This window comes from Macaca mulatta, chromosome 3, assembly GCF_049350105.2.
Source record: "Macaca mulatta isolate MMU2019108-1 chromosome 3, T2T-MMU8v2.0, whole genome shotgun sequence".
Lineage (NCBI taxonomy): Eukaryota > Metazoa > Chordata > Mammalia > Primates > Cercopithecidae > Macaca > Macaca mulatta.
In genome coordinates, this window is record NC_133408.1 from 43,061,788 (window position 1) to 43,130,047 (window position 68,260).

The window sequence follows — 68,260 nt, forward strand, 5'->3', positions numbered from 1 at the left end:
GTGCTATCCTTAGCAGTCCTCTCGCCTCAGCCTCTCAAAGCACTGGATTACAGGCATGAGCCGCCACACCCAGCCCAGTGATTTTTCATTATTAAGATCAAGGACGGGTTCCCTGGCTTGGCATTCAAGGCTCATGATCAGGGCGTGATATGCAAGTTTGGGTTTCAGTGTTTCCATTCCCACCATCAGCCTTGCGTTCCAGCTTCTTTCCTAAGCCCTGTTCTGAAGCCCAGCCTCAGAGCTGCACTTAGAATTTATATCTTCTCATCTCTTCATCGTCTTCGCCTATGTTCTAATCTCCATCTGGGACATCGTCTTCGCCTATGTTCTTATCTCCATCTGGGACATCATCTCCACACTTCCGCCTCTTTAAATCTTCTCTATCCTTCAAGACTTGAAATACTCATTTCCTTTACATGATCCCTACTCTGACATCCAAGCTAGAATTAATCTTTCTTCCTTTGAACTCTGATAGTGCTTAATATTTTTCATTCTTTAATTATACAGCAGTCCTGTGTGTTAGATATTCTTATTCTCCCAGTTTTTCATAGTTTCTTTGAAAATATTTGCTGTAGTCATGTATTTTGAATATGTAATGTGAGTGACATTCAAAAGGTCCTGGAGAGTGAAAGGCAGTCCTACTCCCATCACTGCCCTGTGACCACTGTTGCCAGTTTTTGTTTGTTTGTTTTTCCAAGGCAGAGTCTTGCTCTGTCACCAGGCTGGCGTGATCTCAGATCTCTGCAACCTCTGCCTCCCGGTTTCAAGGGATTCTCCTGCCTCAACCTCCTGAGTAGCTGGGACTACAGGCGTGCGCCACCACGCCCAGATAATTTTTGTATTTTTCGAAGAGACGGGGTTTCACCATGTTGGCCAGGATGGTCTGGATATCTTGGCCTCGTGAGCCACCTGCCTCAGCCTCTCAAAGTGCTGGGATTACAGGCGTGAGCCACTGCGCCGAGCCTATGTGTCTTGTTTTTAAAAACACAGATGTTGGCATAAGATAAACACGGTTGTCCGCCGGTAAGTATTTAGGTTGTTCCCAACCGTTTGGATTAATCAATGCTGAGTTGTACATAATTCTTGCATATTTGCGTGAATATGTTCATAGGATGCATTGCTAGAAATGGAATTGAGGGATCCAGGGTTCTGTGCATTTTAAATTTTGATGGGTGTTGCTGGATTCCCTTCCGTTGGGGCCATACCGTTATCTCACTGTCAATGTGTAAGGGCGACTATTTCTATTTCCTTGCCACAGTTTCTTCTCGGCTGTTTTCTTTGACATCACACACACACAAATACCCCTTGTTCCAAAAACATGGACATTTTACATATCTACTTAAAGTGTGCATACACTGATTGAAGCTCTGTGTTGCAGTGATATGTGCTGCTAGGATTGTGGCTCTGTTTCGAATCTGCTAGCCAGGCTATGGATTTCCAGTCAGGTATTTTTTGTTTTGTTCATGCTGTTGCTGTCATTGGGCTGTGTGAATTTCCCTCCATTGCCCATCCAGATTTCCTTTCCGGTGGGCGGGCTTAGTGTCTAATCTGGCAGCCCTGTTTCCTAGTGACCTGGGCCGAGTGTCTCATTCGGCAGCCCTGTTTCCTGGTGATCTGGGCTGAGTGTCTCTTTCGGCAGCCCTGTTTCCTGGTGATCTGGGCCCCATGTCTCATCCAACAGCCCTGTTTCCTGGTGATCTGGGCCGAGTGTCTCATCCGGCAGCCCTGTTTCCTGGTGATCTGGGCCCCATGTCTCATCCAACAGCCCTGTTTCCTGGTGATCTGGGCCAAGTGTCTCATCCAGCAGCCCTGTTTCCTGGTGATCTGGGCTGAGTGTCTCCATGAGAAGTTGCACCCATCTTCTCCAGTAGTGCATCTTTTCACAGCAAGCAAAACATTTTCACCACGTTTCCAGTGGGACAGGCACTAGCTCTTTTCTGGGCATCAGGAAACCTGGCTTTGTTCTGGTTCAAGCAACAGCTGGTGAGTTACCAAAGACAATTCGCATCTGGCCCCTGGTCCTTTTCTTTATAAGTAGAATCACAGTCCGAGTGGGCATCACTGCCCTGGTCTCTATGCGGTGCTGAGTGTTGTGGGGATGATGGCTAAGTGTCAGGGTGCATTTCCACCACTAGGGGATTACAGGCCAGCCCAAGACACAGGAGGAAAGCTAACAGCCCCGGGCAGGTACACAGAACCAGAGGAGTTTGGAAGGGTGGTTCCAAGCTCCTTGGTGTGATGGATGTGATCACAATAAACATTTTATCTCTAAGTCTTGGGCCGTTGGACCAAGAGAAGAGAGAGCTGGTGTTGAGTTGTAGTGAGAGGTGCGTGGTTCCTGTACCTGCTGAACCTGGCTGGGACTCAATTCCATTGAGTCCCATTCCATTTAACCTTCTGTTTCCACCTTTTTCATGCTCCTGCTTGTTTCTCCAGAAAAAAATGCAATAAATTCCTTTCAAAAACTTTACAAAAGCCATAGACGCTTATTGAAAATAGTTCAAATGATATGGAAGTCAGAAAGATAGTGAGTGTTTTTCTGTTGTGTGTTTGGATGAATGTGTCTTTGGGGTAGTCACTATTAACACTGGGTGTATTTCCTTCCAGATCTTTTCCAGTGTGCCTACAAATATGTATGTACACACTATAAAAAACAAAATAGTACCTGATCAACATTGAGTTCCCCTATTCTCACTGCGTAGTCGACATGGACATCCTTTCATGGTGATACGATGAGGCCTGATCGACTCCTTTTGTTCGCTGGAGTGGCAGGTAATAATAGCTACAGATAACTCACCTTCAGTGGGCATTTACCATGTGACAGGGTCTGTGCTCCAGGCAGGCTACATGAAGTGGCTCTTAAGGCTTTTTACAACAATGCTATGGGTGAACACAGTAATTGTTAACATTTTGCAAATGATAGAATTGCAGTAGAGAGAAGCAAAGCTGCTTGCTCAAACTCATGGCACGATTCCTGAGAGAGAGAGAGAGAACACTTTTAAAACAGTTGTTGTTATAGTCAGTTGATTTATGATCATTTCAAGAAATAGTGCATTCAGTGAATACATTTCAGGGTCTGGTACAGTCTGGGAGCTGGTTCTGAAAATGCTCTGCGCTAGAGGTAAGGGAGCGATCCATTGGCCGTGGGCTCCTAGTGCAAGGAGGGAGGTCCCGGGGAGAGGGGGCATGGAGAGGAGGTCTCTGAACAAACCTTGCAACATCCATTTCTGCTGAGTCTTGTCCGAGGTCTGGTTCTTGACATGTACACTTTTCAGAGATACTTGGTTTTGATTTTTATCATGGCTCAGCTGAGCAGCCATGGTTGCAAACTGCCTGGAGATGTGGTCTGGCAGGCCAGTGCTATGCCCATCCCTCCCGCTCCTGCAGGAGGGGAGTCATCCTGGGACTAGAGGGCTTCGCCTGTAATCAGCTATCTCATAATAAGTGGATTTGATGCTGGGTTCGCTAGGTAAGGAAATTTCCCATTTAGAAGGAAAACTGATACTTGTTTTTGGGTTTTGCTGAGGAGCCACAGGGCTTAGAGCAGGGACTGGAAGTTTGTTGAGACACACGTGAGTGCACTCAAACATCTTCCATGAAACGTGGAAATAAAGACAGTGTTCCAGAGAGGTCCCTGGCTTTGGGATATAAATATTTCTGTAACAGAATGGCACTGGCTGTCTGCTGTATTTTTTTCTCTGCTATTTTGGCAAGTTTTATTTGGGTGTGTGTCTCCTGTACAGAAGGTATGACATCAGTTTTTGCCACCAAGTATTTACAGCCGTTGGTACCTCCTGTGTGGGTCACTTTTGTGCCATGGTTTCTTTGGGGAAATTGTAGGTCTCCTACCCAAAGCACATTGCCCATTTCAAGGTGCTCCTGGTTTCTGAACACCTGTGGCAGTGCCTTCCATGTGGGTGAAGCCAGCCGAGAAAGTACCCCTCCCCAGGAGGTGGGGACTGGTGATTGCCTGAGTGAGGAGGCCGGGGATGAGCCCTGGACTAGAACTTGTGACCGGCTGCTTTTCCTTCCCCTCCTCTCCGTCCTATTTTGCCACCACCCCCACTTTTGAAAAATTTCTTATTAAAAATTAAGCAACTATTTTGGTTTCCTTTATTCGCGATTCCTTGCTAATCGTACGCAGAGTGAGCCTGGGACAGTGGAAAGGAAAGTTGTACTTAGCTTCAGATGATCCTACCAGTCCCGCATTGAAGGGTTTCTGCCAGGCGGCATTGTCAAGTGGCGTTGTGGAGGTTCTCCTTTCAGTCCTCAGCATTAACCAACAGAGGCAGGTGGTACTTATTCCTGGTTAATGTTGAGGAAGTTGAGCTCAAATTGGCTAAGGGAACTTCCCAAAGTCACATAGGAAGTAGCAGAGTGTGATCACAGTGTGATCCAGCAGTCCCACTACAGTGTAGATACCCAAAGAAAAGGAAATCAGTGTCGGAGGGGCAACCGCACCTCTGTTTCCTACAGCACTGTTCACCATAGCCAAGATAAGGAATCAGCCTCGGTGTCCAACAGCAGATGATGGATAGAGAAAATGTGGTATTTATACACAGTGGAGTACTATTCAGCCATAACACGGGAAGAAGTCCTGTTATTCTCAGCAACGTGGATGGAACTGGAAGATATTATGAAATAAGTCAGGGACAGAAAGTTACACAGCACATGTTCACTTATGTGGAAGGCAAAAAGGAGTGGATCTCATGGAATTTGAAAGTAGACAGAGGATCCTAGAGGGTGAGAAGGGTCAGGGAAGAGACAGATAGGGAGAAATTTGTTAAAGAATACAAAATTATAGCTGGATAGGAAAAAGTTCTAGTGTTCTATAACATAGGATGACTATAGTTAACAAGAATATATAGTTTCAGGCTGGGTGTGGTGGCTCATACCTGTAATCCTAGCACTTTGGGAGGCTGAGGTGGGTGGATCACCTGAGGTCAGGAGTTTGAGACAAGCCTGGCCAATGTGTAGAGAAACCCCGTCTCTACTAAAAATGCAAAAATTAGCCAGGCATAGTGGTGGGTGCCTTGTAACCCCAGTTACCAAGGAGGCCGAGGCAGGAGAATAGCTTCAACCTAGGAAGCAGATGTTGCAGTGAGCTGAGATCACACCACTGCACTCCAGCCTGGGCAACAGAGCCAGACTTTGTCTCAAAAAAAAAAAATATATATATATATAGTTCCAGATAATTGGAGAAAGGGCATTGAACGTTCCAACACAAAGAAATGATAAATGTTTGAGATGGTGGATATGCTAATTATGCTGATCACATACATTACATGTATTATAACATCACTATGTGTACTTCATACATATGTACAGTACACAATTATGTGTCAATTAAAAAAGAAAAGCTGAACTTAGATTGGAATGGCTATGAAGTAGCTAGCTTTTTCGTATTTTTGATATAGACCCTAGGCATTTATTTTAAGTAAACTACAGTTGGCTTCAGGAAGTGTTTAGTATTTGAATTGTAGCCTTGCATTTTATAATACGGAGAAGTAAAACTGTAGGCTTGCTTTAGATACAGTCACAGGGGTTTGCCGTGATGACTTTTTTATGTAATAAGGGGGAAATGTACCTTAATTAATAGGCATATATGATCATTTTTCTCCCTCGTACACATTTTTAGTTGTTGTCCAGGCATTGTGATACTTATGTAAACAGTATGCGATACCTTAGGCAGGAATCAGAATTTTAAGGTAAGAATACTTAGAGTTATATATGTTTCAACCTTTCAAACTGGACATTTTACATGTCCATTATATAACTGTAATTAAATTTTCAAAAAGACAATGTGTGTCTTTAATATGGGTGATGCTCTATTTTTTTTTTTTTTTTTTTTTTTTTGGAGACAGGGTCTCACTTTCTCCCAGGCTGGAGTGTAGTGGTGCGATCACGGCTCACTGCAGCCTCAGCCCCATAGGCTTGAGAGATCCTCCCACCTCAGCCTCCCAAGTAACTGGGACCACAGGTGTACAACACCATGCCCAGCTAATGTTTAAAATTTTTTGCAGAGATAGGGCCTCCGTCTGTTGCTCAGGCTGGTCTGGAATTCCTGGATTCAAGTGATTCTCCTGCTTCATCCTCCCAAAGAGCTGTGATTACAGGCATGTGCCACTGCCTGGCCCCATATAAGTGGGATGATGACTTGAGCCTAGGAGTTCCAGACCAGCCTGGGGAACATGGCACAAGACCCTGTCTCTACAAAAACTAACAAAATTAACTGGTCATGGTGGCACCTGCCTGTGGTCTCAGCTACTCCAGGAGGCTGAGGCAGGAGGATAACTTGAGCCCAGGAGTCGAGGCTGGAGGATAACTTGAGCCTAGGAGTCGAGGCTGCAGTGAGCTCTGATCCTGTCATTGCACTCCAGCCTAGGTGACAGAGTAGACCTTGTCTCTTAAAAAAAAGTTACTGGCTACCTGATTATTCATAGGAAAAAAACCTGAACTCTGATCAAAACCTCATACCTCGTACAAAAATTAACTCAAAATGGATCATGGACTAAAATGTAAAATGCAAAATAAAGATGAAAAGAGGAGCTAGAGACTGGGAGAAACTATTTGCAAACAACATGTCTGATGAAGGACTCATATCTATAATATATAAACAACTATCCAAATTCAGCAGTGAAACCAAGTCATCTAGTTTGAAAATGAATAAAAAACCTGAAGAGACATTTCAGATAACATATAAGCACATGAAAAGATGTTCAACATCATGAGCCATCAGAAAAATGCACACTAAAGCCACGTCACTACACACCTATCAGAATGCCTAAAATAAAAAGTAGTAACAAGAGCAATGCTGGTGAGGATGCGGGGAAACGGAATCACTCACACTTGGCTGGTGGGAATGGAAGATGGTACAGCCATTCTGGAAAACAGCTTGACAGTTTCTTAAAAAACTAAACGTGCAATTGCTGTAGGAGGCAGCACTCACATTCACGGGCAGTTATCCCAGATAAATGAGGACTTATGTTCACACAAAAACCTATATGTATCTGTTCATAGCAGCATTATTTATAAAGTCTAGAAACTGGACACAGCCCGGAGACTGCTCAGCAGGTGAATGGTTAAACAAACTGGTGCACCCAGGCCCCAGATACCACTCTGCAGTAGTTAATGACGTCCTTGTTCATCAGTCTTTCAACCTCGAAACCACCATCATGCTTAATCCCCTTTTTTCCATCCTGGGTCTGAGTGGACTTCATTTTGCATTTCTTTCTAATGCATTTTCCCTCTGTCCTTTCTGCTTGAGCCTCATGTCTCATTGGAACCATTGTAAGAGCCACCGAATTGTTTCTCTGCCTCATCATGGAATCCTTTCTACACTTCATGCCCCGCATTGCCATTGGAACAATCATTCCAAAACATGAACAAACTAACTTAAAAGAAATATCCCAGGTAGCCTTCCAAATAAGTATAAGCTTTCTGTTAGAAGTTTGACGTCTTGTCTATAGGGAACCCCAGGACTGTAGAGAGACAGATTTGCTGTCTGCATTTTAAGATCAGGCAGAAATCCCTGGAGGGGCCCATGTGGAATAGTGGCACAAATACTGGTTCTAGAATCAGAAGCCCTCATATCCTGGTTCTAACACTAGCTGGATGTTCTTGGGAAAGTTTTGGTTTCAAACCTCAGTATGAGGAAGCATCCTCAAGGGATCACACAAGGCTGCTGGGAGGAGCAGGTGAGGGCCATGGTGAACATGCTGTGTAATCCGTGAAGCACGTCGTATGTGTGAGAAGTGGAGCTGTGTGGATAGCGGTTCTGGAATCATTGTATGAAAACGATGGAAAGCACATTCGTAGTTCTGCCTGATGATACCACTGGGCACCTGGGTTGTACACGCCTGCAACATGGGTGAGGCCCGGGTCAGTGCAGCTCACAGTTTGGTTTTCATGCAGTTAGAAAGGCCCGAGAGGACCCTTCCCCCCTCCAGCTGTAGGAAGGAGGCGGCTGTCTCCTGCTTATATTTGGTGGGATTGTCTGTGGCTCCTTGGGGACAGGAATGCAGGGAGTGGGGGAAGAAAGCCGGCCTGACTGCTCGCTAGTCAGCCTTCCCCCAGGGAAGAGTGGAGGGGTCATTTCGTGGTAACTTGCCAAGTCTTTCTTAACCCATCTGCTCTTAGAAATGACCAGCATGACAAGTAAAAGACCCATTAGAGACAGATGGGCTGTGTGTCCCGTGCGTTTATGGCTTTGTGGTCTCAGAGCTGCCAGAACTCGATAGCTTTCTGGGGAATGCTGGGTCAGCCAAGGGGCTGAAAATAGTGAGAGGAAGAAAATTCCCCCTCGCTGCTCTGGTCTGGGAGTGATTAGTGAGTAGAGCGGCATGGAGGGCCCAGCCGTGGGGTCCCTCTCAAGCACACCCTCACTGCAGTGGGAACGCGGGTCTCAACCTCCCTAGGCCTCCGTGATTTTTGTCTGTCACATACTCACCTCCAGCAGGGATGTCTATGGTGATGAGATGAGGGAGCATCGTAGCACATGTGGCACTTAGTAGGCTTGTGGTGAGTGGACGCTGGCGTCAGTGGAACAGGAGACTGGGCGCTGCGTGTGGACGCACTCACGTACTGGTGGCATGGGTGGACAGAGGAGAGAGGGACGCTCTGCAGTTCTCCTTTTGGTCTGTCACCCCCGCTGTTGTGAGCAGAATCCGTGAGTGTATTCTGTTGCCCCAGTCAACTTGGTAGGCTGATTGCTCAATTTTCTGCTTCCACTTTTGATTTCTTAAGAATGGGAAAACGAATACTTCAGATACTTTTCTGGTTGATGCTATACATTCCTTGATATCACCTTAATGTTTTTTAATTTCTATGTATTTTGGATGTTGGAGCTTGCCTGACATCTGTGCTTTTATGTCTCAACCTCTCGCGTAACTGTTGGCCACACCAGAACCAGAGAGAAGTGAGTAGACCGATTGGTAGCAGGGCTAGGACTGGAATTCCCCAGCCTTTTGGCACCCAGCAGGCTCTGTTTTCTGTATTGCACTGCTCTTCTCTATTTCGACCCCTGTTAGGACAGTGGGTGTGAAATGTAGCTGGGCGCTTTTGGGGGTGTGCTAGGAGTGTGGCAGATGCCTCAGACTGGCATTTTCCCCTGATTCTGAATTCTCATGGCTCAGAGTCAGTCTCTAGGCTACTGACTGGGAAGATGCAGGAAGTTGTTTTGTATGACAAACTATGCCAGGGCATTTTTTTCACCCGGCAATTTGTTTGGTTTGGACTGGAATAAATCTCTGATCTTGGTTTCTTTGTCTATATTATTAGGGAGTGGAGCCTGACTTGTTAACTTAGCCCAATTCATAGTGCTTAGAATCTCAGTGAGTGTGTGTTGAACTGAGCAGAAGTGTGAGAGCATCTTGGACAGTGGTTTGCAAACCTAGCTGCATCTGGGGGGCTGTGAAAAAAGCATGTGTGCTTACTCCCGACCAGTTGAAATAGAATCTGCAGGAATGGAGCCTGGGCAGGTATAGTGCTGTTAAAAACCCCCAGGTGGTTCTGATATACTGTAAAGGTTGAGTAAAGGTTGAGATGCCCGGATCCACAGTGAATTGGAGTCCTGGATCATAGACATGCCTTATGCTTTCACCAGCTTAGAATGGTTCTTGTGCTTTAGAACTGTGAAAAAGTGTTATGCAAACAAATGTGGAAACAGCCTAAATGTCACATCCTGTTACTACCTGTCATGAAGTATATTTACCGGTTACTCACTCTACTCTGATCTCTACCCATTCCACCTTTTCTTCATGGTATGAAGTACTCTTTAGGCATTTATTGAACTCTTGTTTGTACCACCGCTGTGCTGGACAGTTTATAAATATTACTTCTTTAAACAAGGCCTATGGAGTCAGGCTGCCTGGGTTTTGCTAACTAGCTGTGTCATTTGGGGCAACTTTTTAAGCTTATATAAACCTGACTTTCATCTATGAAATGGGATGACAGGGGGTCATGATCATCTCACAGGATCATGCAAATGTGTATGTAAAGTGCTTAGTTTGGTGCCTAACACATAGTAACTACTCAGTAAAGTTATTATTACACCATCATCATCATATTTAAATGTAAATATTAAGAGCTAATAAATTTGTAAAAGGTACTATACCCTTACCCCTTGAACCAAAGACTACTTTAGTTTTAAGTGGTTGGGTTAATTTATCACTTAAATATTGGCCTCTTGAATACCTTGAATTTCAATTGAACGTAACCAGAGGATTTCATAATTGGACCGTTGCCTCTGGAAGTTGGAGCTTTGTTTGTTTGGTTTCACCTCCTACACTAAGCCTATGGCTGTGCACATCTTTATGATGACTTTTGGTACTGGGGAATCAAAGCTTCATTCGCTTTTTGGAGGAGATGACCTTATGCTGTATGAAGCACTCAGACTTCGTTAACTATGTACCATCCAGACAAGACCAGGTGCTTCCCACGGCAGCCTGTCCTTTTCTTATCTCTCTCATCAATCTAGCATGTTCCTTCTATTCCTCTTTATATTAGAACTTCTCTTTGAACAAAGAATGTTGTTTTGTCACTGCTAGGTCCCCAGCAATTAGTAATGCCTAGCACATACTAGGTGCCTCCTGAATGTTAATAGGTGATAATCTAGCAGTACACAAGATAAATCCGCAGGTTGAGATTTAAGCTGTGTGGTATGAAGGCTGCATTGGCAAACTTATTAAATCAATTTTGTTAATACAAGTTTAACATATCTTAGTAACTGACTTAGTTCAGGAATCATTTGCTGAGTGTCTTCTAGGCCAGACATTGGGGACAGAAAGGTAATAATATATGATCCCTGCCTCATGTGCAGGAAGTCTATTGCGATGGACAGATGCGTGCTAATGGCTGCCATGGAATATGGTGAGTATTAGATAAAGGGGCACCCTGTGTGCCCTTGGAGCATAGAGCAGGGCTTGTGTTCTGGGAACATGGGCTCCATGTGAAAACACAATTTAAATTCTCTTTTTTCTTTCTTTTTTTTTTTTTTTTTTTTTTTTTTGAGACAGAGTCTTGCTCTGTGGTCCAGGCTGGAGTACATTGGTGTGATCTCGGCTCACTGCAACGTGCTCCCCCCAGGTTCAAGCGATTCTCGTACCTCAGCCTCCTGAGTAGCTGGGATAACAGGTGTGTGCCACAACGCCTGGCTAATTTTTGCATTTATAGTAGAGATGGAGTTTCACCATGCTGGCTGGGCTGGTCTTGGACTCCTGACATCAGGTGATCCTCCCGCCTCGGTCTTCCAAAGTTCTGGGATTATAGTCATGTATGTATTCATCCTTTTAAATATCTGCGGGTAGCATTTAACTTTAAATGGGTACTAATTAAACTATTGAATGACTTTAGTATGGATTGAATGACTTTGCTCGGGCCCCGTTTTTAATTTCCTTCATTAGAGAGAAAAAAAAAATGCAGGTTGAATATCCCTCATCCAAACTTCTTGGAATCAGAAGTGTCTCAGATTTTTTTCCTTTTTTGGATTTTTGAATATTTGCATTATACCTGCTGGTTAAGCATCCTGAATTCAAAAATCCAGAGTCTGAGCTGTTCCAATGAACATTTCATTGAGCATCACCTCGACACTCAAAAGTTGAGGATTTCGGAGTTTCTGGTTAGGGAGACTCATCCTGTATGGGTGCTGGGTTGTTGCAGGAGTTTTGGACCAGAGGTTGGGTGACTAGGCTTTGGTTTTCGCTTTGTTATTAAACGGGCTGTTTTATTCCATAATCTCAGCTTTAGATCCCCCGGTTGTCAAAGAAGGGAACGGGCCATCTGATGTTTAAGGCCTCTGTTAGTTCTGACTTGGAGACACCTGGCTTCAGTTCATCTTCCTTAGGAGTGGACAAAGAATATGGGAATTTTGAAATCGTTAGTCAACATCTACAGGGTCATTGCAGCCTGGTTTTGGGTAAGGTCATCTTTAGTGAGCCCAGGGAGAAACAGTGGTTTAGCTGTCAGCTGAGAGGGGTAAGCGGTCCTATTAATTTTCCTCTGTGTTAGTGAAAGCATTGTTAAGGGTCACAGCGTTAGTGGAGCTGGCTGGAAAGAGGAGGGGAACTCACTGTTACAGGTTATATTGAATGTCTTTTCAGTCACTAAATGCTTTTTATGATATGTTTTTCAGGATTTCAGTGTTGTATGATTTCTCTGTGTTAAGCACAGGAAATTTAACATCAGCAAAAAAGAATGCTCTTTCTTTTTTTTTACTTTGAGATGGAGTTTCGTTCTTGTCGCCCAGGCTGGAGTGCAGTGGCGTGATCTCAGCTCACTGCAACCTTGGCCTCCTGAGTTCAAGCGATTTTCCTGCCTCAGCCTCCCGAGTAGCTGGGATTACAGGTGCCCACCAGCATGCCTGGCTAATTTTTGTATTTTTAGTACAGATGAGGCTTTGCCATATTGGCCAGGCTGTTCTTGAACTTCTGACCTCAGGTGATCCTCCTGCCTCGGCTTCCCAAATTGCTGGGATTACAGGCATGTGCCGCGATGCCTGGCCTTGAATGTTCTTTCTATGGGAATTTACAAAAGCCAGCTTTTGAGTCTAGTGGCAGAAAACCTCTTCATTGTTTAGCTGTGCTGTGAGCTTGGAGGGCTTCAAGCCCAGCTGAAAAAGCTGTAGTATTCTATGTCAGTTGGCTGTCTTGGAGAACGTAATGAGCACTGGACTGGAGTGATACTGTCAGAGTTCATGAGCGGTTTGAGGCTCTCAAAGCCTAGATACTGGGGTTGCCCAAATACATCAGCTGGACTCACTATTTCTCTCGGGAGTCGGGGGGTGGAAAATGCTGTGGTCTTAACTCTGCTCTTAATTTTACAGTGCTGTTATTAATGGTAAGAATGATTTCATACGTTTGCATTTTGCTTTGTAACTCACAGAGAATTTTAAAATCTGTTATCTGATTTTATTCCCTCAGCAGTTCTGTGAAAAAGGTAGAGCACTTTCATATCTTCTGTTTTTCCATGATTCTCTTGTGGCTCACAGAAGCTAAGAGCCTTCACCAAGGTCATAGGGTGAATGAGTTGCAGAGCTGGGAGTAGAGGCTCAGGCTTCTAGTGACCCTGTTTCTTCCTTGATAGCTTGCTCTGGTGGCGCTATGCTCAGGTAACTGCGCATGCTCGGTTTGGTCTTTTGTAAATCCCTGCCCCATTTCGGGGGAAGTTCTTGGGAGGCTTCTATTCATTTTGGAGCATTTAAGTATCTTGTCCTCTCTCCCTCTTCCCAGATGCATGGGCATTTCTGCAGGCCCCCAGGCTGGCCCTTGTGCGTGGGGGCGTCTCCTGTCTCCACGTTGCTTGCACGCCCCGGGGCCCCCTCGTGCCTGCCTCCACACTGCAAGCTGTTTGATAAATGTTACTAAGTCAGCATCGTTGTTTTCTAGAAATGGGACGGGGTATGGATGCCACGTTCTTTTCTGTGTGAAGTCTGCGATTGTATCATCTTGCCTTCCCCGTGTGTGCTCCTTGAGGGTGTCGCTGTGCTGCGGTCATCTGTGTTCCCTAGGGTGCCTCCCTTGGAGTTCGGGCGGTAGTAGACATGCAGTCAGTGTTCACGGCCTGAATGAGAGGAAGGCCAACAGAGCCATTAAATCTGGAAAATGACAAGTGAGGGAAAGGAATTTTTATTGAAGGCATGTGAAAAAGAAATCTTTTTAGAAAAGTTGACCTGTTTCTCAACTGGAGTTGAATTTCAGCTCAGAAAAGCAGCTGTGTGCCCAGAGGGCTTTGGGATTTCAGTTTGTGACAGATGAATTGAATTTGTTGTTGTATGAATGTATTATCCTTTTGTGGTTTTATTAGGCCTTTCTCCCAAATGGAATCGATTTTTCTATAAAAGTCACACTTCCTTTTTGAGAAGTGTAACACTAATTGTATGGGATGGTCTCCCAAAAGATTACCTGCCAGGAACCAAACACACTGCCTGAGACTCACGGCCCCTGGTTTCTGCCTGTGCAGCTGCAGGGCAGAGAGGCACGCTCGAGCTGAAATCAAGACGCGTGTCTGCATCTTCTCTTTCTTGACTGCTGTTTCGTCTCTGAGCTGGCCTGCCTTCAATGTCTAGGAGCTTGGTGGGTGTAGACACATTACGGTATGGAGGAGGGATATGGTGTTGCCACAGCCAGGAGACTGGCTGAAGTCTCTGTTCTCTTCCTGCTCACTGCTCTGACTTTGTATGAGTCACATTTGTAGGGCTGTGCACAGCGGCTTACACCTGTAATCCCAGCACTTTGGGAGGCCGACCTGGGAGGATCTCTTGAGCCCAGAGTTTGGAACCAGTCTGGGCAACATGGTGAAACCCCATTCCTACAAAAAATAAAAATTAAAAAATTAGCCAGATGTGGTGGCTCCTGCCTGTAATCCCAGCTACTGGAGAGGCTGAGGTTCGAGAATCACTTGAGCCTGGGAAGTCGAGGCTGCAGTGAACCATCATCACGCCACTGCACTCCAGTCTGGTCAGAGCAAGACCTTGTCCCCAAAAAAACAAACAAACAAACAAAAACTCATTTGTAATAGTGGCAGTAGTTAACTTTTGAAAGTTTGAAGAAAAGTTTCTAAATAACCTGTGACCATGGACAACTTACTTAGCCTTTCTATGCCTCAGTTTCCTCATCTATGAAAAATGAGAGAATATGGTACTGATCTTACAGGATTTCAATGAGAACTAGACGAGATCAAACTCAGAGCCTGGCACCTCGTGAGTGCACACTCAATGTTATTATTTCAACATTTTAGAGGAAAAAGAATGCTAATGGGTCACTATGGCTAAACATAGTCTATCACTGGCGTTACTTATGGTATTGGAAGGAAGTTGAATTCCATATAGATAGTGTGATGGAGAAAGTATTTTCGGCATTGGCAGTATTTATTCAAAGAACAAAGGATGTGTCTGTCCTGTGTGGAGAGCCGTTTCCGCTTGTTTCTTTAAATGTTATGGGAAAAGCACTCGACCTTGTGCTCTCTGCCGGACAGCTTCAGTCTCCGCGTATTGATTTGGCCAATGGTCGCTCGCCATCATCATGGCAGCAGCAGTGGAAGGGACAGCTTGTCTTGATTTGCATTTTTGGGTGTTTGTGCTATTTATAGACAATTAAGACTTGGAAGCCTGTTTATGGCAAGCTGGTAAATTCAGCAAAACATGGAAAAACCTGTTAGCAGAGTTTGCACGTGTGCAGGCACAGAGCAGCCAAATAAACACACAAGTTTTCCTGTATTTTAAAACTCTCTGAAAAAAAAAAAAAAAAAAAAAAAGACATTAAACCATTGCCCAGATGGCTTATAGAGCTAGAGCTTTTTCCTTGAAGTACATGAGTATGACTGTCAGACATCTGAAACCCCAAGCCATCTTAAAACATCATTTGGATGCTACCCCCTCTCTGCCCTTTTTTTCCATTTGTAAGGGACAAGGATCCAGGAAGGAAAGTATTAGTTTACAAAGGCTTTTGTTACAATTAATCGTTCATGTTCTTTCTTTTGGTATCTTATTCTCTGTTTACATTTTTTTTTTATTTTTACATTTTTTGAGACAGAGTCTTGCTCTGTCACCCAGGCTGGAGTGCAGTGGCACGCTCTCGGCTCACTCCAACCTCTGCCTCCCAGGTTCAAGTGATTCTTGTGCCTCAGCTTCCTGAGTAACTGAGATTACAGGCGTGTGCCACCACGTCCAGCTAATTTTTATGTTTTTAGTAGAGACAAGGTTTCGCCGCGTTGGTCAGGCTGATCTTGAACTCCTGAACTCAGGTGATCTGCCTGCCTCAGGCTCCCAAAGAGCTGAGAATACAGGTGTGAGCCACCGCGCCCGGCCGCTGTTTCCATTTTGTAAACACCTGCGCCACCCCAGTGTAGGGTGGCTAGGGGTATTCTTCTTTCCTGTTTCCTGGTGTATTTTCCTCTACAGCGTTGATCACTCTTTAACATACTTTTTGGTTATCTGTCTCTACCTACAAAAATATGTTCGCTGTTATATCACCAGTGCCTGGCACGTAGATAGTCAGTCAATATTTGTTGAATGAATGAATGGGCTGAAAGAACCTTATTCTTTCTTCTGTCACTTCACACCATATGCTTTTGGAAAATGCTATGTGAACAGGGATCGTAAGCAGCAGAGGTTACACACATGGCTGTGGGATAGCCCATCATCCTCAGATACTTGTCTGGAAGGAGGTGGAGTACATGAGTAGAAATGATACAAGATAACTTCTTCAGGAAATCAGCCAGGTGTCACAACTTTTCACATAGGCGTGTGATGTTAGTGTATGTGTGTATGAAGAGCTGTCGTGGCCTAGAATCACGGGCCTTTAGATCCCTTGTACAGATAGAAAAGTAAAGGCGGAGGCCCAGGAATGCTGTAGGCCACCGAGGTAGAGTCCCTGTCTATCCTTCTCAGTGTTTGGTCACTTCTCAGTGCACTCCCCTCTTTACTGCTAAAGCCACCTTCCCTGACTCTGAATGTGTAACCACGAGGGGGAAAATGTCCTCCAGGCTCACAATTTGTGGAGAAAAAGCCCAGCACCTAAAATAATGTTCACGAAGTTTGTACCTAGAAAACGTGGCCATTTCTATCATATCTTTGAATTTCCCTCTTTCTCATACATTTTATAAACAAGACAGTAGAAGGAGATTCGTGAACAGCCACTTTAGAACAAGGGGGAAAAAATCAAATCTAGAACATTCCAGTTTCTGTTTTCTTCTCAGTTTAGGGCTGAGGCACTTTAGCTTCCTGTCTAAGGGACTACTCAAATCTGATTAGAAACCATTGTGGGCTGGTAATTATCCGTAATTTTAGGAAGACAGATGCAGCACCAACTCTATTCTCTGATAGTAGGCTTAAGAATTTTAAATTTGCATGGCAGGAGAATCAGATGGTGAGGTGGGATAAGCGTTCAGATGCTTGGTCATTGATAGCTTTTTACTTCCACGTATCACATGGGGATTTGGGACTCGGGAAGCCCGCTGAGAACTGATGACTATCTGTCCCCTGAACAGCTGGGGTCCTTTTCATCCTGAGCTCAGAAAGATTGCTCCTACTGCAGCCAGGGAAGACAGGTTGTTGACTGGTTAGAAATCATGGCAGGTTATTTTCTCCACCCGCAGTTCGCAGTTGAAAAGCAGAGCTATCAAAAAGTTGTGTTCTCTGTTGTATTTCAAATCTGGGTGTTTAAAAAATTATGTAAGCAAATTAAGCATTTCTGTAATGGTAGTTGTGTGTGTTCTTGATGCGAATGAGAGGTGCATTCCCTTGTAAAATCTCTGGGACTTTATAGGAGTATGTGAGCCTTAGAACAAAAGTTGGTTTTCTAGATGATCACGTAGATATGATGCTGAACACTAGACAAAGATGTTGATTGAAGCGATTTAAAAAAAATTTTTCTGAGTTCAGATTTTACACCAATATTTAGAAAATCAGCAAAAGAACTTGGAGGAATGTTCTCAGGCATCCAGTTCAGCCCCCTGCGCACATTGTCATAAAATCCGAGTGTGTGTACAGGGAGACGCACTCCTTTCTGTTCTCATCACTGGTCCTTTCCTGGCTCTGCACCTGCCTGTCATGCGCGTCCGTGCGAAGAGACCACCAAACAGGCGTTGTGTGAGCAATAAAGCTTTTTAATCACCTGGGTGCAGGCGGGCTGAGTCCAAAAAAGAGAGTCAGTGAAGGGAGATAAGGGTGGGGCCGTTTTATAGGGTTTGGGTAGGTAAAGGAAAATTACAGTCAAAAGGGGGTTCTGTGGCGGGCAGGAGTGAGGGTCACAAGGTGCTCAGTGTGGGAGCTTTTTGAGCCAGGATGAGCCAGGAAAAGGAATTTCACAAGATAATATAATCACTTAAGGCAAGGACCTGTCATTTTCACTTCTTTTGTGGTAGAATGTCATCAGTTAAGGTGGGACAGGGCATTTGCACTTCTTTTGTGATGCTTCAGTTACTTCAGGCCATCTGGGCATATACGTGCAAGTCACAGGGGATGCGATGGCTTGGCTTGGGCTCAGAAGCATGACATTGCCCTCTTCCCGACCTTCCCTACCTTTTCCCTCCTGTGCGGTTCTCTCACAAAGTGAATGGCCTCAGCCACAGCTTCTCTGCAGCTGCATCAGACTGTGGCGACAGGAGTGGTGGCTCCTGCAGGGCCTGCTGTCCCCACGGAGCCCAGTCTTGCTTGCGGCTGGAACCTGGTCACCATTTGCACCGAAAGTATGTAATTCTACAGAACGAGAGCCAACATGCTGGGGATGGAGGCGTCTTTATCACTGCATATTTTAATCTTGGGTAGAAAGTATGGAAAAGTATGTGATGCCTGTGGTTTGATGTCAGAAGGACATTGTGAACTTGATGTGGACTGAGGATGTTCAGGTGCAACAGGCACCCCGGCTTCATTAAATGAGACTTCCCCACCTCCCTGCCAGGCATGCACAGGTGTATGGCCACATCTTATGTGTCATCCTTATCTAGAGTGCGCCTTGTCATGCTTAAAGTTACATGATGATATTCTGCCTCATAGAGTAGGTCCCAAACCGCATTCAACACAGAAATATACTCTTGCTATTATACATAGAAAGGGCTTTCATATACCAAGCGGGAGAGCAGTCCTAAAATCTGGGCTGGAATCACAGAAGGAAGGTTTGGGAAGCAACAGATTCCCTAGTCCAAAGCTGGTTTTTGATGAACCTAGAAACAGGACCAAGAGAAGTGAATTTCCCTAAGGCCCTGACAGTGTCTCACGGTAGCATTTGAACCTAGCAGTTTCTTGACCTATTTCTTTAAATGATTAGTCATGCTTCCTCTGATTCCTATATAAACGTATTCCTCATTCATTCTTTTGTTTCAGTGAATTATTGCAGTGCTACCACGTAACAGTATTGGAGTCAAAATGTGGCAGTGTTTATCCCTTTCCAAGGTTTTTAGTTGCACAGTTTGTCAAAGTTGTGCTAACAGTTTCTTGTTGGTTGCAAGGTGTCCTTTCAGAAGCCAATTGTGTGGTGTATTGACGTTGATTGTTGGAGGTAGTTTGGTTAGAACGTACTTCGAGTGGCTGGCGTGGGCCTGGGGGACAGTGACAACTGCCTGCTTCATGGGCAGAGATGAAGTAATTGCTTCCTGGGAAGTACCATCCTCCTGGCCACATTCTCCAGCCCATTTCGTTTGTGTTGGTTTCCTCGCATCTGCACGTTTCTGGCTTCATGTGAGTCTCATTTATTGTAGCATATGACTTCAGGCTGTGGGAAAGAATGGCCATTTTAGCACAGAGATGCACACAAAGGAACAACTGGCTAAATGTGAGTGAAGACATTCTTAGAGGGGGTTTCATTTTTTTTATTCTTTAACAGGCAGTCTGGGAAGCATTCTGGACATGTGGCCTGCGCTGTCACAGTTCCTCCCTGCAGGATCGCAGATGTTTGGAGATTGTAGTGATAACTGTTATCATTGAGAATGTCATTCTCACAGGCTCTAATAAGTCAGGATTTATTCAGTGTTAATTTGTTAAAGACAACTGTATTTCTAGCCAAATCCATGTGAGACGTTTCTCCTGGCAGTGTTGCTGGGGGTATTCCCGTGGCTTAGTCTTCGGGCAGCACACGCCTTTGAATACTGCTGAAGAGAACCCAAAGCGCACTGGAGTACTACTGCCATACGGGGTGTTAGTCACTGATACATGTCTCAGTCAGACCTGATGGATTCTTGACCCCTTCCTTTCTTAATTTTTTAATTTTTATTTTTTATTTTTGTTTTTTAAGAGCATAACCCCTTAGGTGGCCACCATGAATCTCTGGTGTTTTCAGTTGGCTGCAGCCTATTTGCCGTCTCTGGTTCAAACATATTCGAAGCCTGATGATGCTTCCCTCGGTTGTTCTGCTGTGTGACCTCCGTGCCCGCAGGGTTCAAGAGTGTCAGAGCTGGGAGCCGCCTTCACAACTACCAGGGTTTCCAGAACCTCCTTTATCTAGCCCTGGGGATGGAAGAGATGTCATCAGAGGCGGAGGCTTATTAGGGTTACACGCCATTGATAACAAATGAGGAGGTTTTCTTTTATATAAGGGGAGCTTCTTATAATGTGCTTTAGTAGGGTAAAGAAGCTTTTGAGATTTGCTTTCTCTGGAAAGATAATTTGTGATCCTGCTGTTGCTTTCAACAAAAATATAATTTGCATACCAGTGCATGTTGTATTACTGAGCACTGGCTGACAAATGGTTCTTAACTCGTCATTCACTCCGCCACTGTTTCTTGAATGGCATATGTGTGCCAGCTGTAGTAGGAACTTGCTAGGCTCTAGGACTAACCCTTATGAAATAGGGGTCCTGGGGGAAGCAAATGCATATAACTATAAACGTTTGAGGGGATATCAGAGGGGTGCCTATAGGTACAAAACTTTGTTCATTCGTTGTCCCATCTAGGAGGTTTTGTGTCTTAGCAGCGTGTTCCATAGCAACCCATCCCTCTATCAAAATATTCATCATATTATTTTGAAATTCTCTGCTTAGGTATGTGTTTTTCTGACTATGTTTAGAACTGGTTAAGGACAGGCTATGGGGTATGTATTATATATATCTACACACACACATATATTTATATATATACACATTACCATTGTAAATATACTATATATTTATATATATACTCATATATATATTTCTCCCTCTCTATATATACATACACACCACACACATATATATACACACATATATATGAAATACACACACACACACACACACACACACACACACTTCTCCTGCCAAGCACAGAAAGTCAAAACTAGGCAAGAGTTCTTTTAGTGTTCATGAAAAAACAGATGTGTTAGTTGAGAGCGTCCTTAAGTTGCCAGGGGAAAGACAGGATGGATTCACAAAGGGAGATAGTGTGTTTTTTTTCCTTTGTTTAACTCTTGAATTCGAAATAATCCAGACTTATGGAAAAGTTGCAAAAATAGTACAGAGAATTCCCATATACTCTTCCCTCAGATTCCCCAAACATTTCACCCCATTTGTACTTTCTTTCTCTGTGGATATAATTTTTTTTTTCTGAAATGTTTGAGAGTGGAAGGTAGCATGCAGGCAGGGTGAAAGGCGGAAGGAGAGAGGTGGGTTGGGAGGCTTTTTTTTTTTTTTTGACCTTCTGAGATGGCGTTTCACTCTTGTCACCCAGGCTGGAGTGCAATGGCACGATCTTGGCTCACTGTAACCTCTGTCTTCTGAGTTCAAGTGATTCTCCTGCTTCAGCCTCTGGGATAGCTGGGATTACAGGCGCCCACCACCATGCTTACCTAATTTTTTGTATTTTTAGTAGAGGCATTTCATCATCTTGGTCAGGCTGGTCTTGAGCTCCTGACCTCTGATGATCCACCTGCCTTGGCCTACCAAAGTGCTGGGATTACAGGCGTGAGCCACTGTGGCTGGGGATTGGGAGGCTTTTGCAGTAACCCAGAGCGCTATGATGAGGGCTGGACCTGGTTGGAAATGATGAGAAAGGTGAGAAGTGGTTAGGTCTGGCATATATTTTGAAAGGAGAGTTTAAATGGGTTGGATGACAAGAGAGAGAAAAAGAAGTTTTAAGGATGATGTCAAGGATTTTGGCCTGAGTAACTGGAAGACTAGAGATGCTGTTATTGGGATCGGGAAGACTATGGGAGGAGTGGGTTATAGCAGGGGGAATCAAAAGTGTGTTTTCGGCATGCTAAATTTGAGGTCCAAAAAGGGATATCAAGAAGTGTTGGCTGGGCGCGGTGCCTCACGCCTGTAATTCCAGCACTTTGGGAGGCTGAGGCGGGCAGATCACCTGAGGTCAAGAGTTCGAGACCAGCCTGATAATTATTAAAATCGATCATTGATGTTTACTAATTAATCATATTATTGCTCCTAATACTGCAGGGGGTGTATACCTACCTGTGATGTTGTTCCTAATATCCAGGGACAGAGAGCATGATTTTAGTTTTAATATCACAGTAGGTGTACACTCACCATGTGAAACTGATCCTAATATCCAGGGGGTAGAATATGACATGACTCCCAACATAGCAATGAATGGACAGCCACCTGGTGATATTACTCCTAATATACACAGAAGAAGCGTATGATATTACTCCCAATATCCCAGGGAGGGTACAGCTCTTCTGTGATATGGTTCCTAGTATCTGGAGGGGGAGAGGATGATAATAATTCCAGTATCACAGGCTGTGTTCACCCGCCCTGTGATATTGTTATTAATATTCTGGAAGGGAGAGAATGATATGATTCCCCATAGAGCAGGAGGCGTACACCCAGCCTGGGATATTGTTCCTAATATCCATGGAGAGGAGAGGCTGATGTTACTCCCAATATGGCAGGGGGTGTACATCCACCCTGTGATATTCTTCTTAATATTCCAAGGCTGAGAGGTTGATACTACTCCCAGTATCGCAGACACTGTACACCCCCATGTGATATTCTTCCTGATATCTGGAAGGGGAGAAGATGGTATTAATCCCCATATCGCAGGAGGTGAACACCCACTTTGTGATATCTTTCCTAATATGCAGAGGGAGAGAGGATAATATTATTCACAATATTGCAGAAGATGTACACGCCCCCCCATGATATTGTCCTTAATATTCCAAGGCACAGAAGATGATGTTACTCCCAATATCGCAGAAAGTGTACACCCCCCAGTGATGTTGTTCCCATGATCCAGGAGGGAAGAGGATGATATGACTTTCAACCCCTGCACCCTGCAATGCTCTCACCCTGCAACACCGACACCAGCTCAATCTGACATGGGACCAGAGGTGCTGGCTGGGGGTGTTGATTGCTTCTCTTTTCTCCCTTGCCAGACTCAGTAGAGGAAGCTGAGACTGAGCAGCCGCAGGAACAAGGTAGGTTTTGCCCGTGGCTCAGGCTTCCTCTGGTTATGAGCTGGGTCTTGGAGTAACACCGGGGGAGGGGACAGAGCTGAGTACAGTGGGCATTGGATGCAGCTGTCACCCCTCTGTGGTGTGGGCCGGGGACTTGAGGGACATCGCCTGAGGTGGGCCTGAACCTCCCGTCTACTCTGGCACTGGAGGCCGTGGGGTCCCACACTTCTTCCAATGAACATGCTGACCCCTGCCTGGTCACCGACCGAGGTGGGACATCCTTTCCACTGCTGGAGACCACATGTAGCTGTGGGTTCCTTCTTCATGACCTGGAGAAGCTGCAGTTCACCCTGTGCTCCGCCTCAGAGATGGGAGGCCACACTGCCCTCAGCGGGTAGCAGAATGCAGAGCTTTAGGTTGCAGGGGCCTCAACTGAGGTCCCTGAAGGGTCTGCTCCTTCCTGAGGGGAGCCAGTGGGGAAGGGAAGGCTGTTGTAGGTTTGCCTCAGGGAGGGGGTGGTTCCACCCTCTGCCAAAGTCACTGGAGCAAAGGCACGTGGCTCTCCAGCTGCCCCGGAGGCCAGGGTAGTGGCTGGGAGGGGCTGTGTACCTCTGCCAGATTGGGGAGATTTCTTAGCTAATCTAGTGTAGTCAAGTCAGACATTTGCCTCTAAATCATATTTATTTATTTTTTTAATTCCAAGGCTTTACAGATGAATAAGGAGGCAGTTTGTACTGAAAATATTTTTTACATGTGAGCTTGAAACAGAGAGTCTGTTTAAATCTAGTTTTTTCCTTCCCAGTAATGCCTCCTTTCTTCCCAGGTTTTCCAACAGGAAATGTGCTTGTTTGCTCACCTCTGGGAGGGGGCTTTGGCTAGGAATCCACCAAAGCCAGCAGGCACCAGTGGGCTGCTGGAGCACGCTGGCCTTTGTTAACCCTTTAGGAACTGTGGGCTTCAGGTTTTCAGACCATTGAAGGTGAAGGTGGCCACAGGGGCCTGGAAGCTTTCCCTTCCTTCCTGCAGCGATGGTCCGTTTCCCTGCACGGAGCTGGGTACATGGGTACAACAGCCCTGTCCTGTGCCGTCGGTGGCTTTACCAATTTTGCATAGCAGCTTTTGAGCTGATCAATAGCTCTGATTGGCTGTTGAGGATTTCATGGATTCCTGTACCCCACCAGGGGGCCCAATATGCTGACAAAAGTTACATTTGTAGTTGTAGTGCTGCATATACATGGGTCCAGTTAGAAGGCTTTGATTCTTTCTAAAGGGAAAGGCATCTCTGAGGGATCACTGAGCTGACATAGTCTCCTAAAACCATGCTGTGAGGTGGGCGACAAAGCAGGACAGGAGGGTGATTTTGTAGGAGAGTCGGGCCACGGGCCTGCGTGTTCTCTCTGTCCCCATAGTGCCGGAGTTCCTACGTGCTCCAGGCCCGGGTTTGCATTGCACATAATTCTCAAGGGCTCATGGCAAGCTGCGCCAGGGACACAGAGAGGGGGGATGTGGGGACCCTGTCCCCAGTGGACCAAGGACTCAATGCTGAACTCTAATCTGTCTAGGTGTTTTTGTGACTTGCAGAAATACCTCCACCTTGCCTGGGCCTGGAGCCACAGGCGACCCTGCCGAAGGTGAAGAATGTTCTAGAACAATGCAAGACCTGCCCAGGCTGCCCCCAGGAGCCAGCATCCTGGGGTCTCTGTGCGGCATCCAGCAACATGAGCTTGCAGGACCCCGAGGAGCCCTCCTTCTTCTTGGAAGCTGAGGACGACTGGGAGGACCCAGAGGCCCTGACCTCACTGCTGTGTTCCTGAACGCCCCCGGGTACAAGGCCAGCTTCTGTGGCCTGTACGGTGTGGCATGGCCATGGCTGAGTGGCATGTTCTGCAGCTTTAGCAATGAGGAGGAGCTGACTGGGCGCCTGGCACAGGCCCGAGGGGTGGCCAAGAAAGCTGGCCTCTTCATGGCCCTGGCCAGACTCTGCTTCCTCCTGGGGCGGCTGTGCAGCAGGAGGCTCAAGCTGTCCCGGGCCCGGGTGTACTTGGAGGAAGCACTGGGGTCCCTGGAGGGCAGCTTTGGGGACCTGTTCCTGGTGGTGGCTGTGTACGCCAACCTGGCCAGCATTTACCGGAAGCAGAACGGGAGAAGGGTACACAGGTGGTTCCCAAAGCCATGGCCCTGCTCCTGGGGACGCCGGGTCACATCTGCAGCACCGAGGTGGAGGGAGAGCTCCTGCAGCTGGCCCTGCAGCAGATGGTGGTGGCCAGAGCCTGCAGGCCGCGGCCCGGGCCTGCTTCCTGCTGGCCAGGCACCATGTGCACCTCAAGCAGCTCGAGGAGGCCCTGCCCTTCCTAGAGCTGCTGCTGCTTTTGCACAGGGACTCGGGAGCCCCAGAGGCTGCGTGGCTCTCAGACTGCTCCCTACTGCTGGCTGACATCTCCTGGCTCCTACTCCTGGCCGCAAGTGCCTGCCCCACCTCGTGCTGAGCCTGTGTCATGGTGGCCTCATTGAGGACACAGGACTTGCTGGCCGGCTCGCTAAGAAGTGTGAACCTGGTGCTCCAGAACGCCCTCCAGCCCCACAGCCTCCCCACCCAGACTTCCCACTACCTCAGGCGAGCGCTGGCCTCCCTAACCCTGGGCACAGGCCACGTGCTGCGCGGCCTTCTCCACGCCAGCCTGGCCCAACTGTACAGCCACCGTGGCTATCACGGCCCAGCCATCACCTTCATGACACAGGGGGTGGAAGCCAGTGCTGTTGCCGGAGTCTGTGCCATCGTGGACCCCCTGGTGGCCCTGGCCTGGCTGCACGTGCTTCATGGACAGAGCCCGGTGGCCCTGAACATCCTGCAGTCTGTCCAGGATGCAGTGGTGGCCAGCGAGGACCAGGAGGGTGTGATTGCCAACATGGTGGCCGTGGCTCTGAAGAGGACAGGCCAGACGAGGCAGGCAGCCGAGGGCTACTACTGCGCCCTACGGGCGGCTTGGTACCTGGGCCAGCGGAGGAACCAGGCAGTGGTGCTGGCCAACTTCGGGACCCTGTGCCTGCTCTGGGGTGCCAGAAGGCTGGCCCAGCACTACCTCCTGGAGGCTGTGCGGCTGTTCTCGAGGCTGCCCTGCAGGGAGTGTGGCCAGGACTTCACCCACGTGCTCCTGTAGCTGGGCCACCTCTGCACCCGCCAGGGCCCAGCCCAGCAGGACAAGGGCTACTATGAGTGGGCCCTTCTGGTCGCCGTGGAGATGGGCCATGTGGAGAGTGAGTGCCCCCGTTCCCCCTGTGCGCCTTCCGGGGCCACTCAGGTCAGGGCACACCTGGGGTTTGTGATTCGGAAACAAGTGGTGGTTTTTCCACCATCGAAAGTGCTGAGTCATGGCCAGCAGCAGATGTTGGCAAGCGCCCTGGAGACAGGCGGTTCCCATGCAGGGCCAGGTCCTCTGTGCCCTACTGAGGCAGCCAGCTTTTCCTGGTTTGCCCAGGGACCATCCTGCCTTGAGCATGGAAAGTCCTGCTTGCTGGGAATCCCTAGACATAACCCTGGGATCAAGGCAGGCTCTGCTGCGCTGGGACTTGGGGCCCCTCCATGAGCCAGGCCCTGACACCGGTTCTTGTGCCCGTGTGATCTGCTTGGTATGTTGGCAACCTGCGCACCTGTCATCCCACTTCACAGGGGACAGGGGGTGGGTGATTGCCCAAAGCCGCAGAGCAGTTCATGCAGAGTGTGTCAGGCCCCACCCACAAATGGGGCTTGTGGAGTCCTCGGGTGGCAGGGACTGAGTGTGGGAATGGGAGCTTCAGGCCAGAGAAGCCACAAAAGTGTGAGTGGCGTGATGGCGGGGCACCAGTTGGCCCCGGGTTAGGGAAGCCTCTTTAGTGTGGGACCAGAGGGTTGAGAGGATTTAGTCAAGTAATAGGTGGTGGGGGAGGGGCTGGTGGTGTAGCCTGTGTGAAGCACCAGGGATGAGCGAGTGGGGGTGAGTGAGCGGGAGTGTGAGCGGGGATGAGTGAGTTGGGGTGAGTGAGCGGAGGTGTGATGGGGGTGAGTGAGCGGGAGTGTGAGCGGGGATGAGTGGGTTGTGAGCAGGGGTGCGTGAGTGGGGTGAGTGAGCGGGAGTGTGAGCGGGGATGAGTGGGTTGTGAGCAGGGGTGCGTGAGTGGGGGTGAGTGAGTGGGAGTGTGAGCGGGGATGAATGGGGTGTGAGTGGGGGTGAGTGAGCGGGAGTGTGAGCGGGGATGAGTGGGGTGTGAGTGGGGGTGAGTGAATGGGGTGTGAGTGAACAGGAGTGTGAGCGGGGATGAGTGGGGTGTGAGCGGGGATGAGTGAGTGGGGTGAGTGAGCGGGAGTGTGAGCGGGGATGAGTGGGGTGTGAGCGGGGATGAGTGAGTGGGGGTGAGTGAGCGGGAGTGTGAGCAGGGATGAGTGGGGTATGAGCGGGGGTGAGTGAGCAGGGCTTATGCAGGGAGGTGCAGAGTTGGGAGCGGGTGGGTTGGGTGCTGGATGGTGAGAAGCTCTTCTGGAGAGCTAAGCAGGGCCTGGGGCCTCAGGCTGTGGCTTGGCCTTTTCCCCAAGAGCACTGGGGAGCCATGGGGTGCTATCGAACAGTCACTGCAGACTGAGCAGTGAACGGACAGTAGGTGGGCAGGGCTGTCTGAAATCTAGGCCGCAGAGGATAGATGAGGAAGTTGAGTCCAGGAAAATGGCTGAGTCGAGGGATACTGTTGAGTCCCCTCTGCCTTGCAGCGCTTTGTCATGGCATCGTGAGACCACTCAGAGGTGCCTCCTGTGGCCTGGGCCAGAGCCCCAGGGGCTGTGACCAAACCTGCCCATTTCCCAGCACAGGCCTGGCACCCACTCCTGGCCCTATGAGGGATGAGATTTTGGAAAGGACCATGTGAAGGGGCCCTGGTCCCATATATCTGCCCAAGGAGGGGTGGGGGGTTCTGACCCAGGCTTCTTCCCCAGGGGCATTCTCTGACTGGAAGGAGACCCTCCAGGAACCCAGCGCCCCAGCCCCCACTGCAGCCTCCGGTGGCTCCTGGCACAACAGCCTGTGGCACCTCCTCCTACGAGGCCCTCCCTGGCGTGCTGGGGGATTCAGACTTGGAAATGCAGGCCAGGGAACGGGGATCATGCTTCCCTGTCTCCCCACCCTGAGCTGAACAGTCGAGGAGACCGAGGGTGCCGCTGATGCCCCACATGCTTCCTTGGGGTCATTTTTGAGTCACTTTCGGTAGTTTGTGTCCTTCTAGGAGTGTGGCTGTTGTGTCTGGATGGTCTGATTTCTTGGTGTACAATTGTTCGTAGTGTTTTCATGGAATCCTTTTATTTCTGTCAGGTCGGCAATAATGTTTCCTCTTTCATTTCTGATTTTAGAAACTTGGGTTTTTATTTATTTATTTTTATTAGGGATGGGGTCTCATCATGTTCCCCCAGGCTGGTCTTGAATGCTGGCCTCAGCGATCCTTCCACTTCCGCCTCACAAAGCGCTGGGATGACAGGCGTGAGCCATGGTGCTCAGTCTCTGATTTTAGTCATTTGTGTCCCGTCTTTCTTTTCTTGGTCAGTCTGGAGAAATATTCGTCAATTTTGTTATTATCTTCAAAAAACCCACCTTCGGTTCTGTTGAGTATCTCTTTTGTTTTTCCATTCTCTGTATTTTTACTTCCCATTTCCACTCTCACATTTATTATTTTCTTCCTTTTATTCACTTTGGGTTTAGTTCTTTTTCTAGTTTCTCAAGGTGGAAGGTTAAGTTATTGACTTGAGATTTTTCTTCTTTCTTTGAATGTAGACATTTACAGTTATAAATTTCCCTTTCAGTGCTGCCTTAGCTGCATCTTGGAATTTTTGATACGCTGCGCTATTTTTTTTTTGTTTTAAAGACAGAGTTGTGCTCTACTGCCCAGGCTGGGGTGCAGTGGTGCAATCTTGGCTCGCTGCACCTTCTACCCAGGTTCAAGCCATTCTCATGCCTCAGCCTCCCGAGTAGCTGGAATTACAGATGTGCACCACCCCACCTGGCTAATTTTTTTTTTTTTTTTTTTTTTAATAGAGCGAGACGGGATTTCACCATGTTTCCCAGGCTGATCTCAAACTCCTGGACTCAAGAGATCCTCCCGCCTCGACCTCCCACAGTGCTGGGATGAGAGGCGTGAGCCACTGCGCTGGCCCGGGCTGTGCATTTGTTTGCATTCTTCTCAAATTAGTTTTCGGTTTCCCTGATGGTCTCTTTGACTCACTGGTTGTTTAGCAGTGTGTAATTTCCACGTATTTTTGAATCTCCCACATTTCCTTCACTGTTGATTTCCAGTTTCGTGCCAGTACAGCTGAAGAACACCTCTGCTTTGGTCTCAGTCCTTCTCCATTCACTGAGGCTCATTTTGTGGCCTGGCCCATGGTCTGTCATGGGGAATGTCCCATGGGTGCTCGAGAGGACGGTGTATTCAGCTGTTGTTGGGTGGCGTGTGTGACAGATGTCCATTCGGCGTACCTGGTTTCCGGTGTTAATCTCCGGAATGTTTCTGACACTAGAAAATCAGAAGCTTTTGACCGTTCCCAGTGCCCTGGCTTTGGGAGAGGCCAGTGAACCTGTGGGTTTGGAGCCTGGTGCCATGAGAGAAGCATGTGTGGGAACGCCAGGGGCCGGCTTTGAACCCCATTCCCCCAACATGATGCCGTGTGTGGCAGACATGACGCTTGGCTTTGCTCTCTCAGGGTTCCATCTGCGACAGGGGCTACTTGTGCCCCTGGCCTCATCAGCTCAGGCTGAAGGCGGCCCTGGTCCTGGCCAGAGGGGCTTTGTGAAGCAGAAATAGATGGCCTGGTGCAGGGGCCGAGCCTGGCCAGGACCTCGGCCCTGGGAGTTGTAAAGAAGGCCGGCCTGTACCATGAGCATCTGCATCAAGCTGTGCCCATGTCACGGTGTGCTCGGTGTCTGCCCTGGCACGGGTACATGGCCTGTCTGCACTCAGGCTCCCCGCCTATGGGGCCCAGGCTCACAGAGGTATGAAAGAGGCAAGCACGGCACCGGGGTCTCCGACCCCAGCCAGCCTCGCTTCGATGCTGGGAGACTAACGTCTTCCATTTTGTCCTCTGCCCAGGCCAGCTGCAGGCCGTCTAGCGGCTGTGCTACTTCTACAGCGCCGTCATGCCCAGCGAGGCCCAGTGTGTCATCTACCACGAGCTCCAGCTCTCCCTGGCCCGCAAGGTGGCCGACAAGGTGCTGGAGGGGCACATCCTGAAGACCATCAGTCAGCTCTACCTGTCCCTGGGCATGGAGCAGTAAGGGCTGGCTTTGCAGTGGTGGAGGTGGGGGCAGGCAGGGCAGGGAGAGGGGCACAGGGAAGCTGGCCCAGGGCGCCAGCAGCCCCCCTCCTTTTGATCATTTGGTTCTTTGGCATCAGATGCTTTGAGCTGGTGGGCCTGGGGTCGTTCCAGGGCTGCTGCTGGCCCGTGAGTCCCAGCTTGAGCCTCCCTTGTTGGGTCAAAGGTCATCTCAACCCCAGCAGAGGCAGTACGTGCACTCTGGGCTGTTCTTCCTACTGTGGTGGCTTTTGTCGTCTGACCTCTGCCTGCCCCGAATCTTCCCTCCTGGCCTTCATCTGTCCCCTTAAATGTGACCACAGCAGCCACCTGTGGCTTCTCTCCCACAGAAGACAGAGCCAGTTGTGTCACCTGCTTCCCTGGGGCACGGTTTCCAAGGTCTCACGTCCCATAAGTGGCCTACTCGGCTTCCCCCAAGCATCCTGACCTGTTGGGGTAACCATGGCCCTGGCCACCCCACCCATAGGGCCCAGTGACATTGCTGCAGTCACACCCCCTCGAGTGTTGGACTTACTGAGAGAGCAGGGAAGGAGCCAGATTCCATGGCGACCCAGGAGACTGGCTCCAGTCTTGGCCTCAGGTTCACAGAAGGAAATGGGCCAGTGTGCTAGAGCCATGCTTCTCAAAGTGTAGTCCCTGGACCAGTAGAGCAGCATCCATGTCACCTAGGAGTTTGTGGCAAGTGGGAGTTCTAGGGCCTGCCCCAGGCCTGTGGAACCAGAAGCTCTGGGGGCAGGGCCAGCAATCTGTACAGACCGGCCTCCGGGTGACTGTGATGCCTGCACACCTTGGGAACCATCGGCCCAGATAGCCTCTGAACACTAACGGCTCCTGGTGCATCTGGAGAAGACACAGGCCATGTCTGGGAGGCAGGGGAGATGGACTAGCACACTCCTCCTGCCACAGGGCAGCATGATGCTCGATTCCCTCAGAAGGATGTCCTTCATCTTTTCCATGCCGTGTGTGTTCACCCTGGCCCTCCCAGCAGCCTGGGAAGGGCAGAACACTGCACACACGAGAGGGCCGTTCCCAGTCCCCACATTCCAGGTTCATCTGTCACCAGACCCACGGGTGGAGGCAGACTGGTTCCAGGAGGATGAGAGCCCTTGTTCTGACACCTGTGTCTGATTCCAGGGCCTACAAATCTGCTCTGGACTACACCAAACGAAGTCTGGGGATTTTCATTGACCTCCAGAGGAAAGAGAAGGAGGCGTATGCCTGGCTGCAAGCAGGGAAGATCTATTACATCTTGCGGCAGAGCGAGCTGGTGACCTGTACATCCAGGTGAGTGGCAAGGGATGCAGGAGGACCCCTGTGCTGTTCACTCTCTGTCCATCCACCCATCCATTCATCCTTCCATCATTTATTTACCTGTTCATCCTTCCATCCATCCATCCATTCTTCTGTCCATCCATCCATCATCCATCCATCCACCATTCATCCATCCTTTTATCATCCATTTATTCACCCGTCTATCCATCCATTCACCTGTCCATCCACCCATCCATTCATCCTTCCATCATCTGTTTACCTGCTCATCCTTCTATCCATCAATCCATCATCCATCCATCCATCCATTCTTCCATCATCTTCCCATACACCTGTGGGTCCTTCCATCCATCCATCCATCATCCATCCATCCATCCATCCTTCCATCCTTCCATCATCCATCCGTTCATCTGTTCGTCTTTCCTCGAATCCATCCATCCATCCATCATCCATCCCTCCGTCCATCCATCTATCATCCATCCATCCTTTTATCATCCATTCATTCACCTGTCCATCCATCCATCCATTCACCTGTTCATCCATCCATTCACCTGTTCGTCCATCTATCCATCCTTCCATCTATCTTTCCATCATCCATCCAACTGTTCATCCTTCTATCCATCTATCCATCCATCATTCTTCTGTTCACCTCTTCGTCCATCCATTCACCTCTTCGTCCGTCCATCCATCTCTTCGTCCGTCCATCCATCCATCCTTCCATCCATCCATCCTTCCATCCATCCATTCTTCTGTCCATCCATGCTTCCATCCATCCTTCCATCCATCTTTCCATTATCCATCCAACCATCTTCCATCCATCCATGATCCATCCATTCACCTGTCCATCCATCCATCCATTCATTCATCATCCATCCTTTTATCATCCATCCATCCATTCACCTGTTCATCCATCCCTCCATCCATTCTTCCATCCTTCCATCATCCATTCACCTGTTCATTCTTCCATCCATCCATCATCCATCCATCCTTCCATCATTCATCCACTCGTCTGCTCATCCTTCCATCCATCCATCCATCCTTCTATCATCCATCCATTCACCTGTTAATCGTTCCATTCATCTGTTCATCCTTCCATTCATCCATCCATCATCCATCCATCCATCCATTCGTCCATCCATCATTCATTCATTCAGCCACCATCCATCCACCTGTTCATCCATTCATCCATCCATCCTTCCATCATCCGTCCATTCATCTGTTCATCCTTCCATCCATCCATCCTTCATCCATCCATCCATTTATCTATTCATCCATATATCCATCAATCCATCTATCATCCATCTATCCTTCCATCATCCATCCACTCACCTCTTGTTCATCCTTCCATCCATCCATTTATCCATTCATTCATCCATCCATCCTTCCATCCTTCCATCATCCATCCATCTTTCCATCATCCATCCTTCCATCATCCATCCATTCATCCATTCATCCTTCCATCCATCCATCATCCATCCAGCCATCATCCATCCATCTGTCCATTCATCCATCCATCCTTTTATCATCCATCCTTCATCCATTTATCATCCATCCATTCACCCGTCTATCCATCCATTCACCTGTTCATCCATCCATCCGTCCATTCATCCTTCCATCAACCATCCATTCACCTGTTCATCCTTCCATCCTTCCATCCATCCACCTGTTCATCCTTCCATCCATCCACCATTCATCCATCCACCATTCATCCATCCATCATTCATCCATCCATCCATTTATCCATTCATCCATTTATCCATTCGTCCATATATCCATCCATCATCCATCCATCCTTCCATCAACCATCTACTCACCTCCTGTTCATCCTTCCATCCATCCATCATTCATCCATCTATCCATTTATCCATTCATCCATCCATCCTTCCATCATCCATCCATTCATCTGTTCATCCTTCCATCCATCCATCATCCATCCATCCATCCATCATCCATCCATCCATCATCCATCCATCTGTCCATTCATCCATCAGTCCATTCATCCATCCATCATTCATCCATTCTTTTATCCATCCATTCACCCGTCTATCCATCCATTCACCTGTTGTTCCATCCATGTGTCCATTCATCCTTCCATCATCCATCCATTCACCTGTTCATCCTTCCATCCATCCATCATCCATCCACATATCTGTTTATCCATCCATCCATCCATCCATCCATCATCTATCCATGCTTCCATCATCCATCCATGCTTCCATCATCCATCCATCCACCTGTTCATCCTTCCATCCTTCCATCATCCATCCTTTCTCCCATCCATCCATTCACCGTTCGTCCATCCATCCACCGTTCGTCCATCCATCATTCATCCATCCACCCACCAATCTACCTATTAATCCATCCCTCCATTCATCTATCTGTCCATTTGTTTATCCACACATTCGTCTATCCACCATCTATCCATCCACATGTACATACATCATCTACCCTCCACCCATCCATACATTATCTACCCACCCATACATACATACAGACATACACACAAAATTTCACCCACCCACCCACCCATCCATCCATCCACCCACCCACCCATCCACCCATCCATCCATCCATCCATCCAAGCATTCATCTATCCGCACACCCATCCATCCATCCATGTGTCTACATCTCCTCATCCATTCATCCATCCATCCACTCATTCCTAAACCACTGCTGAGCACCTGTTGTGTGCCTTTTCCCTCCCTCCAACTGGTTCCCTCACATCCTCCCCCAGTGGCCAGCATCTTCTCCCTGAGGGCAGAGGCGTGGCCCCTCACAGTGCACAGCACCTGCTGGTATACAGCACATGCTCAAATAATGTGACCACTCAGTTAACACACAGAAGAGCTTGCTCCAAGTGACACGTGGCACATCTCCTTACAAAATGAATCTATCATAGTGACTGTTTTCAGAGGCTTTTCCAAACACAGTGTGATCTGGAACAAATTGTGAAGCCCACGAGCCTGGTGAAGCTTTCATTATTGAGCACCTGCTGTATATCTCCTTGAGCTGAGGAGAGGGATCAAGAGCTCATGGCCAAGAGAGGACCAGGCCCACCCACAAACACTGCTGATGTGGCAGGGATGTGGCAACGCAGAAAGGTGCCAGGGGCTGGGCTCCCAGCAATCTGGGGGCCACGGAGACTGTTTTGAGTGCAGGGGGAGTGGGCTAGGGCTAGCCTTGTTGGTAGGATTCACAGGTATCGGGCTCCTGGGCTGCAGCTGCTCAGTCACCTCCTGGCACTCAGGTGCATCAGTTCATTGTCCTCATGCCAGTGGTGGGGGCAGCCCTCATGCACAGGGTTTGAAAAATGCTCAGGTGTACCTGTAGTGTGTGAGAGGAAGGAGGCTGGCAAAGGTGCGCGTAGCCACCTCGCTAGGTGTGGGTCTTGAGGGAACTTCTGTCTCCTTTCAGGTGGCACAGAATGTGGACCTGTACACAGGGAACCCCAACCTGGGGCTGGAGCTGTTTGAGGCAGCTGGAGACATCTTCAATGGGGCCTGGGAGCGGGAGGAAGGCATGTCCTTCTACCGGGTGAGCTGGCCTGTGGGCTGATGTGGGTGGGCCTCAGTGGGGCACGGTAGAGGTCTCCCACCTGGAGGCAGGGCCACCCATGCACATGATGAGTTTCCAAGTGGTCTCACCGGAATGATATTGACCGTGCCCCTGCCCGGGACAAACGCTCGGGCTCTGGATGTGACAATGGCTGTACCTTTGTACCTGATGACCTCAAGCAACCATGAGTGGGAAGTCCTGTCCCCATCTTCCAGATGAGGAAACTGAGGCTCAGGCACAGGGACATGTCAAAGGACACACAGCATCAGTGGGAGGCCCAGGTCTGCATGTACCCCGAAGTGGGATGGCTTCTCCCTTCCTCTGAGCTCACAGTGTGGCTCAGCCCTGGGCACAGATAAATGTGGTGTTTTTAGAGCAGAGAGGAGTGCTGGCTCCCCCCAGTCAGACCCCCGGTGCCCAGGTGGGAGAGGCTGGTCTGAGGCTGTCGAGTGTAGCTGGATGGGCCTCAGGTGACTCTTCAGCCCCCAACTTGGGTGTCTGAACTGTGTGTTATCCCAGAGCACAGAGCTGTGTCGAGGTGCAGGGGTAGCTGGGGCGTGGGAAGCTCCAAGTACATGTTTGAGCTCTGAGGAGGGCTGTGGGCAAGGTGGGTGCTGCGGGAAACCTGACCCCACCTGCCTGTGTGGTAGGACCAGGCCCTGCCCCTGGAGTGACTACGGGCAACCGCGAGGCGGAGCTGCAGCTACAGCTGTGCAACAAGCTGGTGGCACTCCTGGCCACACTGGAGAAGCCCCAGGAGGGCTTGGAGTTTGCCTACATGGCCCTAGCACTCAGCATCACTCTGGGTAAGTCCCCTGAGCCCCCACCCTGCCAGGACCCACATTTTGCCAGAGCCCAGCCTCCAGGTCTGCAGGCCAGGAGCTGAAACAGCTGCTGGATTTTCCTGGTCTCCTGTCCAGGCAGGCAGATCGACCCAACGGGCTTCCCCGTCCGGCTGTGGGGCACAGCCCGAGGTCTCTCACGCAGTACAGAGCTCCCTGCCTGACTGAGCTCTGCTTCCTCTGCCTGTTTCTGCTGCTGACCACAAGGGCCGCCCAGTGTGCCCTCTGCCTTCCAGATATGCCAGGCATCTCGTTGGTTCCTGTATGTGTCAGGCTGAGTGGCACATTCCCTTTCTCTTGTGCCCTTCCCACCCTTATCAACCACATGGCTCTCTGGCTGATAAAATCCCAGTTCCCCTTCCAGCAGTCTGCCCCTTAAGGCCAGGTATCCCCTGGTGCTGTGCCAGGGTCGTCTGTCCCCCTCCAGAGACAGGGAACCCTAGGCAGGCCACATGCCCCAGCGCCTTGTGCCCCGTGGCCCAGTACACAGTAGGTGTGCAGCTGACTCCCCAAGGTAGGGGTTCTGATCGTGACACACCCAGGAGGAGTCAGATGTCACGTCGTTGGGTTGCCTGGAGCCGGGGTCCCGGGAGCACCTGGACTGCATGGCTTTTGGGCTCCCCTGGTTAAAACCAGTGAGCAGCCGGGCGCGGTGGCTCACGCCTGTAATCCCAGCTCTCAGGGAGGCAGAGGCGGGAGGATAGCTTGAGCCCAGGAGTTCGAGACCTGCCTGGGTAATATAGCGAGACCCCATTCTCCACAAAAAGGAAAAAAAAAAAAAAAAGACATAACACCAGTGAGCAAAGGCAGGTGGCTATGTGTAGGCACAGAGCTGGGCCATCCAAGTCCGACTTTGCCAAAGCCTCACAGTAGACAGGGGCAGGCCTTATTAGTTCTGCTTTGCAGATGGGAAAGTGAGTCTGGGAACCTGGAAGGGAATGGCCAGAGCTGCCCAGGTGACCACAGGTGCCTGGAGGCAAGCCAGGTGTGCTGCCCGGGGTCTGCATACCTGCTCCTGAGGGGCCTGTGCCCTCCCTGCCCCAGGGAGCCGCGTCCTCACACCTGCCCCTTTGGCCTGCACCCCAGGGGACCGGCTGAACGAACGCATGGACTACCACCGGCTGGCAGCCCTGCACCACCGGTTGGGCCATGGCAAGCTGGCGGAGCACTTCTACCTCAAGGCCCTGTAGCTCTGCAACTTGCCCCTGGAGTTTGACGAGGAGACCCTCTACTACGTGAAGGTGTACCTGGTGCTCGGTGACATCATCTTCTATGACCTGAAGGTGGGTAGGAGGGGCAGGGCTTGGGGTGTTCCCGGCCCCCTTGGAGTGAGATCTCCACCCAGACCCCAGAGGCCTGGGTTCCAGCCTTCCTTAGGAATGGCCCAGTGGCCTCCCTGGAGCTCTGCACCCAGCTGGAGGAGCCGGCAAGCTTAGCAGATACAACCCAGCTCCCAAGATGGCCAGGCCCCACCCTCAGGAACTCAGTCTCAGCCAGGGAGGCTGACACATGATTGTGCAATGGTGGCCTCCGAGTAGAGAAGGGGGATTGTAGTCAGGGGGGCCCTCCTGGAGGAGGTGACACCAAAGCTGAGTCTTGACAGTCAAGTGTCAAGTTGCATTTAACAAAGAAAACAGGGTTGGGAGAAGGACATTTCGGAGGACGGCATCATCCTCACATTGAATCCACGTTGCAAGATCAAATCCTGGCACCTCCTCTAGGAAGCCTGCCCAGGGTGCCAGCCTGCACTGAGCAACTCCTTCCTGGAGTCCCGAGACACCTTGAATCTTCACACCACCCAGGAAGGGTGGGGTGGGACCCCAGTGTCTTACCATTGGGTTCACAGACAGGGAAACCCCAGCTTAGGGCAGGTGCAGTGGGGCGGGGCCCCAGCCAGCCAGGCTGAGGCCTTGCTGGGTCGGGTCTGTCTCGAGGGAAGGTGCTGTGCTCCCTCTGCCCCCAGCCCTGCAGGGGTGGAGAGCTGGGACTGGCAGACTCAGACCTGGGGTGTCTCCACCCCTCTGCCCAGCAGGCACCGCTCCCCCTCAGCATCGCACCGGCGCCGCGTCAGTGCTCCTTATGGGCTGAGGGGCCAGGGCGCTCCAGTCGATCTTGGCGGCCTTAGAACAACATGGGGAGCTGCGGCAGCCCTAAGACCCCGCCCCGTTTCCTCCACCGCAGGCCTGGGGCTGCCCGGGAGGCCTCTGCCCAGTGCTGGCGACACCTGGTGGTCAGAAGTGGTCCCTGTGGTCTCCCAAGTCCCAGCCAGACAGGGAGGTGCCAGGTGTCAGGCCCAGAGGGACGCTGCTCACCGCTCAGGGGCTCGCCTGGGACCCAGGGGGACTGGCCTCCCAGAAGAGGCCTTTATCTCTCTTGGTCAAGCCTGCCGCCCATTCCGCCTGTCCAGGAGAAAGGAAAGGGCCAAGTAGTACCTGAGAGGCCAAAGTCCACGGTTGGGGTCGAGGGGCAGAGGCCTCCTTCACCTACTTCCCATGCACAGTCCTCCTTCCCATGTACAACCTTCCTTCACCTCCTTCCCGTGCACAACCTTCCTTCACCTCCTTCCCGTGCACAACCTTCCTTCACCTCCTTCCCGTGCACAACCTTCCTTCACCTCCTTCCCATGCACAACCTTCCTTCACCTCCTTCCCATGCACAGCCCTCTGGGCCTCATCGTGACTATGCTGTCAGCGCGGGCCAGCTTCCCACAGGGAGGCCGCCTTGGAATTCCCCAAGGGCGGCTGTCTTTCCAAGGCTACACCCTCCTCCTTGTATAGGAGGCTCTGGACCCAGGGCCCAGAGGAGTGGGAGAAAAAGCTGGGCTGGATGGAGCCTGGAAGGCTGGCAGAGAAGCAGGGGTAAATGGGCATCTTTGCCAATTGCCTCTAAAATGGGGTCCCCTTTAGTCTACACATGAGAGTGAGCCCTGGAATAGGGTGGATTAGGTGTGTCCTGGCTCAGCCTGCCACTCACTAGCTGCTTCACACACTACAGGCACATGGAAATGCACACGCAAATGCACACAGACACAGGCACACGCACACACAGGCACGCACACACACAGGCACATGCACACACACAGGCGCGCGCACACACAGGCATGCACACAGGCACAGAAACATGCACAAGCACATGCACAGGCACACGCAGAGACATATGCTTTGGCTGGCTTCTTCCTGTTTAGTTGGGAAGCCCCCACCCCTTCAGGAAGCCTTTGCCTTCCACCCCCGGCTGAGTCTGGGGCCTCCTGGGCTTCCCTCTGCCACAGCCCGGGCCACCCTGTGTGGTCAGTGTTCACTCAAAGGTCCCTCAGACTGGGAGCAAGGACGTTAGGCTCAGCCACGCACCCAGCACAGAGTCCAGTGTTCGGCTGGGCTGGGGGGCATTGGATGAGCAGTGGCGGTGACTCGGGGCCTTCTCATGCCCCTGCTCCGTGTGTGGGGCGGGGCAGTGAGGGAATGGACTGCTGCATCTTGGACTTTCTCATTGGCCCTGGGAGCCATCTTGAGATGGTAAAGAGGAACAGGCCAGGCATGGGTCTTAGAGAGGTCCCTTGGGTGACCCCCATGTGGAGGAGGTGCCTGGGGAGAAGCCGGGTGGGGGATGGGAGGGTCAAGGAGGAGGTCTGGGAGACGGCATCCCAACCCAGGGATGGTGAGTTTGAGCCAAAGATGCATTGAAAACAGGAGTGGATGTCTGGGGAGTCACACTCCGTCAGTATTTCAGGGAACATTGCCAGAGAGGACACCTGTGAGATGGTTTTGTACCTGGCCTGGCCCGTGGAGGGCCTGGAAATGGTCAGCATGGACAGGGGCCAGAGGGGAGCCTGGGTCACTCAACGCTGTGCCCCTGCTGTGGCTTGGAGCCACGGGTCCTGCATGGAACTCTCAGAGCAGGCAGGATCTGCCCTGACCTCAGCCCATGGGGAAAGCAGCCACTGCCTGCAGAGAGGGTGGCACTGGGGCAGGAGGCTTGGGGTGAGTGGGGCATAGGGACACTCAGGAAGGCTTCCAGGGGTGTCAGGGTCATCCCCACCTCCTGCAGCTGAGACCACAGCAGTGTCACAGGCTTCGGGGCTCATGGGGTGAGCCAGCATTGGCTGGACATGTGGAATGACCTGGAGACAGGAACGGCCTCTGGGAAGACGGGCTCCGAGTCCCCCTTTTGCTGAGCATGGCCTGTCCCTTTCAGGACCCCTTTTGATGCAGCCGGGTACTACCAGCTGGCACTGGCAGCTGCCGTGGACCTGGGCAACAAGAAGGCACGGCTGAAGATCTACACGTGGCCGGCCACCATCTCCCACAACTTCCTCCTGGACCGCGAGAAGTCGATCCTCTTCTACCAGAAGGCCAGGACCTTCGCCACAGAACTCAACATCCGCAGGGTCAACCTACCTCCTCTGCCACTCTGCGGGTGGGCCCCCTGGTTGACCCTCAGCCACCCTCGCTGAGGACAGCATCCGAGGGAATGGGTTTTGTGCAAGGAGGATGGTCTCCTGCCTCTCCTGGTGTCTCCGTGGCTCATTTTCTGGGAAATGGAGGCATGAAAACACGGTTCAAATAGCAATAAATGGTTTTTTTTGCAATAACATACCAAAGTCCCCAGGGCATCCTTCCCTGTGTGCTTCCTGGGCTGTGTCTAGGGGCCAGCTCCTTCCCTGGTGGCAGCCCTCTTGGGGATGAGAAGGACTGTGAGTCCAACAGACCTGGGCCAGGTCACCATGAGCCTAGGTTTCCTCGGCGGCCAGAGGGGAGATGGTGGTGGAACTCTGGGCACCTCCCTGCTCTCCCTGCTCAGAGCTTTTGCTGTAGGTCTCGTGCCGCCGTTGCCTTTAACCTTCAGGCCACTGTGCCCGGATGTGGGGGATGCTAGTGTCCCTGTTCGCCATTGGAGAAATAGAGGCACAGAGAGGTTAGGTGTCTGGCCGACCGTCACACAGCAGGTAGGGGCGGAGACGCAGAGCCCAGTACACTGACCACCACACCACCCTGTCAGCCTGCAGCCAGGAAGGTGTCCCCCATTAGGACCCAAGGTCAGCTCCTGGACCTCTCTTGTGGTCTCAGGAGAGCCACAGGCCAGTGAGGGTGGCGACGGGGATCCCTCAGTCAGTGTCCTCTGCTCCCAGACTTGGTTGGGCCAAGCCTGGCTAGTCCCACCTCTGGCCACTGGTCAGCCCTGTGGGAAGTGAGATGCAGGGATCTCCGCCTGTGTAGACGCTGTTACTTGGTATTGAAAGCCTTATCTGGGCTGACCGCAGCCATCCCCACATGCCCCTCCCCTTCCGGCCCCCGGCCCTCATCCCAGTCCCAGGAATCCCAGGTTTTCCTTCTTGGAATCTCTGGGCCCCAGGGAACACAGCTCACACGGTCTCTTTGCCAGTTTACGGCAAGGAAACCGAGGTTCAGAGACTGTGGGTGTCCCACGTGATTCTCACGTACACTGCACTCTCCCAGGCCCCTCTTTTAAACACTTTAAATGAGGTGACATTCACATCACATGCAATTAACTATTGCAACGCGATTAATGTGGTGGCATTTGTGCATTCACAGTCCTGTGCAACCACTCACGCCATCTAGTTTCAAAATGTGTTCATCTCCCCAGAAGAAACCTCCCATCCTCACTAAGCAGTTACCCCTCCTTGGTATCCCCCAAGCCCCTCGTTTAATGGAAGGGGAAACTGAGGCCCGCAGAGAGACTTGCCAGTGGATGGAGCTCTGATAATAAGGAATCAGGCACCCATCTGCTGGTTCAATCCTGGGTTGGTTTTCCACCCAGCAGAGGTGACAGAGCCAGGAGGTTCTGGGACCCCATGCTTGCAGCCAGAGCCCTACCCTGAGCCTCCCCACCAGGGGGCAGCAGAGAGCTTTCCAGAACCAGCCGCGGGGCTGGCAGGAAGCAGCGCGTCAGAACTGCTGACAAACCTCACGAGGACTCCAGATCGCTGTCTCGGTGGGTTGGGCTTGGGAATTGGAGAGGAGGCCCCATGATTGGAAACGAAGACAGCACGGCCTGGCTGGAGCAGCCGGAAGCGCCGTCACGTTGCCTGAGGACAGACTTCGTGCCCGCTGGGTTGGACCTGCAGCCATTCTTCTCGGGGTGGGGCCCCTAGGTCAGGGTTGCTCTTGGTCCCCGACCTGCCTCAGAGTCCGGGGGGCTTTGGAACTGTGCCTCTCCATCTCCACCCACCCTGGCTGGTGCCATGAGGGGCCTGTATCCTGGGATCCTGTTCCTCTTGGGCAGCAGAGACTGGGGGACCAGAGGAGATGACGGGTCTTCAAGCCCCACATTCAAACCCCAGCCCACCACTGACAGTCTGGGGGTTCGGGATGAGGGAGTTGATGTCTCTGAGCCCCAGTTTTGCCACCACTAAAATGAGGCCGACATACTGGGGCAGAGTGCCAGTCCCCGGGCTAACAGGCCTGTTTCCTACTGACAATCCCTCTTACCCCTAGGAACAGCTCCAACAACCACACACTAGAGAACACTCAACCCAGGCCAACTTGTCAGAGGCACGAGAACCAGAGCGACTCCATCTTGAATGGGGGCTGGGTAAAGGGAGGCTGAGACCTGCTGGGCCGCATTCCCAGGAGGCTAGGCATTCTTAGTCACAGGATGAGATAGGAGGTCCCCACAAGATACAGGTCATAAAGACCTTGCTGATAAAGCAAGTTGCAGTAAAGTCGGCCAAAGCCCACCAAACCCAAGATGGCCACGAGAGTGACCTCTGATTGTCCTCACGGCTCATTATGTGCTAATTATAATGCATTAGCTGTTACAAGACACTCCGACCAGCGCCACGACAGTTTACAGATGCCATGGCAACATCTGGAGGTTGCCCTACATGGTCTTAGAAGGGAGGGCAGAAACTCTCAGTTCTGGGAATTGCCCACCCCTTTCCTGGAACACTCATGAATAGTCCAACCCTTGTTTAGCGTATGATCAAGAAATAACCATGAAAATGGGCAACCAGCAGCCTTTGGCGCCACTTTGCCTATGGAGCAGCCATTCTTTTTTTTCTTTTTTTTCTTTTTTTTTTTTTTGAGATGGAGTCTCGCTCTGTTGGCCGAACTGGAATGCAGTGGCGTGATCTTGGCTCACTACAACCTCTACCTCTTGGGTTCAAGCGATTCTCTTGCCTCAGCCTTCCTAGTAGCTGGGATTACAGGCACCTGCCACCACGCCCAGTTAATGTTTTGTATTTTAGTGGCGACAGGGTTTTGCCATGTTGGACCAGGCTGGTCTCGAACTTCTCACCTCAGGTGATCCACCTGCCTCGGCATCCCAAAGTTATAGGATTACAGGAGTGAGCCATTGCGCCCGGCCAGAGTAGCCATTCTTTTATTCCTTTCCTTTCCTAATAAACTTGATTTCACTTTATGGACTCGCCCCGAATTCTTTCTTCTGTGAGATCCAAGAAACCTCTCTTGGGGTCTGGATCGGAACCGCTTTCCAGTAACAAACTTGCTTAACCTCTCAGACCCTTTTTCTCTTCATCTGTAACCAAAGACAAAGACTCCCCCGAGGTTCCAAAAGTGTGGAGAGAACGCATGGGAAACGAGGGGCACAGAGTTGGTGTGCAGAACCAATATCACAAACTGAGTGTCAAGCCACTGTCATACTGGAAGGAATATCATGCTCTCCCCCACAACTTATGAGGAACAATATCACAGGGAGGTGTGTACCTTCTCCGGTAGTGGGACTAGTATCATCATCTCTTCCTTTAGATGACAGGAACGATGTCACAGGGTGGGTGTACACCCCGTGTGTTTTTGGAAGCAATGTCATTCTCTCCTAGGTTTTACGATTCACATCACAGGCGGGGTGTACACCCCTTGTTATATTGGATGGCGTCTCATCCTCTTTCAACCTGTATCTTTAGAACAATATCCCATGGGGGTTGTATATCTCTTCAATATTGGTAGTAATACCATCTTCTCCTTTCCTGGATATGAGAAACAATATCACAGGAGGTGTGTACACCCCTTGCGATGTTGGTAGTAATATCACCTCTCCCCTGTGGTTATTAAGGACAAAATCCCAGGGTGGCTGTACGGTTCCTACTTTATTGGGAGTAATATCATCCATTCACCCCCTGGATATCAGGAACCATATCACAGAAGAGTTGTCCACCCCCTTCGATATTATCAGCCATGTCATCTTCTTCCCGCCTGGATATTAGGAACCATACCCGAGGTTTGGGGGCGGTGTACACCCACTGCGATATCGAAAGTAAAATCAGCCTCTTTCCCGCTGGATATTAGGAACGATATCACGGGTGTGTGTGCACCTTCTGGGATATTGGGAGTACTATCAGCCTCCACCCTGCTGCATATCAGGAACAACACAAAGGGGGCAGGGTGGTTACATCCCCTGTGATATTGAGAGCAATACTCTTCTCTTTCCCCTGTACATTAGAAACTACATCACAGGGGTCTGTACACCTTCAGCGATATTGGGATTCCTGTTATCCTCTCCCCCATTGAATGTCGAAAACGATATCACAGAAGGGTGTACACCCCCTGCAATATGGCCAGTAACATCATCGTCTCTACCTTTGGATACTAGGAACAACATCACAGAGGGTGTGTACACTCCCCTGCAATATTGGGCATAATGTTATCCTCTCTTCCCCTGGATATTAGAAACGATATCCCTGGTGGAGGGAGGTGGAGTACATTAAGAACAACATCACTGGGTGGGTGTACTCCCCCTGTGATACTGTGTGTAGTATCATCCTCTCTTGCCTAGGATATTAAGAACAATATCACAGGAGGGGGGTACAGCCACAGTCCCTGCGTTATTGGGAGTAATAGCGTCTTCTTCCACTCTAGATATAAGCAACAATATCTCTGGGTTTGTGTATATCCCTTGCGATATAGGGCATATTGTCATTGTCACCCAATGTGGATATTGGGTGCAGTGTCTCAGCGGGGTTTACACCTTCTTCGATATTGGGAGTAATATCATCCTCTCCCCTCAGGATCGTAGGCTAAATGTCGAAGGGGTTTTACAACTCGTACGATATGGGCAGTAATAGCATCCTATCCCCACCTGGATGTTAGGAACTATATCACAGGGGACTGTACACTTCTTGGCATATTGGGAATCTTATCATCCTCTCCCATTTTGGATATTATGAAAAATATTAGAAACGAGGTGTACACCCGCTGAGATATTGAGAGTAATATTATGCTCTCCTCTTCGGGATATTAGGAACAATATTGCAGGAGGTGTGTACAACCCCTGTGATATTGGGAGTAATATCATTCTCTCTCTTTGAATATAAGAAACCATATCACAGGAGGATGTACCCCCCCGGTGATACTGGGAGTCATATGATGTTATTCGGAACAATAGCACAGTGGGTGTGTAAAATCCCTGCAATATTGCCACTAGTATTATCTTCTCCATCCCAGGATATAAGGAACAATATCAGAAGGGGAGGTACACCCCTGTGATATTGGGGATAATATCTTCCTCTCCCCGGCTGGCTATTAGTAATATCTTCCTCTCTCCGGCTGGATGTGAGGGAAAATATCACAGTGGAGGTCGACGCCCTTTGTGATATTGGGAGTAATATTATCCTCTCGCAGGTTGGATAGAGGGAACAAGATGACCGCAAGGATGAATACACGCTGCGGTAGTTTCATTCATGTCAGCCACTACCCCCTGCTTATTAGGAATAACATCATAGAGGAGTGAACACTTTCTTCGATATTGGGAGTAATATCATCTTCTCAATGCCGGATATCAGGAACAAGCCTATTAATTGTTAATATTAATAAATACAATAAAAATTGATACTAATCATCAACATCACTAATGACAATAAAGATACTAAATATTATTGATTCAAAATGTTAACGATTAGTATTAATAATTAATAATCATAACACTATTAATAATAAAATAATGGTATCAATAACTAATGTTACTTAAATCAATACAAAGTGATACTGGCAAAAACACAATAATTAATATTAAGAATTAATATTAATAAATGACATAATTATTAAAAATTAATTTTGGGCATCCATCATCTATTTAAATTAATTATCAATATTAATGAGAAAATATTAATTAATAATATTATTGATAATTATTATAATTGATTCTTAATATTTAATAAATAATTCTATCATTGTTCCCTGAGCAATATTCTGAAGATACACACCCGTCTGTGAAAGAGTTAATCATTTCCAGAGAGAGAAACGATACTACTCAACATATCGAAAACAGGATGTGAGTCCACAATGGCTCCCAATAGCCAAGGGGGGGAGAGGGGGTGGCTATTGGTCCCCACCTCGCGGGGGGTGGCTCACCCCCCTGCGAGGTGGCTCCCAATAGCCAAGGGGGGGAGAGGGGGTGGCTATTGGTCCCCACCTCGCAGGGGGGTGGCTCACCCCCCTGCGAGGTGGCTCCCAATAGCCAAGGGGGGGAGAGGGGGTGGCTATTGGTCCCCACCTCGCAGGGGGGTGGCTCACCCCCCTGCGAGGTGGCTCCCAATAGCCAAGGGGGGGAGAGGGGGTGGCTATTGGTCCCCACCTCGCAGGGGGGTGGCTCACCCCCCTGCGAGGTGGCTCCCAATAGCCAAGGGGGGGAGAGGGGGTGGCTATTGGTCCCCACCTCGCAGGGGGGTGGCTCACCCCCCTGCGAGGTGGCTCCCAATAGCCAAGGGGGGGAGAGGGGGTGGCTATTGGTCCCCACCTCGCAGGGGGGTGGCTCACCCCCCTGCGAGGTGGCTCCCAATAGCCAAGGGGGGGAGAGGGGGTGGCTATTGGTCCCCACCTCGCAGGGGGGTGGCTCACCCCCCTGCGAGGTGGCTCCCAATAGCCAAGGGGGGGAGAGGGGGTGGCTATTGGTCCCCACCTCGCAGGGGGGTGGCTCACCCCCCTGCGAGGTGGCTCCCAATAGCCAAGGGGGGGAGAGGGGGTGGCTATTGGTCCCCACCTCGCAGGGGGGTGGCTCACCCCCCTGCGAGGTGGCTCCCAATAGCCAAGGGGGGGAGAGGGGGTGGCTATTGGTCCCCACCTCGCAGGGGGGTGGCTCACCCCCCTGCGAGGTGGCTCCCAATAGCCAAGGGGGGGAGAGGGGGTGGCTATTGGTCCCCACCTCGCAGGGGGGTGGCTCACCCCCCTGCGAGGTGGCTCCCAATAGCCAAGGGGGGGAGAGGGGGTGGCTATTGGTCCCCACCTCGCAGGGGGGTGGCTCACCCCCCTGCGAGGTGGCTCCCAATAGCCAAGGGGGGGAGAGGGGGTGGCTATTGGTCCCCACCTCGCAGGGGGGTGGCTCACCCCCCTGCGAGGTGGCTCCCAATAGCCAAGGGGGGGAGAGGGGGTGGCTATTGGTCCCCACCTCGCAGGGGGGTGGCTCACCCCCCTGCGAGGTGGCTCCCAATAGCCAAGGGGGGGAGAGGGGGTGGCTATTGGTCCCCACCTCGCAGGGGGGTGGCTCACCCCCCTGCGAGGTGGCTCCCAATAGCCAAGGGGGGGAGAGGGGGTGGCTATTGGTCCCCACCTCGCAGGGGGGTGGCTCACCCCCCTGCGAGGTGGCTCCCAATAGCCAAGGGGGGGAGAGGGGGTGGCTATTGGTCCCCACCTCGCAGGGGGGTGGCTCACCCCCCTGCGAGGTGGCTCCCAATAGCCAAGGGGGGGAGAGGGGGTGGCTATTGGTCCCCACCTCGCAGGGGGGTGGCTCACCCCCCTGCGAGGTGGCTCCCAATAGCCAAGGGGGGGAGAGGGGGTGGCTATTGGTCCCCACCTCGCAGGGGGGTGGCTCACCCCCCTGCGAGGTGGCTCCCAATAGCCAAGGGGGGGAGAGGGGGTGGCTATTGGTCCCCACCTCGCAGGGGGGTGGCTCACCCCCCTGCGAGGTGGCTCCCAATAGCCAAGGGGGGGAGAGGGGGTGGCTATTGGTCCCCACCTCGCAGGGGGGTGGCTCACCCCCCTGCGAGGTGGCTCCCAATAGCCAAGGGGGGGAGAGGGGGTGGCTATTGGTCCCCACCTCGCAGGGGGGTGGCTCACCCCCCTGCGAGGTGGCTCCCAATAGCCAAGGGGGGGAGAGGGGGTGGCTATTGGTCCCCACCTCGCAGGGGGGTGGCTCACCCCCCTGCGAGGTGGCTCCCAATAGCCAAGGGGGGGAGAGGGGGTGGCTATTGGTCCCCACCTCGCAGGGGGGTGGCTCACCCCCCTGCGAGGTGGCTCCCAATAGCCAAGGGGGGGAGAGGGGGTGGCTATTGGTCCCCACCTCGCAGGGGGGTGGCTCACCCCCCTGCGAGGTGGCTCCCAATAGCCAAGGGGGGGAGAGGGGGTGGCTATTGGTCCCCACCTCGCAGGGGGGTGGCTCACCCCCCTGCGAGGTGGCTCCCAATAGCCAAGGGGGGGAGAGGGGGTGGCTATTGGTCCCCACCTCGCAGGGGGGTGGCTCACCCCCCTGCGAGGTGGCTCCCAATAGCCAAGGGGGGGAGAGGGGGTGGCTATTGGTCCCCACCTCGCAGGGGGGTGGCTCACCCCCCTGCGAGGTGGCTCCCAATAGCCAAGGGGGGGAGAGGGGGTGGCTATTGGTCCCCACCTCGCAGGGGGGTGGCTCACCCCCCTGCGAGGTGGCTCCCAATAGCCAAGGGGGGAGAGGGGGTGGCTATTGGTCCCCACCTCGCAGGGGGGTGGCTCACCCCCCTGCGAGGTGGCTCCCAATAGCCAAGGGGGGGAGAGGGGGTGGCTATTGGTCCCCACCTCGCAGGGGGGTGGCTCACCCCCCTGCGAGGTGGCTCCCAATAGCCAAGGGGGGGAGAGGGGGTGGCTATTGGTCCCCACCTCGCAGGGGGGTGGCTCACCCCCCTGCGAGGTGGCTCCCAATAGCCAAGGGGGGGAGAGGGGGTGGCTATTGGTCCCCACCTCGCAGGGGGGTGGCTCACCCCCCTGCGAGGTGGCTCCCAATAGCCAAGGGGGGGAGAGGGGGTGGCTATTGGTCCCCACCTCGCAGGGGGGTGGCTCACCCCCCTGCGAGGTGGCTCCCAATAGCCAAGGGGGGGAGAGGGGGTGGCTATTGGTCCCCACCTCGCAGGGGGGTGGCTCACCCCCCTGCGAGGTGGCTCCCAATAGCCAAGGGGGGGAGAGGGGGTGGCTATTGGTCCCCACCTCGCAGGGGGGTGGCTCACCCCCCTGCGAGGTGGCTCCCAATAGCCAAGGGGGGGAGAGGGGGTGGCTATTGGTCCCCACCTCGCAGGGGGGTGGCTCACCCCCCTGCGAGGTGGCTCCCAATAGCCAAGGGGGGGAGAGGGGGTGGCTATTGGTCCCCACCTCGCAGGGGGGTGGCTCACCCCCCTGCGAGGTGGCTCCCAATAGCCAAGGGGGGGAGAGGGGGTGGCTATTGGTCCCCACCTCGCAGGGGGGTGGCTCACCCCCCTGCGAGGTGGCTCCCAATAGCCAAGGGGGGGAGAGGGGGTGGCTATTGGTCCCCACCTCGCAGGGGGGTGGCTCACCCCCCTGCGAGGTGGCTCCCAATAGCCAAGGGGGGGAGAGGGGGTGGCTATTGGTCCCCACCTCGCAGGGGGGTGGCTCACCCCCCTGCGAGGTGGCTCCCAATAGCCAAGGGGGGGAGAGGGGGTGGCTATTGGTCCCCACCTCGCAGGGGGGTGGCTCACCCCCCTGCGAGGTGGCTCCCAATAGCCAAGGGGGGGAGAGGGGGTGGCTATTGGTCCCCACCTCGCAGGGGGGTGGCTCACCCCCCTGCGAGGTGGCTCCCAATAGCCAAGGGGGGGAGAGGGGGTGGCTATTGGTCCCCACCTCGCAGGGGGGTGGCTCACCCCCCTGCGAGGTGGCTCCCAATAGCCAAGGGGGGGAGAGGGGGTGGCTATTGGTCCCCACCTCGCAGGGGGGTGGCTCACCCCCCTGCGAGGTGGCTCCCAATAGCCAAGGGGGGGAGAGGGGGTGGCTATTGGTCCCCACCTCGCAGGGGGGTGGCTCACCCCCCTGCGAGGTGGCTCCCAATAGCCAAGGGGGGGAGAGGGGGTGGCTATTGGTCCCCACCTCGCAGGGGGGTGGCTCACCCCCCTGCGAGGTGGCTCCCAATAGCCAAGGGGGGGAGAGGGGGTGGCTATTGGTCCCCACCTCGCAGGGGGGTGGCTCACCCCCCTGCGAGGTGGCTCCCAATAGCCAAGGGGGGGAGAGGGGGTGGCTATTGGTCCCCACCTCGCAGGGGGGTGGCTCACCCCCCTGCGAGGTGGCTCCCAATAGCCAAGGGGGGGAGAGGGGGTGGCTATTGGTCCCCACCTCGCAGGGGGGTGGCTCACCCCCCTGCGAGGTGGCTCCCAATAGCCAAGGGGGGGAGAGGGGGTGGCTATTGGTCCCCACCTCGCAGGGGGGTGGCTCACCCCCCTGCGAGGTGGCTCCCAATAGCCAAGGGGGGGAGAGGGGGTGGCTATTGGTCCCCACCTCGCAGGGGGGTGGCTCACCCCCCTGCGAGGTGGCTCCCAATAGCCAAGGGGGGGAGAGGGGGTGGCTATTGGTCCCCACCTCGCAGGGGGGTGGCTCACCCCCCTGCGAGGTGGCTCCCAATAGCCAAGGGGGGGAGAGGGGGTGGCTATTGGTCCCCACCTCGCAGGGGGGTGGCTCACCCCCCTGCGAGGTGGCTCCCAATAGCCAAGGGGGGGAGAGGGGGTGGCTATTGGTCCCCACCTCGCAGGGGGGTGGCTCACCCCCCTGCGAGGTGGCTCCCAATAGCCAAGGGGGGGAGAGGGGGTGGCTATTGGTCCCCACCTCGCAGGGGGGTGGCTCACCCCCCTGCGAGGTGGCTCCCAATAGCCAAGGGGGGGAGAGGGGGTGGCTATTGGTCCCCACCTCGCAGGGGGGTGGCTCACCCCCCTGCGAGGTGGCTCCCAATAGCCAAGGGGGGGAGAGGGGGTGGCTATTGGTCCCCACCTCGCAGGGGGGTGGCTCACCCCCCTGCGAGGTGGCTCCCAATAGCCAAGGGGGGGAGAGGGGGTGGCTATTGGTCCCCACCTCGCAGGGGGGTGGCTCACCCCCCTGCGAGGTGGCTCCCAATAGCCAAGGGGGGGAGAGGGGGTGGCTATTGGTCCCCACCTCGCAGGGGGGTGGCTCACCCCCCTGCGAGGTGGCTCCCAATAGCCAAGGGGGGGAGAGGGGGTGGCTATTGGTCCCCACCTCGCGGGGGGTGGCTCACCCCCCTGCTATATTGGAAGTAATGGCAGCCTCTCCTCTCCCTGAATATTAGGAGCACTATCCCAGGCTAGGTGTACACCTCCTGCTCTATGAGGCGTCATATCATTCTCTTCCTTCCAGGATATTAATAACTGTGTCACAGGCCGGGTGAACACAGCTTGCCATACTGTGATTATTATCATACTCTCCCCCTCCGGATACTAGGAACCATATCACAGAAGACCTGTACTCTCCCTGGGATATTCGGAGTAATATCATAAGCTTCTCCCGTGAATATTAGGAGCAATTTCACCAGGTGGCTGTCCATTCTTTGTTATGTTGGGTTTCATGTCCTACTCTTTCACCGTAGATATTAGGATTAATGTCACCACGTGAGTGTACACCTACTGCGGTATTAAAACTGGTATCATGATCTCCGTCCCTGGATATTAGGAACGACATCACAGGTAGGTGTACACTCCTTGTGGTATTAGGAGTAATAATATGGTTAATTATTAAACATAAATGATTGATTTTAATAATTATCAATGACACTATTAATTAGTAAATACCATTATTAATTTTGGATAACTCTTTTACATATGTGATTATGCACGCTTAAAATTAATTATTAATTTTAATGTCATTTAACAATATTATTAGTTCTTAATATGAATCATTATTTTATTACCAACATCTCTTAGTAATGATTTAAGCAACATTAATTGTTGAAATCATTATTTTATTATTAATAATATTACTATTAATTATTAATATTAATCATTAACATTTTAAACCAGTATTAATTTTTACTATCTTAATTATGATTATTAATATCGATGATTATTATTAATTTTTGTATTTATTAATATTAATAATTAATAGACTTGTTCCTGATATCCAGCGGGGAGAAGAGGATATTACTCCCAACATCGAGGAAAGTGTACACCCCTCTATGATGTTATTCCTAATAGCCAGGGGGTATAAGATAACATTATTGAAACTATCGCAGTGGGTGTCTGTCCCCTCGGTGGTCTTGTTTCTTATATCCTGGGTGGGAGAGGATGATATGACTCCCAATATCGCAGTGGGTGTAGACCTCCCCCATGATATTGTCCCTAACATCCAAAGGTGGAGAGGATGATACTTCTTTCGATTTCACAGTGGGTGTACACCACCCCTGTGATATGATTCCTAATATCCAGTGGGCGAGAGGAATAGTCTCAATATTGCAGGAGGTGTACACTGCCGAGTGATATTGTTCCTAATATTCAGGGATGGAGAAGATATCACCCCGTATAGAGCAGTGGGTGTTCACTCCTTCTGTGACATTGTTCCTAATAGCCAGCTGGGGAGAGGAAGACATTACTCCCAATATTGTAGGGGGATACACCGCCTTGTGATATTGTTTCCTATATCCTGGGAGGGAGACGATGATGCCAGCGGCAATATCGCAGGGGGTGTACACACCCACTGTGATATTGTTCTGAATATCCAGAGGGAAAGAAAATGATATGACTCCCAATATCACAGGGGGTGTACATCCTCCTGTGATATTGTTTCTTATATTCAGGGGGAGAGGATGATATGACTCCCAATATCGCAGGGGTTGTACACACCTCCAGCGATATTGTTCCTAATGTCCCAAAGGGGAGAGCATAATATTTCTCTCAATATCGTAGGGGGTGTACACCTACTTTGTAATATTGTTCTTAATATCCACGATGGGAGAGGATGATATGACTCCCAATATCACAAGAAGTGTACAGCCACCTGTGATATAGTTCCTAACATCTGGGTGAGGAGAGGATGATATTACTGCCCATACCGCTCGAGTTGTAAAACCGCTTTGATATTTTGCCTATAATCCTGAGGGGAGAGGATGATATTGCTCCCAATATCGAAGAAGGCATACACCCCCCTGTGACACTATGCCTAATATCCACTTTGGGAGACGATGACACTACGCCCAATATCGCAGGGGATGTACACCCACAGTGGGATATTGTTCCTTATATAGAGAATGGGAGAAGATGCTATTGCTCCCAATAGCGCAGGGACTGTGGCTGTACACCCCTCCTGTGATACTGTTCTTAATATGCTAGGGAAGAGAGGATGATACTACACCCAATATTGCAGGGGAAGTACACCCACCCAGTGATATTGTTCTTAATGTACTCCACCTCCCACCACCAGGGATATCGTTCCTAATATCCAGGGGAAGAGAGGATAACATTAAGCCCAATATCGTGGGGCAGTGTCACACCCTCTGTGATGTTGTTCCTAGTATCCAAAGGTAGAGACAATGATATTACTGGCCATATGGCAGGGGGTGTACACCTTTCTGTGATATCGTTTTGGACATTCAGTGGGGGAGAGGATAACATGAATCGCAATATCGCTGAAGGTGTACAGACCTCTGTGATGTAGTTCCTAATATACAGGGGAAAGAGAAGAATATTGCTCTCAATATCACAGGGGGTGTAACCACCCTGCCCCCTGTATATTGTTCCAGATATGCAGCGGGGTGGAGGCTGACAGTACTCCCAATATCCCAGAAGGTGCACACACACCTGTGATATAGTTCCTAATATCCAGCGGGAAAGAGGCTGATTTTACTTTTGATATCGCAGTGGGTGTACACCGCCCCCAAACCTCGGGTATCGTTCCTAATATCCAGGCGGGAAGAAGATGACATGGCTGATAATATCGAAGGGGGTGGACCCCTCTTCCGTGATATGGTTCCTCTTATCCAGGGGGTGAATGGATGATATTACTCCCAATAAAGTAGGAACCGTACAGCCACCCTGGGATTTTGTCCTTAATAACCACAGGGGAGAGGTGGTATTACTACCAACATCGCAAGGGGTGTACACCCCTCCTGTGATATTCTTTCTTACATCCAGGAAAGGAGAAGATGGTATTACTACCAATATTGAAGGGATGGACAGCCCCCAAGAGATATTGTTCTAAAGATACCGGTTGAAGGAGGATGAGATTCCATCCAATATAACAAGGGGTGTACACCCCGCCTGTGATATGAATCGTAAAACCTAGAAGAAGAGAGAATGACATTGCTTCCAAAAACACACGGGGTTAACACCCACCCTGTGATATTGTTCCTGTCATCCAAAGGAAGAGATGATGATACTACTCCAACTAACGGAGAAGGTACACACCCCCCTGTGATATTGTTCCTCATAAGTTGTGGGGGAGAGCATGATATTACTTCCAGTATGACAGTGGCTTGACACCCAGTCTGTGATATTGCTCCTAATTTCCAGTAGGTAAAGTACGATGTTCCTGCCAAGAGAGTAGTGGATGTACAGCTGCCCTGTGATATGTCTCTGAATATTCAGGGAAACAAAGGACGACATTACCCCAAATCTCCCAAAAAGTGTACACCCGTTGTGTGGTATGGTTGCTAATATCCGGAGATGCAGAGGATGGTATTTGTTCTCCTGTCGCAGGCTGTGTACACACAACCTGTGAAATTGTTCCTAATATCCTGAACAAAAGAGATGCTAATAATGGACACACATTGCAGGGGGGAGTAATTGGCTATTACGATCCACATCGCAGGGGGTGAGGCACTCCCCACGATATGGGGAGTAATAACAACCCCCTCTCCCCACTGGCTATTACGATCCATGTCGCAGGGCACTTCAGGACACCTGCCCTGCCCCAACCTTAACCGAGACAGTGGGTGTCATGGGACCACCTCAGGGTGGGTGGCAGCTCAGCTCGAAGGTATCCCTGCTGCCAAAGACCAACTGCTCCTGCTAGTTTGAATCTGGCCACAGGGTCTCTGTTGGTGAGACAGGTGACCTTGAGGCAGACACCCTGAAATCTAGCACGACAGAGCTCAACACCCCCATGAGAGGCACCATAGCACGCAGACTTTGCAGACATACTAGCGAAGGCCACAGCAGGCCCTGAGTGAGGAACAAGCTGACCAAGATCCTGGGGTTCCGCCACACAGCCCTTAAACCAGGGACTGGAAACTGTTTCCCTAAAGAGCCAGGAGTCAGTATTTTCAGCTTTGCCAACTGATCTTTGCCTCAAGGATGCAACTCTGCCATGACTGCACGACAGCAGCCTTCTGCAGGTGGCCTGTGAAGAGATGGGCATGACTGCACCCCCATCAAACTTTTCTTACGGACATGGACACTTCTCAGTGACATGAAGTGTTATTTTTTATTTGTTCAACCATTTGGAAATGTAAAATCCATTCTTGATTCACAGGCCACAAGAGGAGGCAGGTACGGGCTGCCCCTGGCCAACCTCTGGAATGAGCTTAGAGAAGGAAATGACAGGCTTGGCCAGCATAGCCTCCTCACAGCAGATCCACTGCAAGAGGGTCCTTCATAGCAACCACTTCTCATCCTTCATCTTGGCTTCAAGTGCAGCTCAGGTGGAGAAAGAGAGACAGAACCCGCCTCAGCAAGAAGAAGGAAGGAGATGCAGGGTCAAGCAGCTGTGTGGATCCATCACACTCAACATTCACACCAAGAGGAGCACAGGCAGGACCAGCCCCAGGGGGCTGAAGTGGAGGCTCTCTGGGGTGGAGGACCTCTGGGTGGGCAAGATTCTCTACCTAAAACTCACATAGAAGATCTACACAGCAGTAGTTACAGAAAACACACACTAAGAAAAAGGCCAAAATAAAAATAGGACACCAAGTTTGGCCAAACGGGTCTCACAAGCCAGTAGGTAAGAAAGCCCAGGAGGGCCCACCAGAGGAGCTGGGGTTGGGTTCCTGCCTGCAGGGGGCCTGGGACACCCCATTCCCACAGACGAGGACCCAAGCTTTGGGGAGGAAGCTGTCAGAGTCACCCAGTGAGCTGCTCAGAGCTGGAGCCACAGAGCAGGTGAGGAGCCCTGGCCACGTCCCCGTACGGGCTGAGAAGCTGGGGTGGGGCACACCCCCCAGGGACAAATGCAAACAGTGGACCATGGGCCCTCCTCCTGCCCAGAGGATGCTCAGCTCCCAAGGGACCACCAAGGCCTGGAACCCAGGGACACACCACCTGACCATTATGCCCAGGCCTCCTGGACCAGGCAATGTCCAGTACAGGCAGGCAGTCTGGGCTTGGGGCCAGGACAGGGGTGGATGGTCCTGCTAGGCAGGCCTCCTTCTCCCTACCAGCTGGGCTGGTGGCACTGTAGTTTTGTTCTGGCAACATATTGCTGTCCACTTTGGCCACACCAGTCCCTGGCTCCCTGGATAGACCCAGTGCTGTCCAACCCACCTACACAGGCCCCACTAACCCAGTGCCCACCAGTCTCCCGTCAGCCAGGAGGACTCATGCTCACCCCCTGAAGTATCCGTGGGAACCTGCATCCCACAGGGACCCACAGCTCAGGGCCAACCTCCATGGGGCCTCTTGGTTGTGGTGGTAGGGGCAGGGGGCAGTTGACCTCCAGCCCTCCCATCCTGGCCACTGTGTTTTGTGGGGATCATTCGGTCCTGGGAGCTTCCTGGGGATCCCAGAAGGAAGAGAACAAGGTGGTCATGGCAGCCTCAGCCCCAGGCTCTGGGCCCAAGCGCAACAGAAGGAAGAGAACAGGGTGGTCATGGCAGCCTCAGAACCAGACTCTGGGCCCAAGTGCTACAGTCTTTCGGTTCTGGTTTGATCTGCTTGGTAACAACATGTCTTGTCATTCACACAAGCATTGGCTTCAATATAATGCATCAAGGGACTGTGGAGGACACAGATCAGCCTCCAGGCCAGTTACAGCTGGTGACTTAGCCAATGCAGGCTGGGGAGTGGAAAAGCTGACCCCTGACCTACCCACCTACCCTGCCCACCAGATGCCAGTAGGGGCCAGGGATCCCTGACTTCAGGCAGAGGCAGACAGCACAGTTGCTGCCTCCCTTGATCCCATCCCAGGGCCCACAGGGCCTGGAGAAACCTGGCAGGGGCTGAGTTGGGAGAATCAGGCAGGGAGATGCCAAGTGAAGAATGTGAGGGACTGGGTATGAGGGACACTAGGGTACAGGGTCTGCTTCCCCTGGGGAGGTGGCAGTGAGACATATAGTAGCCAAGCCTCCACAGGCACCACCCTGCTGCCAGGCACACGTGGTGCCCATACCCACCCCAACGGCTGCAGGAAGGTTCTTCATCAACAAAAGGGGAGGACGCACCCACAGCCACATAGGCATTGGTGCCCACACACACCAGAGAAGATAATTGCTGCTGTGCCCAAGGTGTGGGGAAAGGGGCAATGTCCCCTTCCTCCCCATGGTGGGTCCAAAATTACCCGCTCCTGCCAGCACCCCCTCCCCCAACTCCACAAGCTGCTGACCTCCACCACGGTGCCATGCCACGTGCCAAGAACAGCTCAGCGGTACATCCCAAGGGGTGCTATCCTGGAGCGGCTGTGCTGGGCAAGGGACACGTTTCCTAGTCACAGAGGTTTTCTTTCTTTACCGCTCACCGGCCCTGTGCCTCGGTTTCCCCCACTGTGGCACAGTGTAAAAATCCCATCTTGAAGGTTAGGAACCCAGAAAGGTCACCACACCTGGTGAAATGGGGGGTGAAACTCCCTGCCTTGGACCTCTTGCTCCAGCACTGATGTCCACTGGGACATGGCCAGGCCAGCATCCTGGGGAGGGCTGCATTCCCTGCCTGGGGAACCTTGCTCCCAGTTAGGGGTCACTGGAGTTGAGGCCCCTAATGGATTGGGGGAGGCACAGGGGTAGAATGGAGGTAGCCCCATCATACGGGCCTGTGTAGACCCCAGAAAACAAGCATTGAGTTCAGACTCTTGTGTGAAGTTGGCCACCTGAAAGTATTTGGGCTTTGGGGTGTGATGAGGGCCTGGTTTCAGGGAACAAAGTGTGCTGGTTTGGACACGCAGGAGGTTCTCTGCAGCTCTCTCAGGTACAGGGTATGTTGCTAAGTATATGCTTTTAAAAACCCAGGAGGAGGGGGCACCCAGAAGGGGCCCTGAAGTCAAGGGCAAGGTCTAGCCTTTCCACCTGCCCAGCTGAAGACAGGCTGGAGGACAGTTCTCCAGAGTTTCATAACAAAGAAGAGAAAAGAGAAATCAAAAAGACCTGGAGGATAGACAAGCTAATGAGGGCTGACTGGGATTACCCTGCCTAATCCTCAAAGCAAGCCTTCCCTATCTGTCCTCTGGGCCAGGTAAGGAAACAGGTCACAGTAGGACATTCAGACCCTGGGCAGGCAGCTGGCAGCCTGGAGCCCAAGGGGTCCAAACAGACTGTCCCAAGCCCAGCCCTCAGCCAGGAGTGGCTGCGCCCACAGCTCATTCACTGGTAAATCAGGCCAACTGGGCTGCCTGCCCTTCCCCAATCCCCCTCACTCACCATTCAACAGCCTCCCTGCTCCTGCCTGCCAGACTGCAAATGGCAGTGCACGCCCCCTTCATTCTGGATTCTCAGCTGCCCACCAGGCCATCCCTCTCTGCCAAGCCACCTGGAGCCTGGCAGTGTGCATGCGGGATGGGCAGCACCTGGAATACTTGGGCCGGCTTGGCTGGGGGCTGCGGTTCCTGTGCAGGGTGGAGTTAGCACCCCATCCCATTCCCTGGCCCCGTGGCCCCTCTGAGAAGACCCTCCACATACTGCCAGGCCTTGACCACCAGTAGCCCCATATCCAGGAGGCATCGACGTGTTCACCTCTGATTGGCAGTGGGCATGCAATCCTGGGAGAGACCCCTTAGAATCCCAGGTATGAGAGAGCTAGGTGAGGGCAAGGGTGGCATCAGAGTGAAGGGGGCCTCCCCCTCCACACCTGTGGGTATTTCTTGAAAGGTGGAGATGAGAGACGGAGAAAGGAAATCAGACACAGTGACAAAGTCTAGAGGAAGAAATGTGGGCCCAGGGTACCTGCGCTCAGCATTCGGAGGACCCACACCGTCCTCCGGCACTGGTCTCTGCAGTCCCCTCAGTATTTATTGATCACTATCTCTACTATCTCGGCAAGGGGGATGTGGCAGGACTACAGGGTAGTGGTGGGGAGAGGGTCAGCAGAAAACATGTGAGCAAAGGACTGTGTGCCATCAATAAGTGTAAGGAAAGGTGCTGTGCCTCGATGTGCATGTCGGCCAGATTATTGTTTGACTTTACACCAACATCTCCGTGCAGTAAAGAGCAGTATTGCCGCCAGCATGTCTCGCCTCCAGCCATAAGGCGGTTTTCTCCTATCTCAGTAAATAGAATGTATGGTCAGGTTTTACCTCGAGACATTCCATTCCCAGAGATGAGCAGGAGACAGATGCCTTCCTCTTACATCAACTGCAAAAAGGCCTTCCTCTTCCACTAATCCTCCTGAGCACAGACCCTTTATGGGCGTCGGGCTGGGGGATGGTCAGGTCTTTCCCTTCCCACGAGGCCATATCTCAGGCTGCCTCAGTGGGGAGAAACCTTGGACAACACCCAGGCTTTCTTGGGCAGAGGTCCCTGAGGCTTTCCGCAGTGCACTGTGTCCCTGGGTACTCGAGACTGGAGAATGGCGATGACTTTTACCAAGCATACTGCCTGCAAACACATTTTCACTAAGGCACAACCTTGAGCCAATACAGCACCTGCTTCTGTGAGCACAGGGCTGGGGCTGGGGTTACAGATTAACGCATCTTAAGGCAGAAGAATTTTTCTTAGTACAGATGAAAATGGACTTTCTTGTGTCTTCGTCTTTCTACATAGACAGAATAACAGTCTGATCTCTCTTTCTTTCCCCCACACAGAGAGTGTCACCACTGTATGTCAGCCACTGGGGGACAGGCTTCAGCTTACACCCACCTTCCAAATTCCACCCTCTCACCTTGGCAGAAGCTGGCCAGGAATTGGGGCTGATGGACGGGTGGGGTCTGCAGATGACATCAGGTCCCCATGATGGCCTCCCACATGGGTGGTGGCCCTGCAGTTCCAGGTGCCACACACACGACAGCCCCTGCTCGGACCCTGATCTTTGAGGAGGGGGAGCAGCAGAACCCGGGCACTGACCCCACAGTGCCACTCACACCCACAGACGATTCTACACACAAGCATCAGGTCTCAGTCCTGGCCACCTCCCCCTGCAGGGCCTCAGCTCTTTCCCGGGACTCACGTGGTACTTCCCCACATGCAGCTCTGGTAGGATGCATTGCTCTGTACCCCGGGGCTCTGAGGTGACAATGACCACGGTCATGCAGAGTGCAAGGGCACAGGCTGAGTGCCCATTGTGGGGACCCTGACTGCAGCACTCCCAGACTATCATCGGACATGCTGGCCCCCAGGCTTAGCTAGGGCACCAGCGGTAGGAGTGCACTGCTCTGGACTCTGCAGCAGGAGGACAACTGTCAGCGCATCTTTATGTTCTCCTGCTGGTGTCACTCTGTGCTTCTCATCTCCTGGTTGCACGATTCAGGGCAGAACCTCTGAACACCTTGTGGGAAACAGCAGAGTCCAGCAGAGAAGAGGAGAAAAGCCCAGCTGCAAAGATGAAAAAATGGCAGGTGTGACATGGACCCCCATTCAGATTCTGTATTTAAATGAGGTCTTCCGGAACACCTGCTCTTATTGGATAATACTTCAAATATATATATATATATATTTTATTTTTCTTTTTCTTTTTTTTCAGACAGGTCTCGCTCTGTAGTCCATGCTGGAGTGCAGTGGCATGATCTCGGCTCACTGCAACCTCTGCCTCCCAGGGCCTGGTTCAAGCAGTTCTCCTGCCTCAGCCTCCCGAATAGCTGAGATTACAGACAAGCACCACCAGGCCCAGCTAATTTTTTTTTTCTTGAGACGGAGTCTTGCTCTGTCATCCATGCTGGAGTGCAGTGGCGCGATCTCGACTCACTGCAATTTCCATCTCCCGGGTTCAAGCTATTTTCCTGGCTCAGCCTCCTGAGTAGCTGGGACTACAGGTGCTCACCACTAGGTCTGGCTAATTTTTGTATTTTTAGTAGAGAAGGGATTTCACCATGTTGGCCAGGCTGGTCTTCAACTCCTGACCTCGTGATCCGCCCGCCTCATTCTTCCTACTATGCCTCACTGTTTTTGTTTTTTGTTGTTTTTTTTTTTTTTTGACCGAGAGTCTCACTCCATCACCCAGGCTGGAGGGAGTGCAGTGGCATGATCTCGGCTCACTGCAAGCTCCACCTCTCGGGTTCATGCCATTCTCCTGCCTCAGCCTCCAGAGTAACTGGGACTACAGGCACCTGCCACCAAGCCCGGCTAATGTTTTGTGTTTTTAGTAGAGACGGGGTTTCACCGTGTTAGCCAGGATGGTCTCGATCTCCTGACTTCGTGCGACAGAGCGAGGTCGCCTGGGTGACAGAGTGAGACTCTGTCTCAAAAAAAAAAAAAAAAAAAAGGAAAAAAGAACAATAAAAACCAAATTCACTCAAAAGAAATGAAAACAAGATGACAAGTCAATGGCACTGAAAACAGAAAATCAACAGAAGAACTCAATAGGATAATAGCTGTTTCTTCATAAAGATCAACAAAATTGGTAACTATCAAGCAAGGCTAACAAAGAAAAAAATAAATCACACAAATTACTGTAAGGTGAGTACAAAAGTAATGACAGTTTTTGCATTCTTGGAATTTGCTGTTTGATACTGGAATACCCTCTTAAATAAATGTGGTTATGTTATTCATCATTTTAATGGGCATTTCTTGCCTTTTTTTTTTTTTTTTTTTTTTTTTGCTAATGACTTATTACTTATTTATTTTAGACTATGGAAATGACGCCAGACAAAAAGCAAATTCAAGCGACTTTCTTATTCGAGTTCAAAATGGGTCCTAAAGCAGGGGAGCCAACTCACAACATCAACGCATTTGGCCCAGGAACTGCTTATCAATGTACAGCGCAGTGATTCAAGAAGTTTTGCAAAGGAGACGAGAGCCTTGGAGATGAGGAGCGTAGTGGGCAGCCACTGGAAGTTGATAACCACCAATTGAGAGCAACCACTGAATTTGATCCTCTGACAGCCACACGAGAAGTTGTGGAAGAACTGAATGTCGACCATTCTATGGTCATCCGGCAGGTGAAGCCAATTGGAAAGTTGGAAAAGCTTGATAAGTGGGTGCCTCATGAGCTGACCAATATTTTAAAAATCATCCTTTTGGCCGGGCGCAGTGGCTCAAGCCTGTAATCCCAGCACTTTGGGAGGCCAAGACGGGTGGATCACGAGGTCAGGAGATCGAGACCATCCTGGCTAACACGGTGAAACCCCGTCTCTACTAAAAAAAAAATACAAAAAACTAGCCGCGCGAGGTGGCGGGCGCCTGTAGTCCCAGCTACTAGGGAGGCTGAGGCAGGAGAATGGCGTGAACCCAGGAGGCGGAGCTTGCAGTGAGCTGAGATCCGGCCACTGCACTCCAGCCTGGGCAACAGAGCGAGACTCCGTCTCAAAAAAAAAAAAAAAAATCATCCTTTTGAAGTGTCATCTTCTCTTATTCTATGAAACAACAATGAACCATTTCTTGATCAGATTGTGACATGCCACGAAAAGTGGATTTCATACAACAGCCAGCTCAGTGGTCGGACTGAGAAGAAGCTCCAAACCACTTCTCAAAGTCAAACTTGCACCAAAAAGAGGTCATGGTCACCATTTGGTGGTCAGCTGCTGGTCTTCTGATCCACTACAGCTTTTGAGTCCTGGTGAAATCATTACATCTGAAAAGTATGCCGAGCTAATCGATGAGATGCACGGAAAACTGCAGCCCCTGCAGTTCGAGACCAGCCTGGGCAACATGGTGAAACTCCATCTCCACTAAAATACAAAAAATTAGCTGGGCATGGCAGCATGCGCCTGTAGTCTCAGTTACTTGGGAGGCTGAGACAGGAGAATTGCTCAAACCTGGGAGGCAGAGGTTGCAGTGAGCTGAGATTGTGCCACTGCGCTCCAGCCTGGGCGATGGAGCAAGAGTCCATGTCAAAATAAATAAATAAAATAAAACAGGGTGTTTGACCAACTTTCCCAGCTGGGTCCCTAGCATCAACCAACAGATGTGTACACGAACGCACCTTCAAGTGATTCCAGCCTCAACTTCCACCTCCTCTAGCTGAGCCCCAGACTCTAACTCCTGTCCCGTGAAAACCACAAAAGACATAGATAATATTGTTTTAAGCCACCATTTTACGATAATTTATGACATGCAGTAGTAGAGAGCTAATACAGGAGTTTTCATTTTCTTTGTCTTTTCTAAATACCCCATTTTGTTTTTTTCTTTAGTGTTACTCCACCCCCATTTATATCAGCAATAATTATCCCATTTTCTGTCTTTCTTTTTCTTTCTTTCTTTCTTTTTTTTTTTTTTTTTTTGAGACAGAGTCTAGCTCTGTCACCCAGGCTGCAGTACGGTGGTCCGATCTCAGCTCACTGTAACCTCACCTCCCGGGTTCAAGTGATTCTCCTGCCTCAGCCTCTGGAGTAGCTGGGATTACAGGCGCCCACCACCAGAGCCGGCTAATTTTTATATTTTTAGTAGAGACGGGGTTTCACCATGTTGGCCAGGCTGGTTTGGAACTCCAGACCCCAAGTGATCCCCCTCCTCAGCACCCCCAAAGTGTTGGGATTACAGGCGTGAGCCACCACGCCTGGCCTTAATTATCCCATTTTCTACAGTGAACAGAGATCAGTTTTATAAAAAGAATTGGCAAGTGTTATGTTAAAAAAAAAAAAAAGACAATTAGGCCAGAGTGAGACACCTTGATTTTCTTTTTTTTTTTTTTTTTAATTTACGTTCTTTGTACTCCACTAGAAACAATAATATTCAGCAAAGGGATTTTTCTTCTTAATATAAATGTTTATCAAATACTGTGTTAATACAAAATAGCAATTTCACAAACACAGAAAGGGTCCAATACCAGCAGGACATTTTTTAAAAGTCATGCCGCAAACGCCACTCTCAGACATTGTAGACATTATAGGTCTATAAAAGTGAATATGAAAGACAATCATATAGTTGCTGTTTTCCCCCACCCCAGAGAAAGGCCTTAAGAAGCAGCGAGGCCTGCACCTGCAGAGGTGGGGAAGCTCCTAGTGGAACCTGGCAGTGTAAACAGGACTGGTGGGCAGTGCGTTCCGTGAAAGGCTGGAGCCTGAAATTTGAAAATGCTTATGGAGGCAGAGTAGCCCTTCCAACATTGATTGCCCTCCTTCCTTTCTCTAGTGTATTTAATCTTGCTTTCTTTTTCTTTTTCTTTTTCTTTTTCTCTTGAGACAGAATCCCACTCTATCACCCAGACTGGAGTGCATTGGTGTGATCTCGGCTCACTGCAACCTCTGCCTCCCGGGTTCAAGAGATTCTCTGCCTCAGCCTCCCGAGCAGCTGGGATTACAGGTGTGTGCCACCACAGCCAGCTAATTTTTGTATTTTTTGTAGAGATGGGGTTTCGCCATGTTGGCTAGGCTGGTCTTGAACTCCTGGCCTCAAGTGATCCACCCACCTTGGCCTCCCAAAGTGCTGGGATTACAGGCATGAGCCACCACACCCGACCTATTTAATCTCTTTCTCCTGCCTTCTAAGCCCTCCTGACCTGATGCTGCCTTAAGTTCAGGGCTACGCTGCCTACTGGGTCTCTAGGACCACCTAGCCTCAAGGTCCCCCACAAACATGGGCCATCACGAAGACAAGAGGCCATGAAATGTGATCCTGTATTCCTCCCAGTGGGGTCAGGGTTCTGGGTAACCAGATTCTTGGAAGCTCCTAATTTCTTCTTACCTGTCCCCACATGGCCTGGGGGCACTCTGACTCCCAAGGTATAACACCATGCTGAGCCCTACCAATTACAAGAAATAGACACTAAGCACCTATTACCAACAACTATAGCTTTCCGGGAATGTACCACTAAGAATAGCTTTCGGAACTTAGGATTCAGAACCACTCATGGATCATAAGATCAATCTGGTGGGTTGCAACCAGCAATTTGAAAGCATGACATAAGATGGGATGGGATAGGACAGGGCAGGGAAGGATAGGATAAGATTGGATGGTGCTAGGATTTGTGTCTCTCCAAATTCTATGTTGAAAACCTAATTCCAAGGTGATGATATTAAGAAATGAAGTATTTGGGCAGGGCATAGTGGCTCCCAACTATAATTGCAGCTCTTTGGGTGGTGATCAAGGTGGGCAGATCACTTGAGGTCAGGAGTTCAAGACCAGCCTGGCCAACATGGTGAAACCCCGTCTCTACTAAAAATACAAAAATTAGCTGCGCGCCATGGTACGCATCTGTAATCTCAGCTACTTGGGAGGCTGAGGCAGGAGAATTGCTTGAACCTGGGAGGTGGAGGTTGCAGTGAGCCAAGATCACACCATTGCACTCCAGCCTGGGCAACAGAGTGAGACTCTATCTCAGAAAAAAAAAAGAAAGAGAGAGAGAGAGAGCAAGGAAGGAAGGAAGAGAGGCTAGAACAGAAGGAAGCTAGGACGGAAGGAAGGGAGGGCTTGGAAGGTCATTAGGTCAGGGATGCTGAACCTTCATGAATGGGATTAGCACCCTTACACAAGAGGCCTGAGAGAGCTGCTTTGCCCGTGTGTCGGCCATGGGAGGAGACAATGAGAAAACACCACCTAGGAACCAGGAAGCAGCCCTCACCAGACACCGAACTTGCCAGTTCCTTGTTCTTGGACGAATCACCTCCAGAACCATGAGAAATAAATTCCTGTTGTTTATAATCCACCCATTCCATGGTATTTTGTTATAGCAGCCAAAATAGACAAAGGCTAGGACAGGATAGGATAGGATAGCAAATATCAGAGCACATCACCAGTCAGTCCTATTTCAGTAAACTGGAATCAATGTGTAAGATGTACTTTTTTTTTTTTTTTGAAATGAAGTCTTGCTTTGTCGCCCAGGCTGGAGTGCAGTGGTACGATCTCAGCTCACTGCAGCCTCCGCTTCCTGGGTTAAGCAATTCTCCTGTCTCAGTCTCCCGAGTAGCTGGGATTACAGGCATCAGCCGCTGTGCCCAGCTAATTTTTGTATTTTGAGTAGAGACGGTGGGAGGGAGTTTCACCGTGTTGGTCAGGCTGGCTTCAAACACCTGATGATTCACCCATCAGGTGATTCACCCACCTCCATCTCCCAAAGTGCTGGGATTACAGGCATGAGCCACCTCGCCCAGCCTGGAAAATGTGTTTCTTAGTATGAATCTTCATCAAAATGGCTTGAAAAACACTGCCCTATGGGAGTAAAGAGAAGACAGCTGACCTCTGCCACCTGGACCCTGGGTGATGAAATGGGCGGGTCACATGATACACAGGTAAACCCAACACCTAACCCGTAAGTGCTGCTGGCCCCAGCCAGGATGTAGCACCCTCCCCTTTTAACACTGCAACAGGGGCAAAAATCTGTTTGAAAGTCCATCAGGAAGCCAGATTTGCAAAGAGAAAGTTGTCAGGACAAGCTGAAGGTATGTGAGCAGACAGACCTCCACTCAGATCTGTGATAACCAGTCATGGCTGCGCCAAGTCCAGAAGATCCCAAATCCTCATCCCAAAATGCCAGATGGATAAAAACAGTCACCTATGTATGCACTCATAATGCTTTAAATAAAATATTGCCTAGTTAAGGTATTTAAATACCTCTTTATCGTGTAGCTGCTGGTGGAGAAAGCTCTGCACAGAGATGGACGCTATAGGAGACGGGTCCGCAGCCCACAGCCTCCTTTCTGCATAGTCAAGTCTCCAGAACAAAGGGCTTTCCCAGAACTGAGGTTACAGAGGCTGCCAGGCCGCACAGGAGGCTTTGACCACAAAGTGTCCTTGCCCACCAGAGAGACTTCCAGCCTTTGCCCGTTCCCTGCGGTGGCCTGATGGGAGGCAGAGGCAGAGAACATCAGTGTTTGTGTCTTCAGACCTACCAAAGCTCAGGACGAACTGACAAAATCGGGATCCAGCAGCCAGGACACGGGGTTGCTAGGAGGACTTAGGGAAATGGCCTTTACCTACCTGGCCTCTCAGGGAGCAAAACCGCTGGGTGTTGTGGAAAGAAGAAGCACGTAACCTCCAAGGACCGTGAGCTGAATTCCAGGCCCCGCCTGCACCAGCTAGATGACCCTGGACAAGTCACTTAACCTGTCTGACCAACCTCAGTATCCTCATGTAGCATGAAAACAGTAATTTCAGCCCAGCACGGTGGCTCATGCCTGTAATCCTCGCACTTTGGGAGGCCGAGGTGGGTGGATCACTTGAGGTCAGGAGTTCGAGACCAGCCTGGCCAACGTGGTGAAACCCTGTCTCTACTAAAAATACAAAAATTAGCTGGGCAGGGTGGCAGGTGCCTGTAATCCCAGCTACTTGGGAGGCTGAGACAGGAGAATCACTTGAGCCCGGGAGGTGGATGTTGCAGTGAGCCGAGATTATACCACCGCACTCCAGCCTGGGTCACAGAGTGAGACCGTGTCTCAAAAAAAAAAAAAAGAAAAGAAAAAGAAAACAGTAATTTCATCTTGTGAGGTTCTGGAAGAGCAAAATACAAGAAGAGGGATGCGAATGTGTGCATGTTCATAAGTGTGCATATTATCTCTTATACTGGTAAGAAGGGAGATGATGTGCAGAGATGTATCCATGGGATGCAGGTCATGGTGTGCCTGTAAATTAGCTCTCCAAAAACACGAAGCTCTGATCTGTAGCATTTGCCCATCACCATGGTGTAAACACTCACACCTTGGTTAATTTCACCCTATCAGTCTTCTAATAACTTGCAAAAGCCTGAATATGTAACAATCGGTCTCCAGGGTGCCCTAAGGATGTAAGAACACTGACACCTTCAATGACTCCTCATCTCCCGCCCCAGCAGTAGAGCGACATGAGATGGGATGGTATACCCTCCTCATGTAAAGTGCTCATGGTTCGCCCTTCAGCAGCGTCCCCCCTACAACCCATATCCCCTCTTCTGCCGCCCACCAGATCAGCAGCAGAACAAGTGTGGGCCTCCTCCTGCCTCCTCCTCTCCACACCTTGCTCTTCGTGCTAGGGTTGACTGTTCTGTATCTTCCATATAAAACAGCTCTCTGGGCCGGGTGCGTTGGCTCATGCCTGTAATCCCAGCACTTTGGGAGGCCAAGGTGTGTGGATCACCTGAGGTCAGGAATTCGAGACCAGACTGACCAACATGGTGAAACCCCGTCTCTACTAAAAATACAAAAATTAGCCAGGCATGGTGGTGCACACCTGTAATCCCAGATACTTGGGAGACTGGGCCAGGAAAATCGCTTGAACCTGGGAAGTGAAGGTTGCAGTGAGCCAAGATCGCACCACCGCACTTTAGCCTGAGCAACAAGAGCAAAACTCCATCTCAAAACAAAACACCCCAGCTATCTTGCAGTAGGTCCC

General features: G+C 50.9%; 1 pseudogene across 1 annotated transcript; it reads left to right on the plus strand.

Annotated features, from left to right (window-relative positions):
- The first annotated feature begins 10,832 nt into the window (after positions 1–10,832).
- On the plus strand, positions 10,833–41,713 carry LOC114669796 (SH3 domain and tetratricopeptide repeat-containing protein 1-like; annotated as a pseudogene). The gene is made up of 13 exons (XR_013415952.1): positions 10,833–10,869; positions 22,790–22,831; positions 24,392–26,065; positions 29,909–30,089; positions 31,266–31,415; positions 34,815–34,934; positions 35,606–35,761; positions 36,884–37,080; positions 37,761–37,863; positions 37,979–38,027; positions 38,575–38,655; positions 39,989–40,210; positions 41,647–41,713. The product of XR_013415952.1 is annotated as an SH3 domain and tetratricopeptide repeat-containing protein 1-like (transcript).
- Positions 41,714–68,260: the final 26,547 nt, after the last annotated feature.